Below are 72,089 nucleotides of genomic sequence, written 5' to 3' on the forward strand. Positions count from 1 at the left end.
ATCAATCCTGAAGTTTTTCTCTAACTCTTTCTGGTCAAAGGACATGAACAGCATTGTTACTGAGGGAGACCTTTTTTAATCTTTTTTTTTTTTTTTTTAATTCATGGAATGAATAGGCTGAAGAACTTTCTTTGATTCCAGAGGACGAGAGAGAGGATCAGTTTTGTGACCTGTAAAATACATAGAAACTCTGTGTTCTGAACTGACTGCAGAGTTTGGTGTTGGCTGTTTAGAATTCAGTTATGAATGCTGGGAAACAGTTTGGCTTCCTCATGCACCTGGCTGGGTCCTGCCCTCTCTGGATTCTCTGAGGCAGAAGACTCATCATTTATTTATTGTTCATTTGTTAGATTTATTAAAAGTAAATAAGATCCCTGACAGCTGCTGGGCTCACATAACCTGGAACTAGGGCTTTGAGAATACATGCTTCTCTCATGAACATCTAGTAGAATCTGACCTCACCCAAAGGCAAAACAGCATAGAATACCAGATCCTGCCAGGAGGGAGGACATTCCTGAAGTTCCCAGGATGGCAAATGTCCCATCTCCAATTCTCTAGGACTCATTACTAGATTCTTCTTCTGGCCATGCAAGGCAATGATGACCTTTGAAGACAAAGGGTCATCAATGACATCCAGTCATGAGACTGTGAGATTCTCAGAGAGGATGTTTGTATCTTATTCATCTTTGAATCTGACAATGCCTGGAGTCAGAGTGACAAACCCCATTTAATTCATGACTTTACCTCTTTCTACATGTGTGGTATTAAGGAGGCCAAGCTCTTTGAGCTGTCTATTCCTGTCTGGAAAAAAAAAAAAAAAAAAAAGGAGGATAATAGAAATGCATACTTTGCACGGTTGTTGTGAGATTAAATGAGATATTGTATGTAAAGTCTTTAGCTCATTGAGGGCGCATAGTAAATGTCAATGAATGGTCGTTTTGATTATCATCACCTTTGAATCCTTTGCACTTAGACATTGGGTATTTGGTAAATGTAAGTTCAGTGAATGGGTTCATTCTCCAATTCAACTATTTCTGTGTCTACTATGTGATGTGTGCACAGACAGACACACCCCCTGACCTCATAGAGTTTACAGTTTGCTAGAGATATGGGCAATAAACAAGTAAATGAATGAGTGAATGAGTAAGTTATCTGAAATGTAATTTAGGATAGTGCTATGAAAGAAATTAAGCAAGATAAGGGAATAGAAAATGACTGTGCCTGTATGGGAGTGAGAGTGTGTGTGAAAGAGAGAGAGAGACAGACAGAGCAGTGAAGGGATGTTGGGGGAGACAAGTGACTAAATAAATGGACAGAGATTTCTTCAGGTGTCTCTAATGCACCTTGCCCAGACTGTTTTAATTCCTCTGACCCTGTGTTAACTCAGTAACTTCTCTCTTGACCTGGTAAATTTTTGTGCTAGAGTTTCTTTCTTTTTTTTTTTTTTTTGCATGCATTGTGTATTAACATAATTTATTAGAACACATCCTTGTCTTTTGTTTTCATTTTTATTTTTTTAACATCTTTATTGGAGTATAATTGCTTTACAATGGTGTGTTAGCTTCTGCTTTATAACAAAGTGAATCAGCTATACATATACACACATCCCCATATCTCCTCCCTCTTGCATCTCTCTCCCACCCTCCCCATCTCACCCCTCTAGGTGGACACAAAGCACCGAGCTGATCTCCCTGTGCTATGCAGCTTGTGCTAGAGTTTCTTACTATATAATGAGGGAACTCCCAATATGTAACTAAATAATAAATAATAACTCCCTTACCTCCTTATGCTTTGCATCTTTTTACCTCAAGTGCCCCCCACCCAAAACCAGGACTTCACCTCAAAAATGAACACTTTTGAATTTCATTTTCAGAAATGAAAATTTGAAAAATTTCCTACAACCTTTTCACTTGAGGGAGTCAGGAGAATGCCTCTCTTTTTGTATCTGACTTCTGTACCTCCAGCTTGCCTTCTGGAAGTGGACAGCTATGGATTCAAGATGTCTAGAAGTTGAAGGGAGTCTTTGCTTTCTATTTGGCTCTGCAAAGTGTTACACAACTAGACTGCCATATTGAATTATTTTCAGCAGTAGAAATTCTTCAGTGCCCCATCTCAGGCCAGGCTTTAATTTGAAAGTAATAACATTTGGGCAAAGCTCAGATGCACTAAGTTGCTGCCGAGGGCTTGGTGGATCTTGAGGTAATTGGTTTTACTGGGTTGCTGATGCTTCACTTGGACAAATGAGAAATCAAGCTACAGCTCAGTTTGCAGAAAAGCCCATGTCAGCAGTTTAGTCTGGCTACTATTTCAGAGCTTGTTATGTTATTGGCAATAAAATGCAACTAATATACTGTTAATTAATATTGCATCCTACAGCTAATTTGTCACATTATTAATCAGAGTGATAAAGCCAAGGAAAATGTGGCTCACCTTTAGTGTCTTTTCATCTCTTCTAAACACTTGTATTTATGCACAAATACATGTTTTGGTCAACACTGCCAAGTGTTTGGTTGTTCCTGGATGCGTGTATTCTATTTTCAAACAGTAACTTGCCCCTCAGGAATATTTTATTTAGCAAGACAGGACTTAAAGTGAAAGGGTAACCATTTCTGATCGTAACCTTGGCTTTGTGCTTCTAGTAATTATCCTTTAATTGCATTACCCTATTTGAAATAGAGTTGTAATTGGAAAAAAACAATTTGACATTCCCTGATGCTTACTCTGACATGCACTATTTGCTTTTTATTCAAATGTAAATTTTCTCCATAATACTATCAAAGAAAGAAAAAAAATTAAGCAAAATTGAAATGTCAGTAGCAATTTCTGACAGGCAGGCAGTGTCATTCATTTGTGTGTCTGGAAGCCAAGACTTTTGGTTCAGATGCAATAAAAAAAAAAAAAATCAAACTATGAAATTAGCATGCTCTGAGGAGAGGGAGAGACGGATGGCAGCAGCACACAGCTATCCCTCTGGGATATGTGTCCACTTTGCACGATGGCTTCAAAATACCAAATAAGCTGCCAGCTGTAATTTTTGGATGAATAATCCTTTTTGCTTTACAATGAAAAAATGTTTTTTCTTAAAAACAGAAGGATAATAAACTCAACTCTAGAGTTCTCTTGCCTTGGGTGTCTTGAAGGTGTAACTTTAATTTGGGGCATGTGATATTTGTTAGGCAGCCTCTACAATGGCTCCGATGATGTCAGTCTCCTGATAGTCACACTCTTTTGTAATCACTCCCCTTTGAGTGTGAGCTGGACCTCTTGACTTTTTTCTAATGAATAAAACATGACAGAAGTCATGGGATGTCAATGCCAAGGTTAGGTTATACAAAGTAGTGTGGCTTATGCCTTGAGCTTCTCTGTCTTGCTTGCTCCTGGGCTCACTTTGAGGGAAGCCAGCTGCCATGTTGTGACCTGCACTATGGAGAGGCCATGTGGTAACTGAAGGTGGTCTCTGGTCAACAGCCAACAAGGAACTGAGGCCTTCACCCACAGCCCATGAAGAACCAAATCTGGTCGACAGTTTGGAAGTGAATCATCTCTCACTTGAACTTTCAGATGAGCCTGAAGCCCCAGCTGGCACTTGACTGCAACCTCAGGGGAGACCTTAAGTCAGAGGCACCCAGTTGGGTGGGTGGTAATTGGATTCCCAACCCACAGAAGCTGTGAGATAATAAATGTTTGCTATTTTAAGCTGCTAAGTTTCAGGGTAATTTGTTATGTAGCAATAGATAACTAATACGGGGCAGGAGAGAATGGTTATTAAACAAATAATTTTAGATATGTATGGCTCCCCACATAGTTTGGTAAATGCGATTTTTAAGTCTTTATTATAGGTATAAATTATTCACCAAATTTGTGTGAGTTGGAAATGAAATAATGGATACAGGAGTACTCAGAAAAGTTCTAAATGTACATATATGAAATGACTAGACACTACTAAATGTAAAATAGATAGCTAGTGGGAAGCAGCCACATAGCACAGGGAGATCAGCTTGGTGTTTTGTGACCACCTAGAGGGGTGGGATAGGGAGGGTGGGAGGGAGACGCAAGAGGGAGGAGATATGGGGCTTATGTATATGTATAGCTGATTCACTTTGTTATAAAGCAGAAACTAACACACCATTGTAAAGCAATTATACTCCAATAAAGGTGTTAAAAAGAAAGTTTCTGTAGCTTGGACAATAACTCTCTCAGTCCAGTGTCTCAGGGTAGGATTCATGGTGTAGTGGATTGAACACTGTGTGTCAGTAGAACTGGATTCCAGTCCAGGCTTTTTCACTAACTGGCTGTAGACTTTGAGAAAGCCACTTAAGCTCCACAGGATAAGTAAGTTTTGATCAATGAGAGCAGACTAAGGCTATGGATATAGTATTGAGACTCTTTGGTCAAAAGTGACAGAAATCCAACTTGAAATGGATTATCTCTAAGATCTAATTTAGGCTTAAAAAGATTGATTTTTAGTATTCGTTTGGCTTTTACTAGGTTTCCAACAGAATATGATTGTAATTTTCCTTCACTTAAGAGTCTACTTTTAAGGGCATTTGTACATCAGGGTGAGTGGGGAAAAAAAAATCTTTCTTGAGAGCATTTAGCCAAGTGAATCAAGTATACATACAAGCACTGAGAAAAAGTATGAGGGCAATGACGTCTAGATGCCAGGCATGATAGAATCAACTACCAGTGCCTGTTCCTGGTCATCTGATTCTTTTTTTTTTTTTTTTTTAATATTTATTTAATGTATTTGGCTGCACCGGGTCTTAGTTGCACATTGCGGCATGTGGTGTCTTTCGTTGCGGCATGCGAACTCTTAGTTCTGGCATGTGGGATCTAATTCCCTGACTAGGGATTGAACCCAGGCCCTCTGCGCTGGGAGCATGGAGTCTTAGCCACTGGACCACCAGGGAAGTCCCTGGTCATCTGATTCTTCCACCCAACCTACCTCCTATCACTTAGCCTAGAAGAGGTGTTTTTATTTCAGGAGGTGTCTCACATACCTGTGGAGTCTGAATTTTGCAGCTATGCCCTTAATGATGTTACAAGAGGGCAAGCCCTGGAATGACCCTGAGAGTAGGTATCTCCTTAAATTGTTCCTCCTTGGCACCTGACTTGCCTCACCCTAGTCCTCGCCCTGTGTCATTTCCTTTAGTCCCATCAAAGATAATCAACAGCACCACCGTCTTCCTTGTAGGCAGAAAAGAAAGCTGCCTCACCAAAGTGTTATAAGAATACTATGAGGTCCCCTGGACCTCACCATCTTCCTCATTGGCCTTCATTAATATCCCAAAGTCTAAGCATTGGATCACTTTCTAAGGCAAGAATGTATTGGGAAAAGTACAAAGCATTTGGAAGAAAAAAATACATGTTGAAATTTAGGTTTTGGCAGAAAATAACTGAGGGAACTAGGGAAAGTCAATTAATTGATCTGGGCTTAAGTTTTCTCTTCTGTAAAATGAGGAAGAAAATATAAGCCTTGTCTTTCTGCATGTGTTTTGTGGATCAAGGGAAATACTGATTGAAAAATCATTTTGAAATCTGAAAAGCAGTATGTAAGTGCTGACTGTGATTATTAAGGGTTAATACACAGTAGAAACTAACACAACATTGTAAAACAATTATACCCTAATTTAAAAAACAGGGTTAATACATAGTTCTCTCTTTAGCAGTAATGATGTTATCTGTTCAACCCTCAGGACACCAAAAAGAAGAGAAACAGGTTGAGCAGGCTTGCATTGATGAGCACAGGGTGAGAGCATGGATATATGAATCAGGACTCTTTGATCAAAAGTGAAAGAAATCTTTTTTTTTTTTTTACTTTCAGAAGTCTCTTTTATTTTTTTATTATTATTCTTTTTACATCTTTATTGGAGTATAATTGCTTTACAATGGTGTGTTAGTTTCTGCTTTATAACAAAGTGAATCAGTTATACATATATATATGTCCCCATATCTCTTCCCTCTTGCGTCTCCCTCCCTCCCATCCTCCCTCTCCCACCCCTCTAGGTGGTCACAAAGCTTCTATACACATCTGTAATAAATAAATAAATAAATAAATAAATAAAATAAAAAGTAAAAACATTTCAATAACCCAGAATCCTACTACCCAGAAATAATTCCCATGTGTATTTTAATGTATATTTATAGTCTTTGTTCTGTGAACACACACATGCACCCACTGGTTTAAAAAATTGCAAAAAGGAGATAATATTTTGCACATGTCCTTCTATGCCATTAAATAGATTTTTCGAAGAAAAAAAAAAGTGAAAGAAATCTAACTCAAAATTGTTTAGGAAAAAGACAAAGGAACTTTCTGAGAGGACATCGCACTTAACCTGGAGAAGAGCAAGGGTGGAGCTGATCCTCAGGGAAAATTGGAAAACGGACTCAAATTCAACCAGGGCTTCTTTTTTCCTGGGAGAGAATCCTTCTTCCATATCCTGGGAACCTGACGGATGGGTGCTCCCAGTATTCAAATCCTGTCGCTCCCACCAGAGGAGGCTGATCCTTTCCTTCGTCTCAGTTCTAAACACTCCAGGGAAGGATGCTGATTGTCTTGGCTGATGTCAGGTGCCCACTCCTGGACCAACTGATGCCAGGGAGGCAAAATCCCCAGAGGACACATCGCAACTTCCTTTCCCAGAGGGGTGCAAACACCTGGGAGTAGCTCTCCAAATGTCCTCTGTAATAAGGCCCTGACCAGGTGGCTGGGCTGCCACACAGAGCAGTTTAGGTTGTGCCGTAGCCCCAGCGCCTGGGGAGAAAACTAAATGCCAGGCAGCTGCATGAGAGCGCTTCATTTCTGAAGGAAGTGTACCCCAAAATGTGGCAGCAAAAGAAGTCTTGCAAAACGTTAGTCCTAATGAGAGGGGATGGGAAAAGTTTTTACTGGGAGAGAGGCTCTGCCTATGCCAGAGAAGCCCTTCTCAGCCCTTTGAACAGAGCTTATGAGGGCAAGGCCCTGGACTGGGATGGGTGACGATTCTATTCTCTCAAAGGTAAAAACCCCTCCTCCTCCTTTCTTTTTTTTTTTTTTTTTTTTGGTGATACGCGGGCCTCTCACTGTTGTGGCCTCTCCCGTTGCGGAGCACAGGCTCCGAACACGCAGGCTCAGCGGCCATGGCTCACGGGCCCAGCCGCTCCGCGGCATGTGGGATCCTCCCAGACCGGGGCACGAACCCGCGTCCCCTGCATCGGCAAGCGGACTCTCAACCACTGCGCCACCAGGGAAGCCCCTTCCTCCTTTCTTTTTGATGGAATGGAATGGGAAACTCAACTCGGCAACTCATGTGAATGGGAAAAATGCAAAAAATACAAACTAGGCGTTCTCTCTTCAGACTTTAAAGAAAATCTCATCCTTTCCAATGTTGTTGGTGGCATATTTCAAGCTGGATTGTAAATGTAGAAGGACTCCAGGTCCCTCCATGACCTTTTGCCTGTATGTGTAGCAGGCACTGAACCCACTCCATCCCTCCTGCCGAACGCTGCTGGGTTAATCTTCCTCAAACCCCCGTGCTCTAATCCCCTCCACTGCCTGCCACTCCGCACCTGGGCACCCAAGACCCCCCACGCTATGGCCCCAACCCCCTTTCAGGTTCATCTCCTACTTCCACTCCAGTCTGTAAACACAGACCTCGGTTGCTCCAACCGAGTCTCACCTCCAAGCCCAGGTGTGGGCTCTTTCCTTTGCCTGGAATCACTGCCTTTGGAAACCTTCCCTGTTTGTCCTTTATGAAGCCTTTCCCGATAACCCCAAGTAGATGTGACTTCTCTTCTCCAGAACTCATGGATTGTACCTCCTTACAGCACTCACCACACTCTGTCTCAAGTAATATTTGCCCTTGTTTTGTTCCATTTTCCCAGGTGAAAAGATCCTTCAAAGGAGGTATAAAAAAAAAATGGTGGTAAACACATATATTTTTTTACTACGTGTGGATACTGCTATGTATTTTATGTTATTTAAGCCTCATAATAACCCTTCTTACAGAGAGGTTTAGCAACTTGCCCAAGGTCACACAGCTAAGCCAGGATTCAAACCCAGGTAGTGTGCCTCCCTGAGTCCACGCTCCTGACGACAATTACACCACTTCTCTGGAGGCAGAGGCACATTTACTGTGAAGCCAGCAAATCCCTTTCCAAGGCAATGTACTTAATTTATATTTATAATTTGGTATTCTTTTCCTTAAAGAGGCCCTCAAGATTGTATTAACTTCAGGTTCTAAAAAATGGATGGAAATACAATGTCTTATTCATCTTTGAATTCTCTTAAATCTTGTTTAGTAACGACGATCATCATATAATCATAGTGATGATGGGTCCAAGTCTTATAAAGAGCATTTACAAGGCATTTTCAGCCATCTCACTGGATAGTTACAACAACCTAAAATTTAGGCATGGCCATGGCCACTTTTACAGATGACAAAACTGACCTCAGAGACACAAAGTGATTTTGCCTAAGGCCACCCAGCTAGTAAGTGATGGAGCCAGAGCTGAAGCTCAAGTCTTCTGATCCCATCTGTCATGCTTCCTTCATTTAGGTCTTTGCTGCCTGTGGGCTCTGAGAGCCTTTCCAGTGCTTAGCGATGACGCTCCTCCCCACCTCCGCCCATGAAGACCCATTTGAAAAGCACTCCATCACATCCAACAATTATCTAAATTGAAGTTGTCCATCCTGCCTTTTAAATTCTTCTCCAGATAATGAACCTTTTCAACCAACACAGGGTGCTTGATGTTAATCACAGAGAGAAAAGCAAATTCAATCTATTCACCTTAGAACAGACACAGTCTAAAAGGTATAGGAATTGCATTTACCTTCCAAGCCCTAATCTTGATAATTTCTTCAGGGAAACTTCTTCAACTGCCTGTCTTCAAGAGACTTGCAAAGCTCTCAAGCAATTGCTAAGTGATACTAGAAATACATTTGCTTGTATCTAGAGATTTTTGGTAAGTAGCCTATAATTTCTCTCTCTGCATTACAGAAAGCCTGGAGAAAGCCTTCTATATTATATAGAAGCCTTCAGCTTTCACAGCTGGTATGTAAACATATTCTCAAACTAGAGGAGCCCTGGATCATTAGCAACGTCTAAACACTGACCCTGGAGGAATCACTCTACCTCCATTCCCAAGGACGTGCCAGCTCTAAATGTCATACAGGGAAGTACCTCCACCAGCAGGCCCTTGTCTTCTTCCCCAGACTTAAGCAGTCAATGAAAAGGAGGTAAGCAAAGGCAGAAATTGAGAACTCAGTCTCTGTAGTGAGGCCAGCCCCGGTGTGACCCCAGCTCTGCCCCTTACCAGCTGGGTGGCTTATGCAAATTTATTAACTTCATTCATTGATTCAACAAATACTTGCTGAGCACTTACTAAATGCCAGCCAGTGTTCTAGGTACTGAGACAAAGGAGTGAACAAAGGAGTTGGAGTTTCCCTTTGTCTGCAAAACGGAAACAACTGAAGCACCTAGCTCACAAGGTTGTTTAAGGATGACAACTCAGCATGGGACTGGCTCAGGCTTACGCTATAAAAAAATAATAAAACAGTTTTTAACCTTGATCCTAGATATTTAAAACATTCGGGGTTGTTTATTTATATTTTGAGCACTCCAAACCCTGCTTTTCAGAAAATTCTCGAGGGATTTCCCTTAATGGGGAATGTAGAGAAATAGTTCCTAGAGTTTTGGGCCAGGAATTCCCTGGCAATCCAGTGGTTAGGACTCTGCACTTTCACTGTCCAGGGCCCAGGGTTCGTTCCTTGGTCAGGGAACTAAGATCCCGCAAGCTGCAGGGTGCAGCCAAAAAAAAAAGTTAGAGCTTTGGGCCATATGGTTGGAAACTGTGAGGGCAACATGAGGGTTAAGTATACTTGGTAAACCCAGCCATGGTCAGAACTTGCTCAGGTGGCCGTTGCATAGATATTCACAGGGGCTCTTCATTTCCAGTTTTATTCTGAAGGGATTCTGCTAATGTTATTTTTACCTCTGGAGTTTCTGGCTGCCTAGAACACAATTTAAAAGTTTCAAATGAAACATTTACCTAAATCCCTGACACTGTGGCTCCATTTCCTTTCCTCTTGCCCTTCACATCTCAGTGGCAAGGGTTGAGTTGGACGGCCCAACCGAGAGATCCTCACTCCTGCCCAGATCTGGTACCTGTGCTCTTCTTTGGGCCTCTCTGTGATGTACCAGAACCCAAAGACCATGTGCTGGCCCATCCCTCCTTGGTGCACACACACAGGCTCAGAATCACTCTGTCCCTGAGAGTCAAGTGGGCTGTCCTTTTCTCCCAATCCCAAAGAATCACACTTTCCTTCCTTTGTCTTTTTATCATTGGGAATCCATTTGCCAGTAGGGTCTGGGGTCCATTTCCTTGCTCCAAATTTTTGAGATGGGGTGAAACAAGAAGCAAAGTCAAATCTTACGAGATAGTCAATATCAACTATTTTTTTGCCTAAAGGAAGGCAGCAAGAAAAGAGGGGAGGAAGGGAGAAGAAAAGAAAGAAGGAAGGAAAGAAGGGAGGGAGTGAAGGAGGGATGGAGGGAGGGAGGGAGGAAAGAAGGAAGGAAAGCTTAAAGAAGCCAGGGCTAGAATTAGGTAACTACTCATCTATTCTACTTCCTAATAATAATTATTATAGTTGATGGAATGCTTCCTCTTTACCAAGGACTGGGCTAAGCTAAGCAAAGTTTTACATACATCATCTCACTCAATCATCACAGCAACTGCACAAAGTCACCCCCACCTCATTCAATTATTTCCATTTTAAGGATGCAAAAATGGAGGGTCAGAGTTGTCAAGAGACTTGCCCAAAGTCCTTCAACTTTGACCATAAAAGCCATGAGCTAGATGCTATATCTTCTATGTAACAAGGATGGGTTACAAATCATTAGCCTCAACGACTTCCACTACCTTTTTGTAATGCTATATTACCATTATTATAAGAGTAATAGTGTTTAATATAGGAAATCTGAAAATTGTACAACATATGATAGAAAAAATTTAAAAATGACATAAATCAAAGATAAGTTCTATTAACATTTTGGAGTCTCTTTCATTCCGTTTTTCTGCTTTTCTGCTTTGTAACAAATTTGAAATTGTACTATCTTGTTTTGTATCCTTCCTTAAAAAAAAATAATTAACACTATGTCATGAGTATTGCCCCAAATCATTAAAAATTCTGCAAAAAACTTATTTGGTTGCACTATATTGATACATAAATATTATACCATTAGTTGTTCAACTGTTTTCTCCTTATTGGAAAATTAGTCCACAAATTTTGCTGTTATGTGCCAAAGATCCTTGTACAAAATCTCTATTTTTAGGCCCCAGGGGCAGCCATGTTTGTCATTTAGAGGTGATTTCCCTCTGACAAGTGTCATCATTTACATTCTCTGGTTGTTTAGTCATGATGCCCTCCGTAGGTCAATGGAGCTGATACATCGTACTTCCTGGGTGCTGGGGTGTGAGGGCCCAGACCAAAGGCTAAGAACAGGCAAAGTGGCTGGACCTACAACTACTCCCCTTTGGTGCTGCTCTTGGCTCAGCCTGGTGCGGATTTCCCAGGGGAAGCAGGGAGGAGCAGAGTGGAGAGAGCAGGGAGAGCACACCTGGGGTTGCTGTCCTGTCCCTCTGAGAGCTCACTACAGGCTGCCACAGGGCCAGCTCACCTTGGCCCTGCCTTGGCACCCATGGACATCACCTGGTGGGGTCCAGGCTCTGGACACTGCACTTCCTGCAACCCCTAGGCCTTTGCCTTCCTTCTTCTGCAGCAGACTTCCTACCCATTAAAGAGAAAACAGAGGACAGTGAACAAAACACTTCCTTTTATTTCTTTTTCCCTTCCTTCATTCCCCAAACCTATTCTTAAATGGCCAAACTCACTTCCTCAGTCAGAGAAGAAAGGAGGGAGCTGACTTCTTTCATTGGGGGCAGGGAGAAGAAAAGGAAGGGAAGAAGGTAGAAACACAGCTATTAGACTACATTACCAGTTTTATCTCTGGCTTTGTGATTTCTTCCCTAAAGTCTAACTTTTTTATTTTTTTATTTTTTATTTTTTTTGCGGTACGCGGGCCTCTCACTGTTGTGGCCTCTCCCATTGCGGAGCACAGGCTCTGGACACGCAGGCCCAGCGGCCATGGTTCACGGGCCTAGCCACTCTGCGGCATGTGGGATCTTCCTGGACCGGGTCACGAACCCGTGTCCCCTGCATCGGCAGGCGGACTCTCAACCACTGCGCCACCAGGGAAGCCCACTTTTTTATATTTTAAAATATTTTACTCAACAAGATTTATTGAATGTGTAGTATGTGCCTATATTTAATGCAGTGGAGAATGGAAATGACTAAGGCTCATCTTAAAAAAAAATCATGTAACTTTGCTCAGATTGGCTACTTATTCAAAAATTTAGAATATTGCCTATATTAATTTTCCTAGATACTAGAAATGTCAAGTGACTTACTAATAGAGTTCTAAAAGTCTTGGACCAAAGTCTCTAGTCATTTTTATTTTACGTTTTCCCCTTTGTGTCAGAGTTTCCTGTTTCAGATTGCCAAATTTAACAAATAAGAACATAGGACACTCAGTTAAATTTGAATTTCAGATAAACAGATACCTTTAGCATATTTTATGCAGTAGCTGTAAGTATGTTCCAAATATTGCATGAGGCATAACACAAAAAAATTATTTGTTGCTTATCTAAAATTCAAATTACTGGGGCCTCCTGAATTTTATCAGGCACTTCTATTTCTACTGAATATGAAATTGCCATTTATTATGCATCTGTATTAACCTGGAACATTTAATCCTCACAATATCTCTATCAGGTACTTACCACTATTCACATTTCACATGCAAGGAAACTGAGGCCTCTAGAAACCAAATAACCTGTCTGAAGTCACAAAGCCAGGAAGTAGTAGAGACAGCATTCAAACAAGTTTGTCTGACACCAGAGCCCATGTTCTTTTCTCTGGATTATAAATACTTATAATTTAAATATTGTCTAGGTCTGGAATGTTCCACTGCAATCCATATTTCAATAGAATGTTTGATTTCCAGTTGAAAGAACAATTTATATAAAGATGAGGTGGAAATTTTTCTCCTCTCCATGTAATATTTAGAAGAAACATTTTTTCTCCCAAACCACTTAAGCAAATGGCACTTCAACTCTACTTTAAGAAATTGTTTCTAAATAAAGACCTTATCCAAAGCAAGTGGACGTTTCACTGCAAGTTTGTAGTAAAACATCGCCCTCTTCTGGACATATGGGCATCATACAATGGAGATGGATAAAAAGGGTTTTTAAAAGTTGGAACAAAAGTACAATTCAGTTATGTGCCCAACTACACAATGAAAAGCTGTTGTTATCACTTATCAGGTGTATATCTTACTCTTCAAAGTGACTCCTCAGAATTGAAGCAGAAAGACATTTTGGGACTGACCAGGCAATAATTTTCTATCCATTTTTTATGGAGGTGGCTGAGTGCTGGGGATAGAAGTAGGTAAAATCTTTAATTTCAGTATACACCTTAAATAACCCATAATAATACCTAACTATAATAATAACTATAATAATACTTAAACTATCAGAATCAAATAGCTCCAATGCATCCTGAATAGGAAGGACTTCACATACATAAGATGAAAGGAGAAAGAATATAGTGAATATAGGTTGGCATTCGCACTTTGGTGTCAAATAGACTGCATTTGATTCCCTCTCTTCCATTTAAAAGCTATGTGACTTTAGGAAAGTTATTAAATTCTTTAAGCCTCAGTTTTTTCATCATAATTATAAAAGTAGCAACTTAAGTGAAATAAGCCAGATAGAGAAAAACAAATACTGCATGGTATCACTTAAATGTGGAACTAAAAAAAAAAAAAAGTCAAACAGAAAGTGGAAAAGTGGTTGCCAGGGGCTGGGGGGCAGGGGGGAAGGAAATAGGGAGAGGTTGGTAAAAGGGTACAAACTTTCAGCTATAAGATGAATAAGGTCTGAGGATCTAACATAAAACATGGTGACTATTGTTAATAACACTGTATTGTATAGTTGAAAAAAAAAGCAGTTAAGTAGGCCAGGTGTAAAGATGAAATAATACCTAACAGAGGTAGCTCATTGCTAAGAATTAGACTCTTACGTATGAACTCATATTTTATGATTAGGTCTGCCCCAGTTATTAATTGTACAGAATAAGCTATTTTAAGTTTTGAAGCACAAAAGCCAACAATGTGGAAGTATAAAACCAGTTTCTTTTTTTGAAGTGTCTTTATTTTTACCAAAGCTTTGGCTAACAGCAAAGATTTAACAAACCAAATATTTCTCTAAATTATCCAAATTTTAGAGCTGTATACTTTTTCAAGGAAATCAAGGATATCCATACAAAGATGTTTTGGAACAGAAACCTCAGAAATATGTGAACCTATGAAATTCATGGCAAAGATAATCTATACTTTGTTTTACCTAATTTCAAAACTAAAAAAAAAAGTTAAAAATACATCAAAATAGTAGAATGTAAAAAAAGAGGAAAGCATCTAAATATTCCTACCATAAATGATTAAGAATATCCAGTTATCTAAAATACTATCAAATATCAGAAAGTCACTATACAGGGCTTCCCTGGTGGCACAGTGGTTAAGAATCTGACTGCCAATGCAGGGGACATGGGTTGGACCCCTGGTCCCGGAAGATCCCACATGCCATGGAGCAACTAAGCCCGTGTGCCACAACTACTGAGCCTGCACTCTAGAGCCCGCGAGCCATAACTACTGAGCCTGCGTGCCCCAACTACTGAAGCCCGTGTGCCTAGAGCCCGTGCTCTGCAACAAGAGAAGACACCGCAATGAGAAGCCCGCGCACTGCAACGAAGAGTAGGCCCTGCTCGCCGCAACTAGAGAAAGCCCGCGTACAGCAACGGAGACCCAGTGCAGCCAAAAATAAACAAACAAACAAATAAATAAAAGTCACTATACATTTAATTTTCTGGCACTATTATCATTGGAAGTGACATATAGATGATGTTAAACTAGTTCTCTTGTCTGGTGGAACCACTGCCTCACATTCTGCCTTCAACCATGGAGAATTCAATGGCCTGTAAGGGCAGAAGGGAAGAAGAACTGGAGCTGTTAATGCTTAAACCTAACTTTGCTAGCAGTGTATTATAAATCACAAATTTGAGGCAATGATCTACCTTTAATTTCCTGAAAAGTTAATTAATTCAGACCCAGCTATTAAAATTTTTTGATCATTTAACTTAGGACTGAGTTCCAACTATGGAACATAGGATTACAGAGGGAATGCTTCAGTGTAATTTTCAAACACTCTAAGTGCCTTAAAAGCAAGTAATACCAACAAAAATACCAAACACTGATATCTTAATTATAGGTCTCTTATTTTTATTCTAGAATTTCAGACCCTAGTGGCAAATTACCACAGTCTATGCTACATTTGTCTTTTAAAGGAGGTTGAGTCCATAAGAACTATAGAGTGAGAAGATTCTGCAAGAATTTGGAGTAGGAATAAAGATGTGGCTGCAGGTCACAGCTGCTTGCTCTCCTTCCTTGAAATATATACATATGTTCCAAGAGCATGAGTTTTAAACAGGCCATTTTACCCTTGAGCTCTGGTGGTCTTTATCCTCAGATGAAAAGAGCTAACTCTCCATCTGGCCACCACCTTGTATTCACTTAATGTCCAGTCATAGGAAAAAAGACAAAATGATTGCCTCGTGTAACCGAAAATTCCTGGGTTGACTTCCGACATAACTGGATCCAGGGACTCAAATCCTGTCTGTGTGTTTTGATCATTGGTTTCTGCTTTTAACCATGTCGTTTTCATTCTAAGGCAGATTCTTCTTAGGTGGTATCCCAATTAGCCACCAATAGGTCCAGTCTTAAATCTACAAGCTGAGCAGCCCTCATAGAAAAACCTTTTTTTCTAGTCCCAGCAAAGCTGATGTTTATTGGCTTTGACTGGCCTTGCTAACCACATTATCCACCCTTAAAACACTAAGTCTACAGAGATGCTGCACTCTCAAAGGCTGGAGCTGGTGATGTACCCACTCCTGGAACCAGAATGTGAGGTCTATTCCACCTGAACTACATGGGCTGAGTATAAGGGTGATGTCTCAAAGGCAAATTTCAGTCTAACACTGAAAGGGGGAATTGATACTGGGCATGCAAAACACTTGAGCTTTAACTGGAGTGGTAGAGACAAAATAAAAATGAAGAAAAAACCCAAAGCAGATTCAAGAATGTTCCGAGGGGGAACCAAATGGATTTAATAATATGAACAGAAGAAAGGAGTCAAAAATGACTGAGCTATATATTCGTTGACTCTTCTAAGGAGAGAGAGAGAAAAAAAAATTAGTGAAAGGTTTATACTCTTTGATTTAGAGCCAGGACCTTTCTGGGTACCAATTTGGAATGGAGACTAATTAGGCTATTGTATTAGTCAGGGGCCAGGGTTCCCCAGAGATACGGAAGCAAAAGGATGTGCATATACATATACAGAGAGAAAGATGTATTTTAAGGAACTGGCTCGGGACTTCCCTGGTGGCACAGTGGTTAAGAATCCACCTGCCAATTGCAGGGGACACGGGTTCGATCCCTGGTCTGGGAAGATCCCACATGCTGCAGAGCAACTAAGCCTGTGCGCCACAACTACTGAGCCTGCGCCTTAGAGCCTGCGTGCCTCAACTACTGTGAAATACCTGCACAACAACAGCTAGAGTATATAATATTTGACCAAAAACTGGATACCATCGCCTAGCCAAGTTGACACATAACATCAGCCTACTTGAGTTCTGAGCGATTCTCACACTGAGCCAGAAGGGCTGGACTCCCAATGCACAGGCCAAACTCAGACCAATTGAATCAAATATCAGCAGGTGAGGCCGAGGTAAAAGTATTTTTTGATAGAGCAGTCATTCTTCAAGCATGGTTTCCAGGCTAGCGACTTCAGCCTCACCTGCAAACTTGCTAGAAATGCATTCTCTGCCCCTACTCCAGACCTACTCAATCAGAAACCCTGAGTTTAGCCCTGGCCCTGTAGTCTGTGGTTTAACAAGCCCTCCAAGTGATTCTGATGCATGTTCAAATTTGAGCACCACTGGTCTAGAGTTCTCCAACGATACAATGCTAACACACCATAACATTACACCTCCACTCTCTTAACTAGAAGGGCAGACGTAATTAGTAAGACTCTTTGGATGAAAGAGCTATCTCCTCATTAAGGATTTCTTAAGTAATGGTGTTTGTTGCACGGATACATATGAAAATAAGAGGGGTGTTGACTGTGTGTGGCCAAGCTGCACTGAGATTGGGTATTTTTGAGATACAACAGATGTACTGATCTGACAGCAGCTCTGGTGATTCAGTGACAGCTTCACCAGTTGTTGAAGGTATAGTGTGTAGGTATAGAACCCTTGTGTTCCATTATAGTGTCTTAGCTATTCTGTCATTTCACCTCTCCTTATACAAACTGAATTTTTCTCCTTTATCTTCTGTTTAAACTCCTGAGAGAATGATTGGCTCAGTTAATCACTTTCACCATTTGGGCAGTGTTTCCTTAACATTTGCCCAATTTATAAGCTCTGCTGTCCAATATGAAGACTGGCTTTCCTTGGGTCAGATCTCTCTCCAAGCCCAATAGTTGGCAGCAGGGGAAAACAAAATGCAGGATGTTAAGAATCTCCTAGGGCCATTTCCCTTAAAAGATCTGAGCCCCCTAACAGGGGTTGTGGGTATGTCACACAGTGGGAGGCTTGGTCTGTTAGGGCTGTTTAGTTGGTCTCTGACCCTAAAATCTATGTGTAGTTCTTTGACACAAAAAGATATCAAAGAGAAATTAAACATTTGTTCAGCTATACATTTTGAGGATGAGTTGGAAACTTTAACTGAAAAACTTTGGAAATGTTTCCCTTTAAATATTTCCTATAGGAGTCTTCTTGAGGCCTAATTTAGGAATGCCATGAGCCATAATATTTTGGAAAAAAATGAATCTTATTTGCATGCACCAGATTGTAGGGTCTGTATCTTATGCAGAGATTCTCTTTCCATAGTCTCATTCCCTAAGCCATAAGTGACTAGAAGCTTATCGGTATTTTAAAAAAATCTCATGTAACAAAAAGAAAAAAAAAAAAGCTCACGTGATAGTTTTCTCCAGATCACTTCAGATTGGCCCTCTAGGCCAATCTATTTTTTTTTTGTGCAAGGGAATTCTGAATTGTGGGTAATAGGAAAAAAGACATTAAAACAACAAATAATTTGTGATTGAATTACTATGAATTATACAAATTTAAAATTCCCTTGCATGGTGTGGGGTGACTTTTTAATTGAACTACAGTTGACTTACAATATTGTATTAGTTTCAGGTGTACAGCAAAGTGATTCATTTATACATATATATTCTTTCAGATTCTTTTCCATTATAGGTTATTACAAGATATTGAATATTGTTCCCAGTGTTGTTCTTTGCCTATTTCATATATAGTGCTGTGTATCTGTTAATCCCATACTGCAAATTTACCCTCTCCCGCTTCGGTAACCATAAGTTTGTTTTCTGTGTTTGCAGACTCTCTTTTAATAACTGATCTGATCTCACTATACTAAGCTGAGCTGAAAAACAAGCAAAGTCCAATCCAAATCAAAAGGCTAAATAACCTTTGGGGAAGGCATGAGATTGTTACTTAAAAACCTTAAGGATACCACAATTCACTGAACATCCCTGAACATTTTACCTCTCTTAATGCCAAAATTAAATTTGTACTTTACCCAGAACCTTGTAGAACCCACTTACATGGTACCAGTACTGCCACTATTCGTAACTTTATCTTATGCCGCCAAATAACAAATTTAATTTTTAAAGTAACTGCAATACTACCCTGAAGCCCAAATCATACATTCAGGCTACTAGAATATAAGATAACTGAAACCAAAATTTAATTTGTATTTATCAAATTGGTCAATATAACTGATTGGATGTTGATAACTAAGGGATAATTACAGAGCTAGTATTTACAATATGAATTGTTTCAGGTCTTCTTTTAAAGGCCAGACTCTTCAATCTTGGTTTTAGATAAGTTCTCTCGATAAGGCAAACATCCCATAACTCTGAGTCAAGGCCTGGTTTTACTTTCTTTAAAGTAAAATGTGCCCTTACCTCAAAACGTGCCTCTGAAAATAACTGAGTAAAGAAAATATCATCCAGCCTGTTTACAAGGAAAATCATGAGCCCAAAACTTCCTGTTTTCATGTATATATTAGTTGTTAGAAATTGGGAGTACTGGAAGGTTTTGGCTATTTCAGCAATGTTTGCAAACATTTTATTTTTAGTAAGTCCACTTATTTTAAAACCATAGTCTAGGAAGATTACAGCAACTTTTTAATAAAACATCTGTTTGCTTGTAGTGATAAAAAAATGGGAAAACGGAAGTTTCTAATCATTATTTCACAAAGAAATTATTCCCTCATTTCAAGGGGGAAAAATTAATAAATTTTAATTGTGCCACTTAATAGGGCTGTAATTAAATACTTTCAAATTGAATTTAAAGATGGAGAATTACTAACCCAACTGAGTTAATAATCTGTTTTATTTGATAAATCTCCTTTATCTTCTGGTAAGATTAGTCAATCCTCTTAACTATGCTGTTACAGATAATCTACAAATTGGGGTATATACTCTACAGAAATCTATTACACTTTTTAAACTAAGTGTTCAATGAAGTATTTGATGATTTTTAAAAAACAGGTAAAAGCATTATTTTTCACAGCCTCTCCAACTTTATAAGAATAAAAAACCCAGAAGTGTCCATGTATATTTTCATATCCTCACTCATATTCTTAAAAATTTGTTGACCGCTGCTGGGCAAGACCTAAGAATGCTAAAAAGAGAAGCCATTCTACTTTGAGAATTTTAAAAAATATCCCACTTCAATGGAATTACCAGTGTTCATAGTTTAACTTATAAGCAAAGAGATTAACCATTAAGTAGCAGCAGCAGAGTTTATTTTCATGAAAATACCAGCAGATGTCAGCAAAAACTAAAGCAGTGTCGCATGAATTTGTATAAGGATGCTAAGCTATTTCTAACAGCATAACCATAATGCAAGGAAATCTCTAATTACAAAAGCTCAGTCCATGTAAGACATGTCAGTTTTCTACATTGCTACTCGACATGTAATTACCTTTCTGGAGGTGGGAGCGGTGGGCCACAGTGAGATTTAGCCTTTTCAGGGTAGCAAGAGCTCTTTCAACGAACTGAACCGTTCTGATTTCGCTTAACAAAACCCACCTACATTACATAAAAAACCAAACTACACTTTAGACAGCCATCCTCACTTAAAAAAAAGAAAACATCAAATGGTTTACAGAAAATGCCTATTACCCAGGTACTTCAATATATGTTCAGTGGTTCTGAACGTGGAATATTTATGAGTACTCAAATGCATTTTTCTGGGGAGTTCATAGTTTTCATCAGCTTCTCACAGGGGTCTTTGACCTCCATAAAGTTAAGAACCATGCTGGAACTTACTATAAGTTATATTCTCTGAATAAATCATTCTCTATATGTATATATATGTATGCATGTTTCAAAATACATCTGTTAAAAATTACTTAGTTGAATCCACGCCAGGAAAGCAGTTTTAGAATAGACTGTCAGGTTGTAGAGCAGCTTGTTATCTAGAAATAGACATAATATTTTAAAAAATAGAAGAATCTCATATATAATATTCCAAAGATAAGTAGCTATTTTCTTATACTTGTAAAAGACAAATGGGAAAAAGATCACTGGGATGCCACTCATTTTATTCAAATACATACATGCATTTTTTACTCTAATGTTTGTGACCAACACTGTGGAAGACCAACGTTTGTGGTCTTATGTTAACTTTTCAACCAGGACCCACCTATAACCAAAGCTACACATTTCATACAACTTTTATTTTTGCTTTTAGATTAATAGCATTCTAAAATAATTTAGCCACTTTGAATCATACTTACACAAAGTACAAAAAGGATCTAGACAATTTCATTGTATTCTATATTAAAACAGTAAGTGGACTTGTGATGTAGTTTTTCTGAAACACAGCTTTTATTATAGCCTACTCCAAATCAGATATACCTTTCTCTGTAAACATTTTGCATGCTCACTAAAAGTGTGGTCTCCTAAATAGGCATAATGAACAAATATTTGCAAAATTGTTCAAGAAAGTTTCCCTTAAAAAACTTATCATCTTTGAAAAATAAGAGAAATGTTCTTCTACTAAGGAATGTTGAAATATAACAATTTGAATTTTAAAGTCATTTATTTTGTTGAAAATATGTTCTTGTTTTAAACAAACAAAAAAGCTAAGATTTTAACTTGTCCCTATGAAGAGCTTAAGCAATACACTAAGTCATATTTAGAAGCAAAAAAAATGATGGCAGTAACTCAACTAAGAAGGTCTAATAACCTAGAAGTTCAGATAAAATTAGGAGCCTGTGTTCGTCTCTTTTGTGACAAAATATTTCCTTAATTCAGGAAAAAAAAAGAATCTAGCATCTGATTTAAGTATAGAAAGCCAAAATATTCTTTTTGTCAGTGCTCTGTTGAAACATATCAGTCAAGGAATTGATAAACTATTTCTAATAATTGGGTCGGTAAACACTTCTAACTTAAAAATGACATTTTAATTCATGGTTGAAAATGGCACTCCATCAAAGTAAAACCAGTCATTTTAAACAGAGACCAAAGTATACAGGAGTAAAAATAAACCTCTTTTGGTCAATTCATCAAATTGGCTGTATAAATCTATTTTCAACAGCTAAAAGTATTTCAAGTTGCTAAAAGCTCATTTGATTAAAGTACTATACTTAAGGAAAACAAAAAGCTAGTTTAGAGGCCGTGTCCTAGACAATAAAAAATTTTAGACAGACTGATGGATAGCTGTCTTGAAAAAAAGAGCAGAGAAGTTACCACTCACCCCCACCCTCCAAAGGGTACCCATACACATTCCAACATCAAGATTCAATCAATTTCCAAATAATTTATACTCTGTCTCAACCAGTGTTTCTCTACCTTGTTTCATTATTACTCCATTAAGGAGCTGTTTTTAGCCCTTTTAATCCTAGTCGACACCCTATTAAATTGAAATACCACAGATATAATGCATATCTGCTTATATATTGTATGTATATCCATATTTTATACATAGATTTTTGCCACCAAGCACAAATTTTCACCAAGAACACAGTCTAAGCAATGAAAGGTTTACAGTATTAAAACTTTTTTTATTTTTTATTTATTTATTTATTTATTTATTTATTTTTTTGTGGCACATGGGCCTCTCACTGCCGTGGCCTCCCCCGTTGCGGAGCACAGGCTCCAGACGCGCAGGCTCAGCGGCCATGGCTCACGGGCCCAGCCGCTCCGCGGCACGTGGGATCCTCCCGGACCGGGGCACGAACCCGTGTCCCCTGCATCGGCAGGCGGGCTCTCAACCACTGCGCGGAGCGGCTGGGCCCGTGAGCCATGGCCGCTGAGCCTGCGCGTCCGGAGCCTGTGCTTCGCAACGGGAGAGGCCACAGCAGCGCGAGGCCCACATACCGCAAAAAAAAAAAAAAAAAAAAAAAAGAATAAGTGGGGAGAAGAAATGATGTATTATAGTACTTAGTTATGTAGATTATTTCCAAAATAGTTCAATTACTTAGCTGTATCAAAATTAACTTTTCCTGAAGTAGGTACTATTCTCACCTATAGGTAGTCCTTGCCTTGCATGGGTGGTAGTGTGGGACCATAAAAATGGCAATCAAAGTAATCTTAATAATTAATGGGGAAAATTATTATTCTGTGACCTTGAAAAATCTGTCAAAATATTAAAAAGTGTCAGTTATAAACGTAAAAGAAAATGAAAAAGTTGTAAAAAAGTATTTACTTAGTACACTGTAATTTATATTAGAAACACTGAAAATTAAAGTGTTATTTCATTGTAAAAAACTAATCAGGAGTAACAGTACTTGCCTTTTTGTCAAGTAATTTATGGTACTGGGTAAGCATCTTTCCTATACCACTGCAAGTTGACAGACTCCTTTAAGTTTAGATTAGCTTCCACCATTTTATCGTTTGTGCTTTCAATGTTGTGAAATACCTCTGTAATTTCCTTTAATGTGAAGTTTGTTACCATCACTTCCTCTGGGACATGTTCCTCCTTTTCTCATTTATGATGATAAGTTTGCCTTCACTAAGTTCCTCTAGCTGCATATCTAGAGGCTCTAGAATAGCAGCAGTGTCAACATTCCCATGATCAGTGATTTCTTCTACAACTCTATGTATGTTCAATTCAAGTCACACTTCTAGCATTATCATTTCTTCACTGCACTTTCATCTTTGTTGGCCAATTCTGATTATCCACTTTGTAAAATGTCACATGGGTGGCAGGAGTCAACACAACTCTGTGCTTTGCTGTCTGAGCAAACTGAGTAACAGATGTGCAGTGACCAATCACTTGCAAAATCTGAGAGAAGTAACGTGACTGATCACTGATCTTGAAGCACATCTGTTACTTGCATGGTGATTTGTGGACTTAAGAGCTGGCAAGGAAGTTTGTACTTCATGTAAATACTCACAATTAATATACCATGGTGACTGAAATTTGAACTGTGCTGTTAGGGAACTGGCTTATTTAACTAAATCACTGTCATTGAAATTTGTGGACCTGGGAATTGTGCAAATTGAGGACTGCCTATACACTGCTTGTTTACATGGACCCAGACAGGCTTGAAGCTGACTGCTGAGTAATAAACAGTCCATCAAACTTTACATCAAATAATTTAACTTAAAGCACCCTAAAAGCAACATTAGTGCACACTGAGTGCATGTCTGTCACTTGGCAATCAACTTTAAAAGGTACCTTAGAATTTTAGAAATAGAGAAACGAACTTTAAAGATCCCGTAATTGGATACCACAAATTATCCAGCATGTTTATTATGAATTATTTCTCCTCCTTCGATTTCAATTTGCTCATATAGCCACTTGCGATCACAGCGGCATTCGGCACCACACTTGGTAGAACCGCAGGCAGGACAAGCATAGAAACATCCTAAGCAGTCTTCATCGAGGCAGTCACACAGGTCCATTCCACTGAAAATCAGGAGACCCTGGCTATCATAGACCTTACTCTTCGCTGGGATCACTTGTCTGTAATACAAAACACAAGGTGTGTCACATCTCACAAATATATTATTGCTCAATATTTAGTTGAAAACAGTTAATGAAAAAAACTTAAGGAGATAAAATGTTTTGAATTAGGGATGAAACCCCGCCAAATTGATACATGGCTTACTTAACTCAAAGCTACTCTACAATTAATAGCTAATGAGCTCCTTGTGAGAAGAAGAGACCTCACTGTAAAGTGTTGAAACATATCCAAAGGAATGGACAAGAACTGTGTCTAAAAACAATAATATAATTGTTAAAACTATTTACCCCTTCCTTACCAAAAAAAAAAAAAAAAAGGCTAGGTAATAGTGGTACATTTTATTAGCAACCAATCTAGCTACTGCTTTGTGAACACAGATTTTTATCACAGTATACTATCCAATTGTTTTTTATATTGCAATTAATCTGTTTCTTGTTCTTTAATGGACTCTAGCAAATCTGGCCTAAAAACACTTACATGATTCAATGGAAAACCTTCACAGATGGAATAAATGGCCTATGTAGAAAAGAATTCTGAATGATTACACTAACATTCCTTTGTCAATTTGCATTTTAGAAATGCTCAGTTTAAAAAGTCATATTCTAAACCATTTAGTTTTCTTGTTCATCCTATTGACTGTACTGTAACTTTCTATTTTAGACATGTAAAAAATAAAAAGTAACCTTGTATTCTCATAAAATTTATTTTTTAGCTGCCACCTATAGAGCAGAGACATACTGATTATATATTAGTGCTTTCAAACAAGTGGATTATTTTAGCTATAAGAAGTACAGGGTTTCCCTGGTGGCACAGTGGTTAAGAATCCGCCTGCCAATACAAGGGACACGGGTTTGAGCCCTGGTCCCGGAAGATCTCACATGCCACAGAGCAACTAAGCCCATGCACCACAACTACTGAGCCTGTGCTCTAGAGTCCGCGAGCCACAGCTACTGAGTCCGCATGCCACAACTATGGAAGCCCATGCGCCTAGAGCCAGTGCTCCGCAACGAGAAGCCACTGCAGTGAGAAACCCGCACACCACAACAAAGAGTAGCCCCCGCTTGCCGCAATTAGAGAAAGCCCGCGCACTGAAAAGAAGACCCGACGCAGCCAAAAACAAAAAAAGAGAAGTATAATAAGTTTAAATTATTTTAATTATTGTGCCAAAAATGTTGTCTTGTTCACTTCATTGATACTTTCTTAGAAATAAATTTTTAGAGTGGAAGGGGATGCCTTAATTTTCTATGAGGCCCTTGGAGGTTCTTAGTAATTCCAGATTATCGAATTTAAAATACCTAACCAGAAACACTCAAAACTTAAGAGAAAGATAGGAAAACAATACAGATGTGAAGCAAGTTAACATATACCTTAAATAACACATAGCCTACCTGTCTGAGCCAGCAGCTGCATTTTTTGTAAGCCTTCTTTTTTCTCTTTTACCAGTTTCTGGAGCAAATTCAGTTTGCTTTCCTGGGTTTGCAAATTGTAATGACCTCAGAGCTTTAGCAGTTCTTCCCTGAATAAAGGTAAACAAATTATCAACTCAAATCTTAATATCAGACCATATATAGATTAATATTTCACTTAATGTTCATCTAGATTATTCCTTAGCCTGGAAAACAGTCTGGAACTCACAAAAAAGGGAAAAAAAAGGGTTTTAGTGCCCAAGTGCAACAAAATTTATGTGGCCCATGGTCCGGGACCATATTCAAAGTTTACTGGTTAACTTATTTATGATATTTTCATTATCTAATTTTAGTCTCTGGCATATTAGGAGGAGAGGAGGACAGGCACAGTGAAAATGGCAATGGCTGCTGACAACATGGGAGAGAAGGCAGAAAAACTGCTGTATAACCCACAGCACACAGCACAGGCTCCTAGTAGTGATCTTGAGTCCTTAGGAAAAGGTTCGATTACATACATTTTTAAATCTGAGGAGTAATAAAGTTTCAAGTTCTGTAACGGTATTATAATCCTTTTAAAAAATTGGTAAAACAAAATTTTGACGGTTAAGGGTTTAATTTCATTATCTGGGGGGAAGAAAGGTTTATGTGATACATTCCACATGACCAATAGATAAATGAAGTGGAGAAGACATCTAAAGTGACAGCAGCAAGTACCTAGTATAAACTGCAAGATACATTGGGTCCTGTAGATATGCCTTTGAGGGGATAATGAAGGAAAAGCACTACATGTAATTTAAAATTTTAATTTGGTTTATTAATATAAGGAAAGGAGAAAATTGAGAAAAATATGCCAGCAGAAAGAATTATAAATTGCTTATAAATAGAAAATCTGAGAAGTGCTCCTTTGACGTACCAGTCCTTGTTCTGCACCAGAGACAGCTTTATGAAATCTTAAGTTGTTCTGATATGGTTAAATAATTTAAAGGTAACATGTGACTAAGGAAGAGAGTTATAAAATAATTAATACTTACAATGTGAAAATGTATGCTTTTTGACAGTAGGGAGTCCTAAAATTAGTCTTGACCATACCAAGTAAGAATTGAGAGCTAGAAGCAAAGGAAATTCACAAGCATCTTAAAATCCCAAACAAGAATGGGATAGTGCCAAAGTAGAAAGAAAGGCTGAAATAAGAAACAATTATTTCAAGTCACTTCCGAAGTTCCTTTTAAAGCAGCAGTTTTCAAGTCCTTCAAAAAAAAAGGGGACTTCATCGTGCTACATTTCAGACCCTTGCTGGCTGGCATATCCTACTGAGTCACTTTGGCATCAGAAAAGGAGCTAGGATGGTTAAGTCCTGGCTGTGCCAGAACGTCTTAGCACTAGGAGCTATAGCTTGAAAGTCTTGGGAATATTATGTTATTCTTTTCCTAAGCCAACTTTCTTTACCAAACAATCTGGGTTTACATAAATATTTAGAAACACCATTTATTTTCACCTCCCCAACTTTATATTCACTGCCTGCTACTTAGTGTACAGTCTTCCCTTGGTATCTGAGGGGGATTGGTTCCAAGATCCGCTGTGGATACCAAAATGCTAGGATGTTCAAGTCGCACAGTTGGCCCTCTGCAACTTTGGATTCAACCAACAACAGATTGTATAGTTCTGTACTGACTGAAAAAAATCCACATATAAGTGGACCTGCACAGTTCAAACCTGTGTTGTTCAAGGCTCAACTGTAATAGTGATATAAATGTGATTTCCTTATAATTATAACCCCACATTGTAGAAGTAACAGAGAAAAAGTGACTATACATACATCTGAATCAGGTTTTCTTCTCTGCCGGTCTTCAGAATCAACATCCACACTTCCATTGATTATCTGTGTACATTTTGGACAAAGTTTCCAACCAGGTACAAGCTGTCTTCCAAATTTTGCACTCAGAAAAGTGGCATCATCTAAATCAATTACGTGTAAATTTTTTTTGGCTAGTTTTTTGTGTATGTTAAATGGGTCACAACATGACTTCTGCAAATCCTCAAATCTGTCGATGTAAATTTTTACATGATGGAAGCAAATTGTATTGTTCCCAGAAAGTGTCATTCCAGTTCTAAGTTGAAGTAAAAGCATGTCATTTGATGACAATTCTTGCAAAGTCTTGAAACCTGTATGACGAGTATAGTAGGTTTTATGACACTCATTTGTGGAACGAAGCTGGACTCCAACTGAACATGGATCCATCATTTTTGATTCTAGCAAATTTCCTCGTTTTGATTTTTGTCTAGCAAATCACCCTAGAGAAAACATTAAAGAGAGTCAGATTTGTGCTGCAAAATTTTTATCTGGGAAACTGAAAAAGCATTTGATAAAATTCAATATCTGCATAATAGAAAGAAAACTCTTAGCAAGCAAGGAATAGAAAGACATTTACCAAGATCCTACAAAAACATTATTATATTTAATTATAAAACATTAGAAGCATTCTCTGTAAAGTTAGAACTACACAAGAATACTTATATCACAGTTTCCATTTAACACCATATTAAAAGGTATTAAAAGGTATGCAATATAAAGATTGAAGAGGAAGAAATAAGAAATATTACTCAAAGATATGAATATCTAAATGGAAAATACAAGAGGTTCAATAGACAAACTATTAGAACCAGTAAGATAATTCAGCAAGCATGCTGGAAACAAAAACATTACAAAGATATCTTACAAGATATATAAATCTTACAAAAGATATGTAAGACTTTTATGGAGAAGACGATCAAACAGAAAGACGAATGACACCCTTAAATAAATGTAGAAATTAATCATGGCAAGTGTGACTATAGTAAATATGTCAATTTTCTAGGAATTTATCTATAAATTCAATATGATTCCAATCAAAATTTCACCAGGTATTCCACAACTCCCCCACTCCCTGGAATTTAGCAAGCTGGTCTATATGGAAGAGTAAAGGTTCAAGAAAGCCAAGATAATCTTGAAGGAAAACAAAACAAAAAATTTATTTACTATAAAGCTATTATAATTAAAAGTGTGTGGTATCAGTATACTACAGACAAATAGATCCATGAAAAGATGAGGGCTTGGTGTATGACATGTGGTATTATAAATCAATAGGTATAACACATTAATGGGAGAAAGATTTAATTAAAGATGCTTGGACAACCGGCTAACCATATGGAAAAAGACAGACTAAAATATTTTTGTCATAAACAAAAATCAATTCCAGATGTTATTATAAAATAAAACTTGAAAAGAAAAACTGTAAAAATGTTTATAAGAAAACATAGAAGACTTTGTGACACTGGGGTAGAGAAGAATTTCTCAAACAAGAAAGGACATACCAAAGAAAAAGATGGACACTGATTTTATGTCCAAATTAAACATTTCTATATAACTCTAAGGAAGGGAAAAGAAGCCACACTGGATAGGTGTTGTTGGGATTATTATTCCAAATATACAAAAAAAACCCCTGACTTCTACAAATCAATTAGAAAATGACCACCCATTAGTAAATGAAACAAATATACACAGGCAATTCACAGAGGAAGAGAACAAAACAGCCAACAAATGCAGGTGTTTAACCTCATAGTTATCAGGAGAATGCAAATGAAATACCACTTCTCAAACATTTGTTTGGCAAGATTTAAAAAATCTGGTAACATAGTGAAGGCAAAAATGTGGCCAATTCTTATATGCTCCTTATACCTTGTAGGAATGTAAACTGCTGCAACTGCTTTAGAGTTTTTGGTAATTTCTTGCAAAACTCAAGAAGTCCACATCCCAGGGCCTTGCATTTTCAGCTCTAGGTGTCTGTGCCGGAGAAATTTATGTCCCATGTGAGCATAAGGACTTTGCGCATAATACAAAGTCTTTCAGCATTCATTGCTTTTGACAGTGAAAAATTGGAAATAACCCAATGGTAAAGGGTGAGAAATTGTAGGTTACTCAACAGGGACTGCTACAGGACAGTTAAAAATAAACTGCATGAATTAAATGAGTCAATTTGAATAAATTTCAAAGATAATCATAAGTGAAAAAGCTGCAAAAGGACATATAGTATATCACGTAAAATTTTACATATACAATAGTATGCATTGTTCCTGGATAAGAACTTGAATACATGCTAAAATATACATTAAGAATAATAGATACCAAGTCTGTGGTATATATACTTCTAAAGAGGAGGGACTTTTTTTTTTTTTTTAAAGAGAGATTTATAGAAGAAAAGGCTTAGTGGTATCTACACAAGTTTTTCATTATTTTCTGTGCTGTGTTTGAAAATTTTCATAACTAAATATTTTTCAAAGCAAATACAAAAATTTAGTTGAATTCGTAAGACAAGTTTTAACAAATACAAGTCGCTAGGAAAAAACTGTTGTTGAAAATAGATGTGAACCACTGAAATCCGGGCAGTGGCGGGGTACTGAAAAAGTAAAGGATCCAGAAATCTTTCAAGTGTTTTTATAAGCTTTGCTCCACATTAAAAAAAGGATTAGAAAGCTTAGATACTTTCTGATATGTTTTCTGCAGAGAGAAACTGTAATCAGTAAAGCCATATATAAGAAAAGACTAGTTTCATGTAATAAAAAATGGTGAGTAAATATACATTTCTATGTCTTAAGTTAAAATACAAAGTTAAAAAACAGAATTTATGGGGGATGAGTAGAGGTCAAGAGTGGGCTGAGCCTGGGAGAAGACATTGGTGCGTACCTGAAGGCGGGCACCCCCCAGATTTGCACCACAGGTGCCTCTCTTGCCTCACCCTGGTCTGGCCCTGGTTGGGAAATGCAGTGTTACCTGAAATACCTGGACATGAGGGCTGGCCAGACACGGTCCCCACTGCCATCCCTCCCAAAAAACCCCAGAATTTAAAGTGTTTGAACATTTTAACTTCAAATTTTAAAAGCTGATTAAAACAGAGTATATTTTAAATTATATTTTAACCAACTTTTAAAATTTAATTACCAAGTATAGGTCCCAATCACATCAGATGAAATTGCTTGTATAAATCTAATTATTATTATTATTATTTTTTTGCGGTACGCGGGCCTCTCACTGTTGTGGCCTCTCCCGTTGCAGAGCACAGGCTCCAGACGTGCAGGCTCAGCGGCCATGGCTCACGGGCCCAGCCTCTCCGCGGCATGTAGGGTCTTCCCGGACCGGGGCACGAACCCGTGTCCCCTGCATCGGCAGGCGGACTCTCAACCACTGCGCCACCAGGGAAGCCCCTATTTGTTTTTTTTTTTTAACAGAGAAGTGAGTTAAGATAAATTAAGGAATGGAAAAGAAGAAGCCAGAGATATGGTTACAAAATACCACCACCAAACTATGTTGTATTAAACTTCAGCAGATAGTGTCACAAATCTGGCTCTGACCTTCCTTAACAGTCAACAGGAAGGACATTTGATCAACTATCCCCACAGCACATTATGGAGACTGCTAATTCTTAATGTCTTATTAATGCCACAGATTCTTTATCTTTGTAGGTAACTATCACCAATTTGTAGCCACTAATGTATAATGTGATTTTTTGAACGTAAAACTATTTCTTAGCATTCAAGAAGTTGGGCTATACCCTGATCATATTTGATAGGAAAAGCATCTTGTGACTTGGAAATTTTATTTTAGAAATTCTATCTGTCCATGGCAATAAAACATTTTTGCCCATTAGGGAGTTTTTTTTTTTTTGCTACTAGGGGCTTCTTATTCCTTTATTTTCCTTTAATCTTGGCTAAATTACGACGTCATTCACAAGAGTTTATCAGTAGACTCAAGTTATACCAGTGAGGTTGAATCCTTATTTCTAAGTGATCTGACGCTCTTGGAAATTTGGAAATATGATTAACTCCTACTAAATTAATTTTTCTGGTAAGTATTTGCTTGGACATCTTCCACAATTGCATAAATTCTTTTATTAACCTTAAACCACTAAGAATCTAGACTCTTAGTTGGAGAGCATAGACCGGAATTTGTTTTTCCTTCAAGTTAGCCATGACCCTATCAGACTTTGAAAACATCCCCTTCTGGGTAAACAATGGCTTCTAACCATTTTGAAATCTTGGTGTACTTTTGAGTGCATAATGGAGGAACACTTGAAGGAATTAAATTGCTGCACAATTACACTATTTTCTAAAAAGCCATCTCTCAGGTATCACTGTTAGGGTAGAATTATTTACTATTGGAGTTGCCAGATAAAATACAGGATGCTCAGTTAAATTTGAATTTTTGATAATGCATAAATAATTTTAATTATATCCCAAATATTGCTAAAAAGTAATTTGTTGTTTGTCTGAAATTCAAATTTAATTGGGCATCCTGTATTTTTATGTGCTAAATCTGGTGGCCTCATTTACCATGCCTTTTTTTTTTTGCATATTCCAGTAAATAGAGATCTCTTTGATGTCAGCTTCACATTATCTTCCACCTCTTATTTGCTGCTAAAAGAAAACTGAACTACTTATGAACAAATTACAGGACCTGCTCAGTTAAAAATTAAAGTGTCCCATCTGACAGAAGACAAATCACTAGTTGCAGTACGAAATATATTTTACACATTGCTTAAAGCTCAATGGCATATTGATACCACTAACTTGAGTGAAACTGTCACGGTAAAAGTGTACACACCTGTGTCAAAGCAGTTTTACGTTCAAGCACTGCTTTAAAAAAAAAAAAGTCAGGTTAGCTCAAGGAACACAAAACTTCAGGCAGTGATCTTCGGTGGTTACTGCCTGCCTTCTAAAACTTACACCCCTCTGGTTGCTCCTCCCCTGTTGCATCTCCCAGTGTCCTCATTTCTGTTCTCTTCTCTGAAGCTAAAGTTCTGCTATAGAGGTTTTTGGATCTGTTTCCGAGCACCTGTTTCTTTTGCTCATTTTGGCCTGTGCTCTGGCAATGTGGCTCACAATTAGTATTTTTTTTTTTTTCTTCAAGTGATAGTCTAGTAGCTTCATGTTGCTCCCTTCACCTGCAGTAATGGTGTCATGTTCTCCAGTAATGATTATCTAATATCTTCCTCAATTGTCAGAAATACATTACTATTTACTGTCCATGAACTATTGAACAGTACTAGCATCAGCTGGGAACTTATTATTGAATAGAAAAGAGAAATCTCAGGAAAGCCCCCCACTCACTGAATCAGAATTGCATTTAAAAAGGAAATACCCAGGTGATATGTAAGCACAGTACAGTTTGAGATGCACTGCTTTAGATAATTCAATTAAAAACATTAACCAAGCATCTTCTATATTTATAGAGTCTATCAAAAAAGAATAAGAAACACACACACACAGACATGTACTTACCTTCCAGGAAGTCCGACACTTAGGGAAGATTATTTGAGGGGGGGAGTTGTAAATTTCATAAACTAGGTATAGAAAGAAATACCTGCTTCAGTGGAAAACTGCACTGTTGAAGAGTACAACCTTCAGCGTTTTCACATTCCCATTACATGAGAGCTCTGAGTCTTTCATTGCCTTTGAGTTATTTTACAGCTGACAACTGTACAAAATTAACAGCAATGCAAAACAACTCTTGTCTATATTGTTGTAAATTTTGTCTGGTAGAGGTACAATTGACGCCCCTGGCCCATTGTGGAAGAAGACAGTTTTGCCTCTATTTGCTCATTTATTTCAATATTCCTGATCAATAAATGTGTCTGTTCTTTTGATTGTCATTTGAACTGATTATATAACATCTTACTAGTCCCCTCATTAATAAGGTAAACAAAAACCACGTGTTGCTAATTTTATATGTGTGACAGTCATGATTTTACTTCCTTCTCCCTTTTTTGTGGAAAATTATATTTTAAACATAGGAAAAAATTAATTTGCTCCAGCCAAGTCACTTTGATGGAATGAAAAAAAAAATCCAGCTTCTTATAGGTTAAGATGAAAACCATGTAACAAACAAAAAGCCCCAAATGTGTTCATTTAGACCTGAGTAATTTAGATTTGTTTTCCACTCCCCCGACCGCCTTAGGAAAATTTCACTGATACAAATAAGACTGGTCTTTAAGTGCTTTCAAACTACACATAGTGATGGAGGATTTTTTAATTCCTGAATGTCAGTGAGTATCCTAAGGCCTTCCTGGATAAATGTTTCAATGAATTTTATTTGTACACTTAATTATTTTCCACTTCAAATAGTAAAATGCCTTTTTAACAAGTCAAATTTTACCTGAGACCTGTGCTCCTGGTTCTTGAATAGCCACGGTTAAAGAAACCTTCCTACTCCTCTTCATATGGCTTCCATAAGACTCAAGAACATCCCCTTGGGCTTCCCTGGTGGCGCAGTGGTTGGGAGTCCGCCTGCCGATGCAGGGGACACGGGTTCGTGCCCCGATCTGGGAGGATCCCATGTGCCGCGGAGCGGCTGGGCCCGTGAGCCATGGCTGCTAAGCCTGCGCGTCCGGAGCCTGTGCTTCGCAACGGGAGAGGCCACAACAGTGAGAGGCCCACATACCGCAAAAAAAAAAAAAAAAAAAAAGAACATCCCCTTGTTTACCTATGACCAGGACAAAGGACCTCCAAATTCCCATTGTCTCATTTATAAATTTATGAATAATTAGCTGAACTGCTTGTTGAAAATAATCAATTGGAACAAAATGCTTGTTAACCATATTTTAAGTTTTTCTCCTTCCCCTAGGTCCCTGAACTTTGGCCTACCCTCAGCCAGAGCCATCAAAGGACCCCTCCAGAAAACAGGCTGGCCTCAGGGCAAAACAATCTGGGATCTACAATCAGACCAAGCAGTTCTGTTTTATCTTTGTTTACTCATCCCTTGAGAAGCTGGTAAATCTTTTGGTCAGAGAATTCTCTCCACTGCTATAATCCCTTTTCCCCTCTTGCAATAACCCTTTCAATAAAGTCTCTCCTTACTAACTCTGGATTTTATTATTTGACACTTGCTTTTAAAAGTTCTGCATTTTCAATTTTCTCTTGCCTTAGAATTGCCAATACTTTCCTTCAGTACCTAAATAGAGTATGTTTTGTGATTCTAAGATTAACTTCTAATATTTTTATAGCACTCCCAGAAGAGTCGAGAGAGAATGAAATAAATATAGATTTATTAGACCCCTTCTTCTATACCTTAGGTAGTAAACACAAGCATTTGCTCCTCATATATCTGAACACTGACAAGTTAGGGAATAAGCTTTTTTTAAAAATTGAGGTATCACCTGACATAACATTGTATTAGTTTTAGGTATACAATGTAATGATATAATATTTGTATATATTGCAAAATGACCACCACAATAAGTCTAGTTACCAACTGTCACCACAGTTACAAATGTTTCTTTTCTGTGATGTGAACTTTTAAGATTTACTCCCTCAGCAACTTTCAAATATGCAGTACAGTATTATTAACTAGTTATCATGTTGGATGTTACATCCCCATTACTTATTTACAACTGCAAGTTTGTACCTTTTGACCCCCTTTTCACCCATTTTGCCCACCCTAACCCCCGACAATGGCAATTACCCATCCGTTCTCTTTATCTATGAGTTCATTTTTAAACATTATATTTTAAAATTATTTGTTTTTTATAGATTCCATGGAATAAGTTTTAAACACTATCTCTTGCTATTCATTACCCAACTCTAAGGTGGGTAGGTTGGATGCACTGAAGAAGCTGAGTGACCTCATACAAGGCCACGATAGTAGCAAGTTTCCCTAATAACACAAGTTCTAGGTCATGATCACAGGCCTCCTATAGGAGTTAGTCAAAGCAGAACCATAACCATCACTTCCACTAACAAAACAAAAGCAGAAGGAGATAGTGGTGCTTGGTTACCACTCTTCAAGTTAGTGGGAAAAAGAGCATTAAGAGGAAATTTAACGAAAAAAAATGACTGAATTTTTAGGTCAATTTTTAAGAGTCTTCCCCTTTCAGGAAAAATGTCTTGTTTTTTCAGTATAGGGGTCTTACAAAATTTGTAAGGCATTTCCCCATTTACCTTTTATTTAATTAAAAAAAAAATAACTTCACCCCTACTTTGCAAATCAGCAGTTTCAGTCCTAGGCATGTGCCTGCCCGCGCACGCACGCGCGCGCACACACACACACACACACACACACAAATCATGCCTCTGGCAACTGGTAACTTTTTGTGCCCATTATCTTCAAATACTATCTACAGGACACTTGAATGGGTACTAACAGAAGGGTTAAATGGCCAAGTGGGATAGTCTTAAACCTCAAGAAGACCCAGGCCCCATAAGAAAGATAAAGTGAACGTAAAACAAAAATATGGTCCATTGTATTATTTAAAATAAAATATTTGGGAGGTTCCAGTCAAAGATGGTAGTGTAGGAAGACCCTGAACTCATCTCTTCCCACGGATACCCTGAATTTGTACCTACATACAGATCCATTCCTGCCAAAGAAGAACTGAGGGCTGCAGAACAAGTGATAGAAGGATGACACAGGGGATGGGTAAAAGAGATGGAGGCATGGTATCAATGGGAACCCCAACCCTGACGAGGACCTTCAGGAGGGAGGGATATCACTGAGGGGCCTGTACGCAGACTTGCGCACACTACAGCAGAGCAAAGAAGCAACTGCTTAAAGGGCACCTATGCTCTAGATGAAGGAAATCCATTTACTAACCCTCAAGTGTCTGCCAAATGGGCAGAGAACTGCTGAAACTGTCTCCGAGGTCCAAGGTGCCAGAAAGTGCCATTTTTTGTGTGCTCCCCTTACACCTTAATAGTGTGGACAGAATCATGGTCCAGGTACTCTTACTGACCTGCCAAGGCTGCCCCAGCATGTCCCAGGCCCACCCCACCCCCCAGCTCCAGTTGTCCTGCCAAGGTGGTCTGAGCACGGAAAGCCCTGGGACCGCATCCCTCCCCTGCTCCACTCATGCCTGCTCCAGCTCCAGTCACCCCACTACGGTGGTTCCAATGTGAACATGCTCCAGGACACACTGGCCCACACCTGCTCCAGGTCCAACCAGCCTGACAAAGCTGCCTGGCACACACGGTCCATACAGAAGACAATCCTACACAAAGCCATGCCTTCCAGACTTGGAGAGGTAGATGTTTCACCTAATTAATACAAAAACAGAGTTAAACAAAAGGAGACAGAGAAATATGTTCCAAAAAAAAGAAAAAAGAACAAGATAAAAGTCCAGGAAAAAACCCTAAGGAAATAGAGATAAGTAATTTACCTGATAAAGAGTTCAAAGTAATGGTCATAAAGATGCTTAACCAACTTGGGAGAAAAATGGAGGAACACACTGAGAACTTAAGAGTTAGGATATGAAAGAACTAAACAGAGATGAAGAATACAATAACTGAAATGAAAAATATACTGGGTCAGCAATCTAGAAGACAGAATAGTGGAAGTCATCCAAGCAGAAAAGCAAAAAGCAAAAAATTTAAAAAAGTTTAAGGGACCTCAGAGACAACATCAAGCATACTAACATTTGCATTATAGGGGAAGAGAAAAAGAAAACATATCTGAAGAAGTAATGGCTGAAAACTTCCCTAACCTGGGGAAAGAAACAGATATCCAGGTTCAAGAAGCACAGAGAGTTCCAAACAACATAAACCTAAAGACACACCAAGACAAACTATAATTAAATCAGCAAAAGTCAAAGGTAGAGAATTTCAAAGACAGAAAGAGAAAAACAACTAATCACATACAAAAGAACCCTCATAAAAGAACCCTCGAAAGACTATCAGCCAGTTTTTTAGCAGACACTTTGCATGATATATTTAAAGTGCAGAAAGGAAAAAACCTGCAACCAAGATTACTCTACCTGGCAAAGTTATCATTCAGAATTGAAGGAGAGATAAAGAGTTTCCCAGACAAGCAAAAACTAAAGAAGTTCATCATCACTAAACCAGTCTTACAAGAAATGTTAAAGATCTTCTTTGAGTAGAAGAGGCCATAACAAGAAATAAGGAAATATATGAAAATAAAACTGCACTGGTGCAGGCAAATTTATAGTCAAGGCAGTGCATCAGCTGCTTAAAAACAGGTACGAAAGTTAAAAAACAAAGGTAGTAAAATCAACTATAACTACAATTAAGTATTTAAGAGATACACAAAATAAAAAGATGTAAAATATGACAGCAAAAACATAAAACATGGGGGGGGGAGAGTAAAATGTGCTTTTAGAGTATTCAAACTTATGCAAGAATTAGTTTAAAATAAACTGATATATATATATATATATATATATATATATATATGTCAACATACATGAATCTCATAGTAACCACAAACCTATAATAGATACACAAAAAACAAAGAGAAAGGAAGCAAACATAACACTGAAAAAAAAATCATCAAAACATGAGGGGAGAGACCGAGAAGAAAAGAACAGAGAAGAACCACAAAAACAACCAGGAACGATCAACAAAATGGCAATAAGTACATACCTATCAATAATCACTTTAAATGTAAATAGACTAAATGCTCCAATCAAAAGACATAGGCTGGATGAATGGATTAAAACAATAAGACCCATCTATATACTGCCTACTGCTCACATTTGGCACAATTCAGCAAACCCTTCAGGTCTCCAAACACGATTTGTGATTTCTCTCCATTCCTATGGTCCTAAACCGTCAAAGAGAACAGAATTCCTTGATTTCAACAACTGAAAGATTGTTTCCAGACTAAGATGAATGAGCAAAGCTCTCTTTATTCTACCTGAATTCTGGATGTGGTCAACATTGTCAAACAGTACTTAATACTATACTTAAAACTGTCAAACAGTTGGGTAAATGATTGTGACACTGAACTGTAAGCTATTCTGTTGAAAACACTTCCACCTCTTCCTAGAAAACAAAGTCTGGACTCTTTAGCATGGCATTACTTGTTCAAACGTCACATACTCCAGGTCAAAACAGTCTACTAGCAAAGTTCTTTTATATTTTATGTCTTCATATTGTCTCTTTGCTTGGAAAGCCAGGCAATGCTAACTAATCCTTCATGACAGTGCCAGCGTCTTCACCTTTCTGCTGTGCCTTACCCAAATACTATTGTTATAGGTCCTTCTTCCTCTGTGTTTGAAACTTTTACTCTATTACTTTTCAGCTGTTGGAAGACAGGAGCTATATGGTGTTTTTTCTCTATCACTCAAGGCAAAAGAGTAAGGAACTTCAGGGACGTCCCTTTTCATAGCACTCATCACAGGCTTTCTTCTTTGTTAGTTTTTCCCATTATGTATTAAGCTCCGTGAGGGCAAGGAATCACCAGGGTCCTGTTACAGCTGTAGCTTCTCTAACTAGCACAATATTGGCACTTAGTAGATAACATCTTTCGAATGAATACATGTTCCTAAACTGCCAGAATCTCACACAAAGAAGGCTGAATCTGCCCAAATCAATGTGACTAGGTGCTCAGGATCCTTCAATTATCCCCACCTCAACCCTGTGCTCATATGCATAACGCCCCTACTTCACGGCTGTATCAGAATATTGCAAGCCACCAGATACATCATATGCGCCTCTACCATGTTCACGGTACGGGAATGGAAGAAAGAAGACTATTTATTCGGCATCTGGCCTCAACCAAACAGCTAGGGCTGGGAGGGCTCCGATTTAAAAAAATAAAAACCAAATAGCAGAGATATAAGCTGTGGATGGGGCTCTAGGCCGCAAAGCTCTCCTCTAAATAAGACAAGCCTAAGTCAAAATTAGCAGGGCTCCAGGTCTCCCTAAGAGAGGCGACGACCCGCGGGGTCAACAGATGCGGTGGTAGAAACCGTGCTGGGCCTTGACACAAGGGGCCGCAGCTGAACCGGAGTAAGTGGGGAACGTTGCAGGGTGGTAGGCTGGCGGAGGCCTCAGCTAGCAGCTGAAAATCCCCCTCACGTGTCCGACCTGCTCCCCCTCCTCTCCTGGGGACCTCCATCACCTGGCCCGCGCCCTCCTCCCACCCAGGGATCGGTCTCCACGCCCCCGTTCCTCCCCAAAGCCTCCCCCAGCCCTTCCCACCTTTAGCGGGAGCTCTCAATCGCCGGGGTCCGGGCCACACCCGCAACGTCTCAGATGGGCCTCATCCGCCGGCTTCTCGGCTCTTCCCGGCGCTACCAGCGAGAGGGCGGCGAGCCAGGCTAGAGAGTCTCAGCGCTACCATAAAGAGAGGGCTGGGAGAAGCCTAGAGGGGAACGGAGCTTGGCCCACAGCCTCCGGGGCGGAAAGGGCGGGGCGGCGTGAATTGGCGAATGAATCAAGGTGAGGCAATGTTTGCTTCAGAGGCTGTCTGGATTTTTTATTTTTATTTTTTTCTTTTGTTGGATGTTAGGGAATTGGGCGGTGTCTGGGGCCACCTTTTACAAGATGCAAGTTTGGCTAACTTGGGTTGTGTTCGCGAATCTCTACGCCTGTGCGTGATGCCACATTCTTGCACCCCAACCCTCCTAATCCCTGAAGGAGAAGTGAATGAGTTAAAAAGACCTTCAGAAGAGACCCTTTATTTAGGGTCTCACATTTTAATTTCTTTCACACAAGCGAAATATATTCCCAAATGCATCTCCTTTATTATAAATTATAAGAATAGCTATGTTTATTACTTTGAGTAGAGTGTAAGCACCAGGAAGATGCTTGCAAATTTTCAGAAGGGAAACACACACACACACACAGCATCTTTCTTGTAATCCTATTGTCTGGGCCAATTTAGGAGCTGATTAATTTCTAAAACAGATTTTATTCACCTACAATCATTGAGGGCCCTAGATCCCTTAGACCGAAGCGTCTGAGCCTGCAGCCATTTTCAGGTGGGGGTAGGAGGACCCCCTCCCCCACCCCGCCCCACTGTTGTTGTTTTAACTAGCCAGGTGAAAAGTGTGAGACAGGGAAATAAGATCCACCAAAGCCCAAGCTTGCTGGCAATACTATACACACCTACTGTAAGTTGTTTTTTGCAGGGAACCTCTCTAATGGTCCTTCCTAACACCTCCATGCTGCTTTGAACCTAGTCAGGGTTTTGCCGCTCCCTAATTTACACCCATCTTAGAAATGGGAGCAAGGCAAGAACAATGGGTAATCCCCTCAACTGTGTCCACAGGAGGTGACATTCAGTAGTTCTTTTACTAGTTACTTTGTGATTGGCACTTTGCTAAGTTATCATGGGAGAAGAAGAATGAAATTTATACCTGCTTTCAAAGAGCTCAGGCTAATGAGAGAGAGGAATAAATAGTTAATCACAGTGTGTTGTGATAAATGCCATCAGAAACGCAAGGGTATGGACAGGATAAAATGAGAGGTGCTAAAGCAGGGAAATTCTGGGAGGAGATTAATGCCTGAATTGAATTGTCTATGGAAAACTGCTTGATGCAATGGTGGCCTCCAAGTAAACTGTTAGGCAATCTATCTTAGAGGTAGTGAAACAGAAGGCTCACAGGACAAATTAAGATGCTTGAATAACATGGTTTACTGAATCAATTTAAATATCTAGTGAAAAGTAAGGGGAAAGAGTTGGGGCAGGCTGACACACTTAGGCTAAGGTGCAAGCAAGTGGAAGGGCAACATCAGCTGAGTCATGAGTTATGCAGTGTTCATGTGTTATCTGCCACATCAGCCTTTTCCACTGATCTTATGCTTATGAGGACTAGCGTTGAGGTTACAGCAAGGAGGCCCACAGGTGAAAGTGCTTTGGGCCAATGGCACACACCTGCTCTGTTGGATGGATGCAGGGAAACGTGCTTGGTCACAACCAGAGCTTACTAATTAGCCTGATGAACAGACACGGGTTTTACTTGTTTTTCTTGGGTAGAGCATGTAAGAGACTATACTAGGTGTCACGTATGGATGGCTGATTTAGGGGTGACATAGTTGTCATCCCAGAGATGGCATAATTATTCATATCGTAGTTTTTCCATTCCTTTTTGACTCTAAATGATGCTCCGTTCCATCATATTTTTGATTTATTTTAACTTTGATATGCCTTATAGTTTACTAACTTACTATGTATATTTAACACAGTTCTGTCTGTGTTTCACAAAGTACATGCTTACTCATTTTCTATATATAAAACATCCTAGGAGTTTTGCATTTATCTTCTAAGCTGCTAGTGTACTTAACACTTCTGACTAACACTTCTTCTGACTTTCATCCATCCTTCAGGGAACTGCAAGGAATTCAGTATAGCTGAGGTAGGAAGCTGGAGAGGTAAGTAGAGGAAAGATAATACCTTTTTTTTTTTTTTGGCCATATTAGAGATACTAGATTTTATCCTGGAGAAAACTGTAAAACTGTACGGAGTGTGAAGAATAGGGAAGAGGTACAGTCCTGCCCAGGAGGGCCAGGTAGAATCTCTTGCCCTATTGCAGGTGATTAATAATGAGGTCTTTGATCAACTAAGACAGTGGCTCTGTGGAGTGAGATGTGATTCCCTTGCCCTCAAGACATTTGGTAATGACTGGAGACAGTTTTGGTTATTCCAGCTAGAGGGTGCTACTGATAATCTAGTGGGGTGAGGACAGGGAAACTGCTAAACATCCTACAGTGCACAAGAGAACCCCTCACAACAAAGAACTACCTGGTTCAAAATTGCAGTAGTGCCAAGATTGAGAAACCCTGAACTAAGGGAATTAAGAAAGCAAGAGAGTATAGAACTTAAGCAAGCAGATTTAGTTGGATTTCATAACTGATTAGATATGTATGTGAGGAAGAAGGTGATTGCACAAGAACCACAAACTAGGAAAAACATGAAGTATTAACATGAAATGGGTCCGAAGTTGCAGATGAGATGGCCTGGCGCTCTGAAAGGGGTTATGGGAAACGAACAAGGATGGATTCTTAGTAATTGCTTTCTTAGTAATTCTTAGTAATTGCTTTCTTCCTCCTCCTCTTCTTTGTAAGCTTTTTTTGTAAGCTTTCATATTGAATTTTAATATGTCACACAGAAGTACACAAGTACTTCTGATGAATTTTTATATCCATATAACCACTACCCAGGTCAAGAAATTCCACTATCCCAGAAGGTTCTTTTAAGTTGCCCTCCCTGCCCCCAGTTATTGTCACCTGTTGCCAAAGGTAACCACCATTCTAACTACTTTTACCATAGACTATTTTTGCCTGTTTTTTGAATTTGAAATTGTACTGAATATACTCTTTCGTGTCTGGCTTCCATGACACAACATTATATCCACCCCTGCTGGGTGTAGCAGTAGTTTTCTTTTGTCATTACTGAATGGTATTTCTATTACATGAAGGTGAGAACCTGTTATTTTATCCATTTCACTGTTGATAGACATTGGGTTGATTTCATTTGTGGCTTTTACAAATAATGATGCTGTGCGCATTCTGTCTTTTAGTGCACGTGTATTCCACACTTTGTGTGAACGTATGTAGTGGATATTTAGTGAATAGTGGAATTGTTAGATAATAGGCAGTGGGTATGTTCAGTGTGAGTAGATACTGCCAAAGAGTTTTCCAAAGTGGTTGCATCAATTTACACTACATTCAGCTCCAATTTATACTCCTAAACATGTTCACCAGCACTTGGGTTTATCAGTTGTTATTGTTGGTTTTTCGTTTTAGTTACTCTGGAGGTTGCATAAGTAATTGTTTTCTAACACTAAGTTACTTCACTGCACCACTTGGCGCACAAAACAACGCTAAGTGGGCTCTGGAATTATATGCCTGGTTCAAATCCTGGATCAGCCACTTATGCTGGCATAACCTATGGAAGTTACTTTAATAACTTAAGCTTCAACTCCTCATCTGTAAAATAGGGATAATATCATCTGCCTTATAGGGTTATTGTGGGGAATAAATATATGCATGTATGTGTGTGTGTATGTATGTAGCAAACATATATACATATACGTGTTTGTGTGTATATGTATAATAATAATATATTAAAGTAACCAGTTTTGGCCCAAGATGGAATCGCTCATGCTAAGTAAGTCCCTTGTCAGCAAACCAAAACTTAACAAAGTTTCTATTCTTGGCTCTCCCAAAATAAGGAAGGCCAAGGTAAACCAATCAGTGCTTGCCTGCTCAGGACGTTACCTAACCAGGCTCCTAGACTTCCCTTTGCTCCATATAAGGAAAATACCCTCACTTTAATCAGTCAGCAAATGCCTAGTATGACTTCCCTGTTCTTGCTCCCTTTTACCTGTAAAAGCCTTTCATTCTGTACAGTTCCTCAAAACTTCTCTTAATCTGCTAATCCGTACATGAATCGCTGAATAAAGACAATACAATCTTTATTTATTTTTTGGCCGCACTGTGCATCTTGCGGGATCTTAGTTCCCTGACTAGGGATTGAACCTGGGCCCCCAGCAGTGGAAGCACAGAGTCCTAACCACTGGACCACCAGGGAATTCCCAAAAATAAAATCTTTAAAATGGACTCGGTTGAATTTTGTTCTTTGACAAGTATATATACTAGCAAGAATTATTATAGCTTCCAGTCATTGAGAGTTTAGGTATATGCTAGTCAAACAAAATTCAACCTGGTAAATTTGAAGATATAGTTGGCTTTATTCAAGGGTTTATGAATTGGGCAGCGTGTCTTCTAACAACTAGAAGGGCATCCCAAGGAGTGGTACAAACTGGAAGATTGTTGTAGGAAGAGGGGTGGGGCAAGGGAGCTATTAGCAAATGAAAGAAAGGGACACCTTTTGGAGAGTGGGGGGAGGGAGGGAAAGGAATGGCAGAGGTTTTATTATGCAGATTGCCTCTTCTTCCGGGATGGGGGTGGGGGGGATGAAGAGGGCCCATTTGACAGATTACCTCAAAGGTGCTGACCAGAAAATTCCAAACTGGTTGATTGAGATTACATTTCTGCAGAATGTTCAGATGCAGTTAGATTAGGTATTAAATCTAGGTTTGACATTATGGACTTTACCGCAAGTGATGTCATTTTGGGCCTGTAGTTTTACTTTTAACAGTATATATAGTTGTCCCTTCTTATTCATGGCTCTGCATCCATGGATTCAATGAACCTTGGAGTCCTGTAGTATTTACTATTGAAAAAAAAAATCCGTTGTTAAGTGGACCCACGCAGTTCAAACCTCTGTGTATACACATATACCTCTGTGGTATTATCTATGTCTGTATATACCTCTATGGTATTCTTGAAACAAATAGACTGCCAGATATTTCTCCAGCAAAGATGGGTTTCTTTGGGATCAGCAGAGAATTGCAATTCAGGCTCTGCAACCATGGGAGCCACGTGCAAGTCTGTGCACAGCAAGGGGAGGCAATGATTTTATAGAGAGGAAAGGAGGTTGGGAGGGCTGTAGTAAACAAAGAGTCCATGGCTTTTCATTGGCTGAGTCTGTCTTCTTCCTATTGGGGGGGCTCTGCTACCATCTCAGGGTGTGAGAGCGAGCGCCCCCTTCTGGTCTCCCAACTCCATTCAATTGAGGTTTCTTTTTATGAATCTTTTACAGTTTATATATATACACACATACCACACCTCCTCCTGTGTGTTTTTCTTTATATTATATACTCCTTTACTTCTGACACCAGATGTGTGGATTTTCCACACACCAAACAATTCCACGACACCAGCTACAATTTAACTCAATTCTTACACTATCTCCCTGGTGATAGTGTGAGATCCCACAGGTTAAGGGTTCAGTCCCACAAGACTGCCCCCTCCCTACTTCAGACACCAATCATAATTCCAGGTTGTTACCTGTGCTTCTGACCCCCTGGCTATAAATCTGAGGTTTCCATGATCCCCTGGCTCCATTAATTTGCCAGAGCAGCTCACAGAACTCAGGAAAATATTTTACTTACTAGACTACTGCTTCATTAGAAAAGGATATAACTCAGGAATAGCCAGATGGTGATACATAAGACAAGGCAGGTGAGAATAGGTGCAGAGCCTTGTATGCCCTTTCTGGGGCACACCACTCTCCCAGAAGCTTACCTGCGTTCACCAACCTGGGAACCTCTCTCAACCCAGTCTTTTTGGGGTTTTTTTGGAGGCTTCATTAAGCATAACTAATTAAATCATTAACCAGTGGTGATTGAACTCAACCTCCAGCCCCATTCCCCTCCCAGAGGTGGGATGAGGCCTATAGTTCCAACCCTCTACTCACCTAGTTGGTTCCCCTGGCAACCAGCCACTAGCCTTTGGGGCTTTCCCTTAGTCCCCTCATTAACAAAACTCTGGTGTAGTGGTTAGGAGCTTGTTTACTACTCTTATCAATTAGGGAGTTCTAAGGATCTTGGGAGCTCTGTGCCAGGAAAAGGGACCAAAACCACATAAAAATTTCTTATTGCAGATCACAATAGCACAACTATATATATATATGTATATATATACACACACACATATATATATATATATATATATACATATATATATATATATATGATCTCCTTAAGTATGTAATGTATATATATACATATATACCTGCCACAATTAAGCTCTCAATAACTGGTAGCTAAAATTATGTTTGCTACTATTTATAGACTGCCAATTATACATGGAAGCACTGGCGTGAGCAGTTCACACATGTGCTCTCGTTCACGACATGTTGTATTTTAGTCTTGAAAGATGGATATTAACCTGAGAAGTGGAGTTGTTTGAAACTGTACCTCCTGACTTCCCTCTCAACACTTTGTACCCTCCTTCCTTGCAACAATATCAAAGAGTCAGTTGATTTAAAGAAATGTGGTATAGGGAATTTAACTAATGACTGGACAGTAGAACAGATTGAAAGTACATTTTTAGCTGTTTCTCATTTTTCCCGTTTGAAGCAAAGGTTTCAGACAGTTGTCAGGGTGGCGTGGGCAAGGAGATACAGATCTGTTCACAGCTGCTGTTCAGAGTTCTAGACGTAAAAGCAGGAGAGAATTCGGCCCGAAGTAAAGCCCCGGGGCTCTTCATTGCCCTCAGAACCATTGATAGGTCAGTCAACATTCATCTGGGTGTCCACAGTGTGTTTGGGACTGCATCCAGGAAAGAAGCCGATGATGACAGGAAAGGTTTCAACCATTTTGCTTATGTCTGAGAACGACTCAAATGGTGTCAAGAAAAAGCAGAAACCATTAAAATTTTGTAATTCAACAGAGCTTCAAATCAGAAAATATTAGAACAAGAAAAGGATCCAACAGTTCTGTTGCCTAGCATCTTCATTTAGTGGTTGATGAAACTCAGTTCCAGAAACGGTAACGTTATGCGACCAATATAAAAGTGACAAGTAGGAAAGGTTACACAACCAGTAGATTATCGGGAAAGCTCAAGAATCATACCCAGGTCTTCTAACTCAAAATGCAGGTTTCCCCACTCTATCAGGTTGCCTCTTGATCTATGAGTAAGGATCATATTCTTAGAAAACCAGAAAATATAATATTACATATATCTCTGTTCTTTTGAATTACTCTCTTGAAAAATTAGGTGTCAGCCGTTAGTCTACTTATTTTGTCTTTTCTGTATCAGCCATTATTTTTTGTTTGTTTTTATAATTCCATTTTATTTTTTTTTGAAGTGTGGTTAATTTACAATGTTGTGTTAATTTCAGGTATACAGCAAAGTGATTCTGTTATACACACATGTATATATCTATTTTTTCAGATTATTAGCTGTTATTAATTATAGGGAGAAAAGATACTGATGGCTTTGGGGGGATGCTTTGGCTTGAGGGGGGCTTATTTAGATGAACAGTGTGAACAGTTCTAAATATTTTGGGGCTTCCATGAGAGAACCCTCATTTGGGCCTTTGGGCAGGCCTTTGAAGAGCAATACTACCTAGGAGCCAGCAGAGGGAGAGCAGAACATTGTTTTGCCAGTTTTCACCAAGATTCTTCTCACTCTGTTTTACCTTTTGTTCATTTTTTTGTACATATTTGATAACTGCCTTGACCGTGGTGAGCTACTCTTTCCTGTACTTTTAAGGAGAACAGAGAATGCCTCTGTCAATGAATTGGCGTTTTTATTTAACTTTATTGACTGTCACATGAGCTGGGATTGGAAAGTTCTTAAGCATAGTAGGAGATTTTTGGTGCTTTTCTTCAGAATATTGGGTTAATTAAGTGATTTTAAATATATATAATCAAATCCATTATATAGATTCTCTCACTTCTAATAATTACTTCAGGAAAGATAATTAATAAGGTTTGGAATTATTAGTCACTGGAGTTTGCTGTGTAAGAGGATACATGTGTAGTGACTTCAGAGAAAGTTTGAAATGATGACTTTTTATAGCTAGAGTTTCATAAATAAAATTCGTGTGTCAGTTCAAGTAATCACCTACTCATTTTTCCAGAAATATTTAATAAATTTACACATTCATTATTGCTTTGCTTTTGTATCCTCAGAGTTTGAAGAATCAAACTGAATATGATACACACTTGTCCTCAAGGAGTTCATGAGAGACTGACACAGAAGCAGATCATTGAATATTTTAATGGTAGTATTAGACAATTAGGCATACATATGGGGCAGTAAGGGTGCATAGAATATAGACATTCAACCCAATAAAGGGGGTCTGCAGTGTCCCTGGAGGAGGACCACCTGAGCTGTCATAAAGGATGAGTAGGAATTTACTCTACTCATTGTGTTCCTTAATCTGTCCTGTTCTCTCTCCTCAGCTTTTCTAGGTGCTTTCCTCCCCCATCCACGTGGTTAAAGCAAGAACAGCCATTCAGTTCACTGTTACATTGTGTCCCTAGCCCACAAGTTTTTGTCCACAAATGGACACCTGAAATGTGCTGGGCCAATCAGTGTCCCTCCCTAGAATTTTTCAACACGGGTCCCAATGAAGCTTGAGAACTGTCAACTGCCTTGTTTTCTGCCTTGTGGTAGAGGAAAAACAACAACAATCTGAGTTACGTTGACAACTCACAGGGAGAAGCAGAGACAAGCTGTGGAGAGAATGCATGCTCCCAGCATACAAGCTTCTGGTTCTGTTACCTATGATAGCTGTGCAGCCACTTCCCTGTCCTGTTTCATGAGACACCCCAGTATTCTTATAATGAATTTCTCTTTTTTTCTCAAGCTAGTTCGAGTTGGCTTGCTTTCCTTTTCTTCTTTCCATAAGAATCCCAGCTTGTATAAAGAGTTACCAAAGCAGAGAGAGGGTGAAGGATGTTTCAGGGGCCTTGGGAGCAAAGGTATAAAAACATAAAAAAAAATGGCATGTATACAGAAATATAAATAGTTCAGTATTATTGAAATATATCTTAGCACTCTTTCTCTCATTTTAAGAGATGAGGTAGGTTATCTGTCATTTTAAGGAGTCTAACTTTACCTTGAAGGCAATGAAGAACCATAGAAAGGTTTACACAGTGGGTGACGTAGTCAGATTTGTGGTCTAGGTAGATCGCTCTGGAAGGAGTTTCTTCAACAGTTCTCTCATCTCTGGGCTTGTCATGTGTTTCCTCACCCAGGACCCTAGGGAAAGGGGATGGGACCTGGAGAATGTACTCTCACCAACCAGAACAAACCCTAGGGTCATGACTTTTTATGACTTCATGTAATAGCTGTGTAACAGTCTATCCACCCCACCATTTTGGAAGTACCACTAAAGCAGGGGCAATGTCTACTTTGTTCATCATGAATTCCCAAGGCCTAACTTAGTACGTGGAACATGTGACTGTTCAATAATAATTTGCTAATTAATGAGTGAATGAGTAAATAGTGAGGAGGTAATAGTGAGGAGATAACTTCAAGATATCTCTTGGAAGTAGATAGGGCTTGATGGGTTTGATAAAACTAGCTACATTTATTGAGCATTTATTATGTATGAAGCAAGAGGCTGAGTGCTTTGCATATATTACCTTCTTTAATCTTCATGCTGATCCTCTTTGCAATGTGTACCATACCTTTTCCATTTTTGTAGATGGGGGAAAATAAGCTTAAAGAGAACTAAGTACTAGGTTGAACTTATGAAATTGCCATCTAATAACTTGCCCAGTATAGTTAATAAATCAGGAGCAAGGACCTGTTCAGTGCTAATCTCTCGGTCACCATGCTATACTACTGCACATAGATGTGAAGGGTAAGGAAGACGGGGGAGTCAAGAATGACTCCCGGGTTTCTGTCATAGGTGAATGATGGTGTCTTCAGTTGAAGAAGAGAACATAGAGCAGGAGTACTTCTACCAAAGGAGATGACAAATTTGATTTGGGACATAGAGAGGATGAGGCCTGTGGGTTGACCACAAGACAACGTCTGTCTACAAGTTATGTGTATGGGTGTGAAAATGCCTTTGCTGAAGCACTGGATTCATTGGTTATTAAGTTGTCAATAAAATCAAGATATTAAGTGAGGTCTAGCAAGGAAAGTACGTTGCATAAGGTGAGTACTGGGTGAAGGAGAGCACCTTGCGAAATATTACGCAGGACCACAGAAGTGATTGGCAGAGAGTTCAGTGCCATGGGAGAAAAAGGAAATAGGGAATTTGGGAAGGAGGAAATAGGGAGGAGGGAATGATCAATGGTGTCATGTGCAGTGGAGAGGTCCTGTAAAATATATATTGAAAACTGTCCATTAGGTTTGCCAACCAGGAATTTATTGATGACCTAAATAAGAACAATATCAATAAAGTGGTTAGGCAGAAGCCAGATTACATGTGGTAGAAAAATGATTGGAAAGTACAGCCAAGAAGAATAAATAATCTTTCAAGTGTTTTCAGTGAGAAGAAGAAAGAGGCCAGACATTAGGTGTGGGTTCTGGGAGAAAAGACCCTATTTTTATTTATTTCTTTTTATTTTAGTCTTTTAGGGAGAGAGGGACAATTGAGTATGTTTGTCAGGTGTGAGAACGAAGTCAGTTGAGAGATTGAAGATACAGGAGAGAATATTGGTGAAAAGGTCTCACAAAAGAGGGAGGAAATGAGAGAGAGCTCAGAGATGGAGGAGCGTACCTAGGATAGGAGTTGGGACACCAAACTTCTGAGCTTAAAGGAAAGTAGGTGGTGATGTATGTGAATGTCTGCCTGGAAGCAGAATACTGAGAGACATCCTGCTTGATGGGTCTGATTCTATTGATGTTACAGGAAGCCAGATTATCTGCTTTGAGTAGGAGCTTTAGAAGAAAGTGTAGTACTTCCTCAGTGGGGGATTGGTCACAGGACCCCCACAGATACCAAAATCCGCAGATGCTCAAGTCCCTTATATAAAATGGTGTAGTACAGCCAGCCCTCCCTACTGCGGGTTCCACATCCTCGGATTCAACCAACTGAGGACACGGAACCCTCAGATATGGAGGGCCCATTATATGATAGTCATTGCGCAGTTTGGGAGAGCAAGCTGATCAGAGATGAGTAAAGTTGAAACTCTGAATGAGGGTTCAGCCAAGGTGAGAGATCATATTTGGTAATGGTAACAATTAGTATGGTTTTGAGATATTTTTCTCAGTGCTCAGCTTTCTAGTTGACTGAGGAGTGAATGCAAGACCATCACATTGATACAAAGTTTGGTTTTTACTGGATCAGATGTAGTTGAAGGATAGTTGTACAAAGGATGCTGTTGACTGCATATAGCCCCTAGGAGCTGGAGGCTGTAGGGCAGAAGGCAGTCTTTGACTTGTGTGAGGCAGAAAGTTATAACTTAGGTCCCTGCATAAAGGTAGGACCTTGGGATTGCTGTCTCAATGAAAGGGGAATTAGAAAAGCTAAACACTAAAACCAAAAAATAAAGAAAATTCACCTGAGAAATGAAAGCTCTAAGCTTTTTCTATATGTAGATGTTAAGTCTCATTTGACAGTCTTCCTAGGATTTTAATGTGAACACTAATCTTTCATACCAATGAAATCCTAGAGTGTCCAGCAAAAGCAAAGCTCTCTGTAGCAACACTTCTAGCAGTCCAGGGCAGTAAAGAACTCCCATGAAGAGTTAGTGATTAAAATGTGTAAATCACAGAGGAAAATAATTCATGAGAGAGAATAATTAGACATGATGAAGAGGAATATTAGGACTTTAAGAACTTGATAAAATACAACAATCTGAAACATACTGTAGAGTAACTATGCTTAATATTATTAAAGTGATCAAAGGAGTAAAAACCAAAAGGAAAGAGTAAGATATTGTGATATTAGAATAGAAGATATGAATTTGAAAAACAGTTGGAAAAACCCTTAAAAATGTAATCATTGAAATTAAAAACTCAATAGAAGGGTTAAACAGTAGATATGTCACAGGAAAAATGAGAATTACTGAATTGGAAGAAAGAGTTGAGAAAATTAATCAAAACGCAGCAAAGATAAGTAAAGACATGAAAAATGGAAAAAAGGTGAAGACATAGAGGATAGACTGAATGAGCGAGCATATGTCTAATATGATGAGCATTCTAGAGAAGAAGAGAGTGTGAAGGAGAGGCAGTATACGACGAAATCTCCATAATTGAATGTGTGGTGTTTTTTTTCAGTCTGACAATCTTTGTTTTTCTATTGCAGTATATATTGTTTCTGTAATTAATATAATTACTGATATAATGGGATATGTATTAACCATTATACTGTCTCTTTCCTTTTTGTCTTGTTTGTTCTATTATCCTTTTTCCCTCCTTTGTTGGATTAATCAAATGTTTTTTATTATCTCTTCCCTTTATCAGCATGAAAAGTATGCATCCTATTTAAAGCTGTGCTGCCCAATACAGGGATCATTAGGTACTTGAGCTATTTAAATTCAAATAAGAATGTAAATTATTTAAAATAAAATACAGTTTTCATGTCAGGTACTCAACAGTCACATATGTGCAGCCACTACTGTATTGGATGTCACACATATGGAACATTTCCATCATTGCAGAAAGTTCTACTGGACAGCAGTGATCTAGATAATCTGAAGGTCTCTTTATATCTGGGTTTTCTCTTTTTCTTATTTCTTGGTATGCCTTGTCATATTTCATTAAATGATGGACATTGTATATGAAAAAATTGCGTCAGTTCCTGATTTTATCTTCCCTCAGAAAGGGCTCACCCTGTTCTCTGGCAGGAAGCTAGAGTTGGGGGGAGGGTGGGTCAGATCACTTTAATGTGATCAACAACTGTGTTGCCGTGAATCATCTGTGTTGTAATTTTTATTAAGACAAATATCCAACTGATTTGCCCCCAGTCTTGTGGACATAGCCCTCCAAGGGTCTTAACTGAGAGACTGTGGGTGTTTATTAGGGCCCCCCCCTTTTTTTTAAAGGAATTTTGCTTTTTTTGCTTTTTTAAAAAATTATTTATTTATTTATTTATTTATGGCTGTGTTGGCTCTTCGTTTCTGTGTGAGGGCTTTCTCTAGTTGCGGCAAGTGGGGGCCACTCCTCATCGCGGTGCGCAGGCCTCTCACTATCGCGGCCTCTCGTTGTGGAGCACAGGCTCCAGACACGCAGGCTCAGTATTTGTGGCTCACGGGGCCAGTTGCTCCGCAGCATGTGGGACCTTCCCAGAGCAGGGCTCGAACCTGTGTCTCCTGCATTGACAGGCAGATTCTCAACCACTGCGCCACCAGGGAAGCCTGGGCCCCTTCTTTTTGCTGGGTCATATGCTCTTACTTTTATTTCCTTGGCACTGTTAGGCCATTGTAAACTCCCCTATGCTTTCATTGGCATTTTCCTTAGATTCTTACCCTCTTGCTTTGTGTATCTTAAAAAGCTGACTCTGTGTCATGCTTGCCTCTCCCCCATCTCTGTTGTCTTTGGACTCCACTTTTTGTCTTTTCTGTCCAGAAACTCTTTCAGCTGCTTTGCCTCTTAAGAACACACTCTGTTCAGATTCTTAGCCTTTTAGCCAGCACTAAGAATTAAGAAATTCCCCAATGGGAAACTTACAGGCTTACCTCTTTCTCTTCACTTTTCTTTAGGATCTTGGCCCTTCAGTCCTGGTTGCCTCAGCAGCTCTCAATGCTTTCAAAGAGAGATTTTTTTCTTTTTTTAAAATCTTGTTCCTTCTAGTTTTTCTTGATGCAAGAATTCACTGGTTTGCTACAAGTTACGCTATTAGAGCTGGAAATAGAATCCCTTCCCTTTCACTTGCATTCATGGTTAATCCTCATGCAACTCTACTTATATTGACAGGAGAGTCGCTTTATTATAAGCATTATTTTGTATAGTTACGTGTCTTTCTATGGTACCAGTATAACTGCTACTGTGCTTGTATCTGTAAGCCCTTAATGAAATATTGGGGATATACTGGAAAAACTCATGATTTAATGAGGATTTTATTTTTTGGCAAACTTCAGAGAGCTATAATAACAGGTACCATTGATCAACCACTTGTCAAATGTCTTGTGTATTAGATATATGTTGCTTCTAATTATTTTTTTAAATTTATTTTTGGTTGCGCCAGGTCTTGAAGGTGGGCTCCTTAGTTGTGGCTCGCCAGCTCCTTTAGTTGCAGCACGTGTGCTCCTTGGTTGCAGCTGGTGGGCTCCTTCGTTGCGGCTCATGGGCTCCTTAGTTGTGGCTCACTGGCTCCTTAGATGTGGCTCATGGGCTTCTTAGTTGTGGCATGCAAACTCAGTTGCAGCATGCATGTGAGATCTAGTTCCCTGACCAGGGATCAAACCTGCGTCCCCTGCATTGGAAGGTGGATTCTTAACCACTGCACCACCAGGGAAGTCCCTGTTGCTTCTAATTATTAACAGTAATTCTGCAACATATATATTATTGTCCAACTTTACTGATAAGAGAACCAGGGCTCAGAATGGTTAAATAAATTCCCCTTGGCAAATCCAGGTCTAACTGACTTTAAATTCCTCAGCGTCATTTCCCACCTATTCTTGAGAATGTAGCAAAAGCTTAAGAAGACTCTGTTCTTCACATCCCCTCACACTTAGCTGTAGTCACTTGCTGTAATCCAATCCAGCCTTTCTAGGTGATATCTCAAAGAAATAAAAATAGAAATAGTGACAGGCCATGCTTATTGTTCTGAGAGCCTCCAAAATCATTTTAATGAGCTAAACCTACGAGTATAAGTAATAGTCTAGTAACCACCAGCATGTTCTCTGCTTCAGGCAGTTTAACAGGTGGATATAGATGGGAAAATCACAGATGAGGACTCTTTTCATTTAAATAAATTAGCAATGCTATGGCATTCATTATCTATAGTAGCTATTTTAAGCTTAGAGCACCAAGCAGAGCCAAGTAGGAGATGCTGGGCATTGTCTTTTGTTTTATCTTCTGGGTTGGAAGAAAATTCTATGACCCCAGCACTGAAAAGCAGACAGGACTTGAAAACTTTTCTTCCTAGCTCCTTGCTTATGTGCAGATTCTAAACTCCCCATTGCTTGTCTTTTTACTCCCCAGCCTCCTTCTACAGTACTCTGCATATTAATCCCATTCTTTGCGATGTTTTACTCTAATCTGAAATAGAATGTTGGAAATTAAATTATGGTTGTGGATACCTTGTAGTTCCTAAGTCAGATGTTAGCAAAGTGATAGTTGAGGAATGATTCTATCTTATTGACAACCAGAGGGTTTGTTTTAGACTGTAACTCTGTCTAAAAACATTTGGAAATGGGTGAGTCCAGGTATTACAAGAAAGAATCTGATTTTATGAATGGCTTATTACAAACATATTCATAGTTCAGAGAATGATATAGAACATTTTCCTGTTGCCGTTGGGTTACCTTTCAGTCCAAACAGAGCAATCATCAGATGGGCGCCAAGAAATACCCTCTTTTTCATTCTGTTGCCCTCTGTCCTTTTATTGCCTCCATCCCCTCCCTTTTCCCAACCCCCTGCTGGGTTCTGGTGAACACCTATTTCAGACTCCATCTTTGGATGGCAATGGTGAGCCCTTATTTTCTTAAATGGACCACCCATAAGGCAAACAAATTTTTCTTTAGAATCACAAGTTAACCTTAGAGCACTCACACTGTTGCTTTTTTTTTTTTTTTTTTTTTTTTTTTTTGCCGTACGCGGGCCTCTCACTGTTGTGGCCGCTCCCGCTGCGGAGCACAGGCTCCGGACGCGCAGGCTCAGCGGCCATGGCTCATGTGCCCAGCCGCTCCGTGGCACGTGGGATCTTCCCGGACCGGGGCACGAACCCGTTTCCCCTGCATCGGCAAGCGGACTCTCAACCACTGCGCCACCAGGGAAGCCCTGCTTTTTTTTAATATATATTTTTGGTCACACCATGCGGCATGTGGGATCTTAGTTCCCCGACCAGGGATTGAACCCGCACCCCCTGCATTGGAAGGCAGAGTCTTAACCACTGCAACGCTGGAGAAGTCCCATCATAATTGCATTTTTATGGGAGAAGTTCCTCTGTGCATCGGAGTTGGGAGTAGAAAGTGATGGGGTAAAGGAAACAGAGGCCCCCGTGCTGTAGAATTATTAATAAAAATAGTAGGATGGCATGACTAATGAGAGAAGTGCTAAGATATTCAGCTTTTAGCAACCTGATTTTGTTGTTTTCATTATAGTTGCTCTTTGACCAGCAGCTGTGTGGCCTCTTAGAATTTAGCCAAGACTTGGGACCCTAATGCAGATTTCTGGCATTTTCTCTGTTTAGTTCTCTTTTCTCTGGTATTCTGCCCCAGAAATCTCAGCTGCTTAGCCTCCCAAATTCTAATCTCTGTCTCCCTGGCTCTGTAGATGAGCCTTCTCTGCATGGCTTATACCTCCCTGCTTTGCAGCCTAGACAGTTCCTCTGGCAGAAATTGGGTAAACATAATGGATCACAATCCTGCACTACCTGTTGTCTAGAGTCTGAAAACAGTTCTTTCATAAAGTTTGTCCCGTTTTCTATTTGTTCATGGTGAAATGTCTAGCATCATTTATTTACTCCATCAGGAGCATAAGAGGGTGACCATGCTTTCCCAGAAGTTTATAGCAATCCTCTCCTAAGCCAGAATTAGATTTTCATACTCATTCCTGAACCAATCACTAGCAAGGGGTCTATGATTATCATCTTTGACGCAATCTATCGAGAGTCCACTCATGGAACTGAGGTTGGCAAACTTTCTTACAGCCACATTTCAAAAAGAGTACATATCAAAGGAATAACAGAGAATTTGCCGGGGGGGGCAAGTTAAATGTTTTACATCTTGATAGTAATGATCAACTTTATGCCTTCAAAACTCATCAAATTGTAAACCTAAAATTGATGAATTTTACTGCAGTTAAATTAACCTCTATAAAATCAATTTAAAAGTGATTATTGCTTGCTTCTGTTGCAATATACAGAAAACTATATTTTAAAAAGTACAAATATCAACAGAAAAAGGAGACTGAACCCCAGTCTCTCAACCTCACAGGAGCATTGTACAAGGTAATATTTTAACTATAGGATTACTAACAGCCAAAGATAGAGAATCTTCCTGGCTCAGAATCCTTGAGAGCTTTTTTTCTTGCATTCTTCCTTTTATTTTTTTTTCTGGTCACTGACATCTCTCAGGTAGCCCGTTTCTTTCTCCACACCCCACTTGAAGAGAAAGTGCTTTCCTCTCTCTTTAATGGAACGGCCTCTTTTTCCTTATAAGAACCCATCCTCCTAGGCCTTCCTTAATAGCCTGCAGACTAAAACAACACAGAGCAATGTCTCTGTTTATCTTCCCAGAGAAATCATCTTTTCTTTAGTATCAGAAGTGTCTTATCCTTTTTTTATTTGGGACCATTGGTGAAAGAAGTCATCAATTTTGGAGTTGCTGCCCTGAGGCAGATACTAGTGGTTGTTTACGGAGCAGCCACTGTCTTTCTCCTACTCAGAACTCTGAATCTGTTCCAGTATCCACCATACTCTCATGGAGCCCACGTGACTCAGAGGAAGTTTATCTCATCCTCTTTCCATGTAGCATGAGCTCAATAAATCTTTGTTGAATGAATTGCATTGATTAAACTTTAACTTCTCATTTGATCTCCTGTGTCCCCTAGTAGGCTTAGGGTTGTTTCATTTACTAGGTAGTGCTGGCATGGTGTCTGAGGACTGTATGCAGGGCCTCTGAAAATGTAAGAGACATGAAAAAAACCAAAAAACCAACATGGGGCTTTGTATTAGTAAGCATTGGTTAGATTATGCTACAACAACAATTATTTCCCAAGTCCTTAGTGGCTCAATACAAAAAGCTTTATTTCTAGCTTATGTTGCATGTTCATTGCAGGTTAATGGTGAGGGAAGGGGCATTCTGGGCTCTACAAAGTCACTCAAGAACCGAGGCTGATAGAACCTCCACCGTCTTTTAGCTGCCCCATCTAGAAAACCCAGACTTCCTGATTGCCAAGGCAGAGACAGGGAGCCTGAATAATCGAGGCTTTATTCATCCTGGGCCTAGAGATGCAGTTTCTCACATGCTCCCACTAACTTGCCAGAGCTGCCTTGGCACAGCAGTGCTTTGGCTGCTTTAAGGCTCTGACTCATCCACTGTGCTTTGTCAGAATGGGCTTCCCAGGAATTGCTGCCGATTGGCTGTGGCACCCACTCCAGCCAGGTGCAGACAGTTATCAGTGCCATCAACAGGTGCAAGAGCAGTGGTAGGGAGTTTGAGTTTGCTCCCCAGGATCCATCCAAAAGCCAGGAAGCCAAATGCAGGCATCCTACACGTGTGTGGGTAATGGGAGGGTAGCTGTGCAGATGAAGCTACAGATGCCCCTTTTAGTACCTGCAGACTTTAGCTTCTGACCTCTAGTCTTGCATTCCTGGACTGTCCACATGCCCAGATATCTCATTTGGAACCTTTCTAGTTCTCCCAAACTCCTGCTGGTCTGCTTCATGGTTGATTCCCAGCTCATTTTCTCTTTAGCTCCTAACATGATTGCCACCTGGGAAGTCTTCTCCGGTTCAATTGAACTACCCCAGGCGATACTAACACTAAGCTTTACTTAGAAGGATAGAGGTCAGGAAAAATAGCATGCCAGCCGGGCGGGCAAATGTTTCTCTACAGCAGGGAGTAGTCTTTGCAGCAATCCCTGCAGTCATCCAGGAGCCAGTCTTTTTTGCACCCCGACCAAAGTTTTAGTTCAGGTGTGAAAAGAGGTGGTCCAGCTGGGTAAGTACAATATGCACCCTGGCTTAGAAACCCTGTTTACCCAGTATGTTCCTGCAAGAGACGTGTTTCGTTACAAGAATTGTCACTTTTCACAGATTCCAAAGCTATAGATTCCAACGGAGAATTTGTAGTTCACAGATATAACTTTCAATCCAGATGCTACTTATCAATCCAGGGTTGTTTTTACCACAAGCACTGTTGCCTAGTGACACAACTGCTCTTCTACCTTTATCAGATTTTTAGGGAAACAGTGCTAAAATATTAACCCAAGGGCATATTTGTAGGAAAAGGTAAAGGGTGTTGTTAACCCTTTACCCAGGGGAAGTTTCATTGAGAAGATATGATTTGAGCAAAGACTTGAAGGAATCTTCTCCATAGCTCTGATCACTATCTGATATATTGTGTACTTATTTATTGTCTGTTTCCTCATTAGAATGTAAGTTCCTCAATGGCAAGTACTTTTGCTTGTCTTGTTCACTCTTATATCCCCAGTGCATGACAAATACTAGGCACATGCTTAGTTTTTGAATGAATAAATGGCATGTTTAATAGTAGCCAGTTGAATTTCAACTAACCTATTTTTTTTTTTTTTTTTTTTTTTTTTGCCGTACGCGGGCCTCTCACTGTTGTGGCCTCTCCCGTTGCGGAGCACAGGCTCCGGACGTGCAGGCTCAGCGGCCATGGCTCACGGGCCCAGCCGCTCCACGGCATGTGGGATCTTCCCGGACCGGGGCATGAACCCGTGTCCCCTGCATGGGCAGGCGGACTCTCAACCACTGCGCCACCAGGGGAAACCCTCAACTAACCTATTTTTTTTTCCTCCTGATACAGTGTTGTTTTTGTTGTTTGCTTTGGGTGCAAGCCTGTTTTTTTTTTCCCCGATGCATGTCTTCTCAATTATGGAAAATTCCAACCATATAAAAGTAAAGAGTGTAATTAAACCCTATATAGCTATCATCCATCTTCAGTGAATATGAGCTCATGATCAATCTTATCTATTTCCCCATCCTTATCACCACCCTGGTCCACAGATTATTTTGAAGCAAATCCAAGACATCGTATCATTTCAGTATGTATCTTTAAGAGACTCTTAAAATACAGAGTTACAATATCATTATCATGCTGCAAAAAAATGAGCTCCATAATGTCAGCACAGAAAAAAAAAAAGGAATATTTCCATAATGTCCACAGATATCCATTCACTGTTTAAGCTTTCCCAATTGACTCATTTATTTAACAGTTTGTTCAAATCAGAATACAAAGAAGATCTTTATATTGCAATTTGGTGAATATATCACTTATCTATTGTTCAGTATTGCTTTTAGCAAAACACACATTACTTTGCAGGACAAACAAACAAGAATTTATGGCTAATGTATCTGGGGTCAGCTTGCAGATTCTGATCTTATCTGAGCTATTTGTGTATCTGGGTTTGGCTGGCTGTTGGCTATGTGATGTCTTGGATGATTTGACCTAGATCCACATGTCTGTCATCCAGTAGGCTATCCCAAGCACGTTCTCATAGTGATGGGAAAGGAGTGAGAGAGCAAAGAAGTAACAGGCAAGTTTCTTGAGGTTTTGGCTTAAACGTGGCACACCATCACTTCACATTCTTTTGGCCAAAGCAAGTGATATTGCCAAGTCAGTGTCAGATTGGAAAGCACTACAAAATTATATTGCATAGGATGGGGTGAAGAATGGGATACTTTTTGTAAACTACTACTGTGGATATATCATCTAAATCTCTTAATCTATTGGTGGCCCTCCTTTATCTCTGTCTTTCTTGTTGCAATTTATTTATTGAAGAAAATGCTGGTTTGTTTGTTTTTTGCCCTGAGGAGTCTGATTTTTCTGATTTTTGTTCTTATAATGTTATTAAACATGTTTCTCTACCTCTATATTTCCCATAGACTGTAGTTAAATCTGAAGAGGTGATCAGATTCAGGTCTGATAATTTTTCCTTTTTTGCCAAAAATATGTTGTAGAGTGTGTTGTGTACTGCTAATAGGAAACACATGCTATTTAGTTGTCTCTCTTTCTGTGATCTTTGCCTAATTCCATTATTTCATTAAGAGGAGCAGAATAGTGATATTATAATCCTATCATTTCTTCTTCATTTTTTAGCTGGAATACCCTATAAAGAAAACCCTTTCCCCTCAACAATGATTAGATTTCTCTGAGATACAAATGAGATAGGAAAGGCAGGGCAAATGAGTCAAGGGTGTGGACAGAGGGGAGGAAGTTGTCTAGTGAAACTCACACTGTTATTGGAAGGGAAGGAGATGTCGGATAAGTTAAAATAGCAGATGTTCACTCTGCCAGGAGAGGGGATTATTTGGTCCAAAGACAACCTGTGTGGCTACTATAACAGGGATGTTCATTAAATATGCCATTGAAAATATGAATCATGTAGCAAGCACATTTTAAAAAAATTCCATCTGTGTCAATCAACTATATGATGGTTTGGTTTTCTATATTAATCTGCGTCCTGAATTTTCAGTTATAGTTGTCTTACAGATGAACTTCTTTTGAGTTCATTTGAGTCTTTTGAATGTGATTAGTGAGAGCCAGGCTTCTCAAGTCAAATCTGCTCCCAGAGTTTAATATCTGGCAGAGTAAAGATTAGATTCTGAACTATGGTAAATTCTTCAAAGTAATACCACCCTGGGAGGGCTCATTTTACTATTACCTCCTTTCCATTTGGCTCCTTCAACCTTCAATGGTGTTAGAATGGTGTATTTCCTAATAAAAATGGATACACTGGCTTTTTGATTAACAAATCAGATTCTATCAGTAAATTTGTAACTTTCAGGGAGAGTTGGTTCTCTAGAACCTAAACATTTCTGTGTGAACTGATAAAATAGAGGCCATCAAAACTGAGGACCTTATTCCATTCACCAACATATTATTATCAGAACTTCATGAGTGGTTAGCCAGCTCCTCTCCTTAGAATCTAAAAATAAAAACAAAACAAACCAAAAATGTATAATTTTTTCTGCTTACAGGATATGTATAAACAAGAAATACAAAATGTAATAAAATTTAGTGAAACTTTCTGGAACATCACCCAAGAACTCATGGTTGCGAGATTCAGTCGTCAGTCTTCTTAGCTCTTAGTGGCTTCCGTACACGTGATCTCTTTCTTGAAAGACTTCATGTGGCTTCCAGGGTAGTCTACTCTCCTGGTTTTCCTTCTACTTGGAAGACTGTTGGCTTTCATTTGCTTTTGTGGGATTGTCCTCATCTTCTTGACCTCTAAATGTTGGGGTTCCTCAGGGTCAGTCCTCATACCTCTTTTATTCTGTCTATGCTCATTCCTTTGTTGACTTAATTTAGTCCCTTAGTTGAAATACCACCCGTATGAGTTCCAAATTCACATTTCCAGTGCTAATCCCTTTTCTGATCTCCAGGCTTTTATATGAAACCGTTAACATCTCTACTTGGATATCTAATAGAGTTCTTAACTCTAACGTGTCTTAAACCAAATTCTTGATTTCTACTTTATTGTCACCCTCTTCCCACCAAAAAAGGAAAGTAAACAAGAAAAGCTGCTCTTAGTGCAGTAGGGGTTGTGAGTACATATTCATTGACTAGCTGTGTAACCTTAGGTTGCTAAAAATTCCTGTGCCTTAGTTTCCTTATTAGTGAAGATTAAATGAAATAATGTATGTGAGGATTAAGTGGATCAATATATGTAAAGCATTTGGAAAAGTGCCTGGTACCTACTAAGAATCATTTAAGAGTTAACTATTAGTTATTTTCCTGCTGTTGTTGTCATCATCTTGGTAAATGACATCTCTATTTAGCTGCTTGCTCAGGCCAAATACTTTGGAGTCATCCTTGATTCTTCCTTCTCATACCCTGTATGAAATTGATCAGCAGTTTCCTTTGGCTCTACTTTCAAGTATGTTCTAAATCCTGCCACTTTCCACTACTTCCATGGCTACAACCCAAGTCCAAGCCATCATCATCTCTTGCCTGACAAGAACCTCCTCATGGTCTCCCCGTTTCTCTTCTTGCCTGTGTGTTGATTAATTTTATGTGTCAACCTGATTGGGCCATGGATGTCCGGATATTTAGTCAAACATCATTCTGGGTGTGTCTGTGAGGATGTTTTGGATGAGATTAACATTTGCATTGGTAGACTGAGTAAAGCAGATTGCCCTCCCTAATGAGGGTGGTCCTTATCCAGTTAGTTAAAGGCCTGACTAGAATAAAAAGTAGACCTTCCTGTGAGTAAGAGGGAACTCCTTCTGCTGACTGTCTTGAGCTGGGACATTTGCCTTTTTTCCTGCTTTCAGATTGGAACTGACAAATAGGCTCTTCTTGGGTCTTGAGCCTGCCAGCTTTTGGATTAGAATTTACACCATCAGCTCTTCTGGTTCTCACAGCCTTCAGACTTAAACTGGAACTGTACCACCTGTTCTGCTGGGTCTCCATTCAGCTTGCTGACTTAGATCTGAGAATTCTCAGCCTCCATAATCATGTCAGTAAATTCCTTATAATAAATTGATCTCTCTACTCTCTCTCTCACTCCCCCCCTCCTCTCTCTCTCACTCCCCCCCCCCTCTCTCTCTCACTCCCCCCCTCCTCTCTCTCTCTCTCTCTCTTCTATTGGTTCTGTTTCTCTGGAGAACCCTGACTAGTACACTCCATAAGTCTATCCTCTCAAAGCAGCCAGAGGAATCCTTTAAGAAAATAAATCTTATCACATCAGTTTCCTGCTCAAGATACTCCAGTGGCTTTTCCTGATGCTTGGAGTAAAATTCTAAGTTATTTCCTTGAAGACCCTGCATGATCTGGCCCTGGCTTATTCCCTGATGCCACCTTGTGTCTCATTTACAACACTCTGCATTGTCCACCACAGTCCTATCATGCTGGCTTCCTTGCTGTTCCTTGAACACACAAATCTGACTTCCATGTCAGGGTTTTTAAACATGCCATTCCCTCAGATTAGAATTCTCTTCTTCAGTCTATGTTGGCTTATTCCTCATTAGTTCAAGAATCTACCTAAACATCAATTATCAGGGAGGCCTTCCCTAATAACCACTCTTTCATTTTCGATCTCTTTATCCTGCTTAATTTTATTCTTGGGCTCTTGCTTGATGTTTTATTAGTTATGTATTTATTTATCTTTGCTGTTTCTTCTGGTTAGAATATAAGATCCATGAGGTCAAGACTTAGTCTGTTTTACTAAATGCTTCTGACCTGGTGGTATCTGTATGTGGTAGATGCTCAACCAATATTTGTTGTTGAACAAATGCCTGAAATGTAAATAACTGCACTTTCCTCACTTAAACTTCAGATATCTGTTATTGACTCTTGCTGTCGCCTGGGCCAGTCTTTTAGCCTGAGCATAACTCACTCACCTGCTTTGTACAGAGGCCTTTTTGGATTCTACAGTTAGGCCTTGCTTAGGTCTCAATAGATTTTTTTATTTTATTTTATTTTTTTAATTTTTATTTATTTATTTTTTTATTAGTTTCTGCTTTATAACAAAGTGAATCAGTCATACATATACATCTGTTCCCACATCCCTTCCCTCATGCATCTCCCTCCCTCCCACCCTCCCCATCCCATCCCTTCAGGCGGTCACAAAGCACCGAGCTGATCTCCCTGTGCTCTGCGGCTGCTTCCCACTATCTATCTACCTTACGTTTGGTAGTGTATATATGTCCATGCCTCTCTTCCGCTTTGTCACAGCTTACCCTTCCCCCTCCCCATATCCTCAAGTCCATTCTCAAGTAGGTCTGTGTCTTTATTCCCGTTTTACCCCTAGGTTCTTCATGACATTTTTTTTTTTAATTCCATATATATGTGTTAGCATCTGGTATTTGTCTTTCTCTTTCTGACTTACTTCACTCTGTATGACAGACTCTAGGTCTATCCACCTCATTACAAATAGCTCAATTTCGTTTCTTTTTATGGCTGAGTAATATTCCATTGTATATATGTGCCACATCTTCTTTATCCATTCATCCGATGATGGTCACTTAGGTTGTTTCCAGCTCTGGGCTATTGTGAATAGAGCTGCAATGAACATTTTGGTACATGTCTCTTTTTGAATTATGGTTTTCTCAGGGTATATGCCTAGTAGTGGGATTGCTGGGTCATATGGTAGTTCTATTTTTAGTTTTTTAAGGAACCTCCATACTGTTCTCCATAGTGGCTGTACCAATTCGCATTCCCACCAGCAGTGCAAGAGTGTTCCCTTTTCTCCACACCCTCTCCAGCATTTATTGTTTCTAGATTTCTTGATGATGGCCATTCTGACTGGTGTGAGATGATATCTCATTGTAGTTTTGATTTGCATTTCTCTAATGATTAAATAGATTTTTTAATTAAGGAAATTCTACAGGCAAACTCTTAAGTATATGCTTATGTTTTCAGATATCTTAATTAACAGGGAGAGAGAACCAATTTCTTTATTAACAGAAATGCTATCTATGTCCCTTTTTTCTTCAATGGTCAGCTGAAAATAGGAACTAGAACATGCCATCACATGTGACTAGATGAAAATTTCTCAGCCTCATCTTGATAAGTGGATGATTTATCCTGAGTTCCAAATATAGTAAGTCCCCTACATACAAATGAGTTTCGTTCTGAGAGGGCATTTGTAAGTCCAATTTGTTTATAAGTCCAACAGAGTTAGCCTAGGTACCCAACTAACACAATCGGCTATATACTACTAAATTGTAATAGGTTTATAATACGTTCGCATCTTTGAAAGTTCACAACTTGACGGTTCGTATATAGGGGACTTACTGTAACTGACTTACAACTTTTAATGTAGAATAACATTGTTTATTTTTAAGGATATGGTGAAATATATTTTAGGAAATTGCCCGTAATGTCTATGACATAGAAAATAAAGTATGGCCTGCTCGTAAGTATGACCTGCTCATAATAAGCCTAGTCAAACAGTATGGAAACATTCTAAATGATTCCCAGTGTCTCATCCACAAGTACTAACTATTAATAGTTTTCTTGTGATTCCTTCCAGAAAAGAAATTATGCATACACTAGCATATAGAAATATTTCTGGTTTTTATTCACAGAAAAGTATCATGCTTTACACATTATTGTTCACTTGCTTTGTAACTCAACAATATGGCTTAGCCATCTTTCCATTATCAGCTAATATAGGTTTCCCTCTTGTATCATGGGCTGTATGGTATTCCACAGTATAGATGTCATATTTTATTTCATAAGAACTATAATACTAAAAGGATTTGTTGTTCCCATTTTTGGCTGCAGTAAACACTCTATATCATATGTATTGCAAGTGTGGCTGTAGATAAATTCCTTGCAATGAATTGCTAGGTCAAGGGTACATATACTTTAGATTTTGGAAGATATTGTCAAATTGCCTTTAAAATGTTGTATACATCTACATTTCTACCAACAATGTCAGCTTTGGTCATTGTTAAACTTTAAAAATTATTGCCAATTTTGTGGGCAGAACTATGTTGTTTTGGTTTGCATTTCTTTAATTATGAATTATGAATTTTTCCATGCATACTGACTGTTTTTTTCTATAAATTATTTGTTCATATCCTTTGCTTCTTTTTATTAGATTATCTTAATCTTGATTCATATAACTTCTCTTATATGTTAAAGAAATTGTTCCTTTCATGTATGTATCACGAATATCCTCCCTAGTCTTGAATATAATTTTTAATGACTAATTTTTAATGTAGTCACATGATTTCTGAATTATATCTTGCTTAGAAAGGCCTTTCCCATTATCAGATTTTGAATGCATTTATTGATTCTTTTAGAACACTCATGGTTTAAATTTTTAAGTGTTTAAATCTTAGGTATTTCTGGAAATTATTTAATTGCTACATATCAGATAGGGATCTAGCTTAATTTTCTTTTTTTTCTTTTTTTTTTTTTTTTGCTGTATGCGGGCCTCTCACTGTTGTGGCCTCTCCCGTTGCGGAGCACAGGCTCCGAACGTGCAGCTCAGGGGCCATGGCTCACGGGCCCAGCCGCTCCGTGGCATGTGGGGTTCTCCTGGACCGGGGCACAAACCCGTGTCCCCTGCATCGGCAGGCGGACTCTCAACCACTCTGCCACCAGGGAAGCCCTAATTTTCTTCTTAATGGGTCATCTAGTTGTCTCAAATCATTTATTGAATAATCTATTCTTTTTGACCACTTATTTGGAATACTCATTTATCAAATGGGTTTACATCAATTTTTGAATTCTCTCTTCCTTCTATTGATACACATGCTGCTTCTTCAGTCACAAACTAATTACTATAGCTTCGTACCATGTCTAATTATCGGGTGAGCTTGTCCTTTCTTATTTTCTTTTTTAGAGTATTCCTGGCTTTTGGTATATGTTCTTTTATTTCATTTGAACTTTAATTCAATCTTTTTTTTTTGGCCACACCTTGTGGCTTGCAGGGTCTTAGTTCCCCTACCAGGGATTGAACCTGCACCCTCAGCAGTGAAAGCACGGAGTCCTAACCACTGGACCGCCAGGGAATTCAATTCAATCTTTAACCTATAAAACTTTAATCTGTACAGAGAGGAGTCTAAAGAAACCTTTGCTTGTTCTCACCTGTATTTTTTCACTCATATACATAACAACTCTATGTGTTTATGTCTACCGGGTACTACACCATTGAGAATATAACTGCTTTGTATGCTCAGAATGATAGGTAGTGGAAATTGGAGAAAATTGATTCCCATACCCATAGCCCCAAACAAGAAATAGCAAAATTCTCCAGATGGAATTCTAGAGGCATGGATGTTTGTGTGTAGGTTGTCAAAAATCTTGTGATTCTTTTTTTTATAGTGATAAAACCAACCAGTAAGTGTGAATAATAAGGGATCCAGTAAAAATATTTAAGAATAATTCTCATTTGTTGACTAGGCATTTTCCTGCCTTCTTCCCCAACTCCTAAAGTTCACTTGGTGTAAGCAAGTATCATTTTTAATTTTGTATGTTTTTTATTTGACATTTTCCCAACCTTTTTTGGAATCTCCTACTGTGTTGGCACTAAACTTAGAACAATCTCCTTGGGAATCTGATGCCCTTTCAGTTCACTTCTTAAATGTTCTTAAATATTGACAACCATCAGTTAAACTCCTAAAAATCTCTTCCCCCATGGATTTTATACTAGATTTGATATCTGTTCTTATTTACACTTCCCATTATAGCAGAAGTGACAGCTAGCATGTTGCCCTAAATGCTTATGCTCCACCCCATTCCCCATCTTTTTAATATCAGTTGATATTTTAGCAGCTGGGCTGAGCAGGCAGAGAGATTTCAAAATCAATGAGCATGTTTGGAACTCTCATTGGAACTCTTAGTCTTAGTAATGTTCTAAGGTATATATTGTTTTTCTCATTTAACAGAAGAGTAAACAAGCTAAAAGAAGCTGAGGGGAGAGGAAAAAAATATATTTATTGTACACTTATTATGTGTTAAGAGTTGCTGAGTGTTTTACTCCATGAGGGCAGTGACCAAGATTTGTTTTGTTCATCAATCCATCCTCAGTATCTAGCAGTCTGCCTGGGCCATTATACCCACTGAATGTTATTTGTTGAAAGCCTGAATGAACATCCATGCTGCAAGGCTGGATAGAAATGACTGATGAATAGAGGGCTGTTCTCCCTGTCTTGGTGAGTGTATCTGGGGGAGCAGACCAGTTTGTATACCTATAAAAGCTTTAGTAAATCAGGATTATTTTAATCTGTTTTATCAGAGTATCTGTTCTCAATGACTATGGTAAACCCTAGCAGATTTTTAAAAAATTTCCAACAATTAAGTTTTCATCTTTGTGTTTTTTTGCCTCTCTATGTTAAAGGCTAGGGGATAGGCATGGGGAAGTGGGTAAGTACATAGAAAAGTATGCTTATTCTAGAAAGAACGTATCTGGACTGTATTTCCCTTTGTCAAATATTGTTACTCTAACTTCTTTAACACTGCAAAGCATTATTCTTTTGAGGATAGTATTTGGTTAAATTATGGACCCACTCCCATGGATAACAGTTCCATGGGAGGAAAATGTGTTTCATATCTTAAAATTTCAATTTATATTTTTGGGACATACTCAGGCTGGTTTTCATTTGACATTTAATTATGTTTGTGTTATCCACAACACTCTTTTCCATTAGCAGAATTAGTCAAGGGTTGGTTACACTTCCTCCACAAAGCTACTCGTTTTTTTTCAGTTTTTCCATCTTCATCACTTTGTATGCCTATGACACAGCTCATGATTAATCACTCAGTTTAAATATTTTGAGCAACAGGACTGATGCCTTTCTCAACCCTGGAGAGCCTGGGGAAGGCTACCATCACTTACAGAACACATGAAGAGGTACATTACAGTAGCCTCAGGGTCTCCTGCAACCCCAGGATAATTTTTCACAGAATTGTATTTTAAAATTCGAGAGCTGTTATATGCCTTTTCTACTAAATTGCTGAGCGATTTAATGTCTTTTTGATGTGAGAAGCCATTTGCATTGTCCTGAAGTGTTACAGCCTTTAAACGAATCACAGGATGGTACTAGGCTCCATTTGCTCCCAGATTTCATGTGCTATAGTAATAGTGAAGGAAAAATCATACTCATTTCTCAAACTGTTGGAGGTTTATGTTGCTACTAATGTAAAAGTTTGGTTTTAATTTGTTGTTAGTTTCTGCAAAGCACAAATCATATTATTGGTTTTAAATGATGATAGATGCTATTACTTTAGAAATGTGGGAAAACAAAATAAGATTGTGGTGTGAAAACTCAATTTTAAATTCCTTGATTAATTTATTTTAATGGCATATAGCAAAGACTATTCTTTATTATGCTGAAATAAACCAATTTACTGTAGATCAGTGTAACAAATGAAATGCCTGGAGGTACCTTATAAATTGCAGTACTGTTTTTGTTGTAGTGAATATAAATGAATCAAATGCAAATTCCTAAGACTGTTTAAAAATGTGTCTAGCAACATACATATTTAAATCATTGACCTAAGTTTCATAGTTGATTATATTCAGCAATGATTTTGTTTGTTTATATTTTCTCAATTCTGACAGAAATCTGAAATTGCCAACCATTTTGAATTATAGATTTCATTTCATTTCGTTGGTAAGGAAGTTTTTCTGTGCTTCCTTCTCACTGGCCATGCTATAGACTGAATGTTTGTGCCCCTCCTCCCTTCCCTCCCCAATTCATAAGTTGAAACCTAGTCCCCAACGTGATGGTATTTAGAAGTGGGACCTTTGGGAGGTGATTAGGTCAAGAGGGCAGAGCCCTCATGAATGGATTAGTGCTCTTATAAAAGAGGTCCCAGAGAGCTCCTTCCCCCATACTTTCCACCATGTGAGGACAAAGCAAAAAGACTGTTGTCTATGAAATAGGAAGCAGACTCTCACCAGACTCCAAAACTGCTGACACCTTGATCTTAGACCTGCTAGCCTCCAGAACCATGAGAAATAAATTTCTGTTGTTTATAAACCACCTAGTCTATGGTATTCTGTTATAGCAGCCTGAACTGACCAGGCCAAGAAGGTAGCTTAAATGAGAGGGTGATAAAGCTTTCATAAAAATCTGAGTTGACAATGGATAATTATGTAGCCAATGCAACATAAATTAATATTATACTTAGAGGACTTTCCACAGATTCCACTGAGTGAGAAAAGCGAGATGTAGAAAAGCATGTAAAGAGGACTGTTGCATCAGCATACAGGTGTGCCATATGTGTATGTACCTACTTATCTCAATATTTAGAGATATAGAGATATGCAAAATGCAAACACACTAGTTGTTAACCTGGGCTTCCCAGGGAGTGAGGTGGGTGGGAATAGAACCAATAAACAAAAGATAGTAAATACTCCCCTAAAATGCAAGTTTTATGCTTGTTAAAATAGGCATGTTTGTACCAGTTGACTTTGTTTTTAGAGGAGATAGAATTAAGGTACAGTGGAAGCTCTTCTTCATTTACAGAGCAGTGAGTAAATTAGATTTCTCCATACTTAACACCTTGAGTATTGGACAGTAAATAAGGGAAACTGGAAATCTGATTCCTTTGTTTGGAAAAGGAATATGATTTTGTAACATGGAATAATCAACTTCCCTTAATTATTGGTAGGCAAAAGCCCCAAAGTGAGGGTGACTGTTCATATAGGGCTATGTCTTTCCTTTAGTTAGTAAGCAATGATTTAGCAACTAATATGGGCCTGGCCATATGTGTGGTGCTGGGCAGGCTACCCGGAATTAAGACTGCAAACTTTAAGGAACCTATAGTATAGATGGGGAGACCAACAAGCAATTAATTTATAGCACGTTTGCTGAGTGGAAAGGGGAAGAAGGGAAAGCTTTCCAGGTAGAACAGTGTGTGCAAAGCCTCAGATGTGAGAAAGAGCATAGCATATGTAGGGACTGTGGAATAGCATATGCTTGGGCAATACAGGGGAGGAAAGCTGGTTGGGCAGAGGAGGGTTAGAGACTCTCAAGAGACAAAATTTAGGTGAATTTGGATGAGATTTTTTAGTGGCTTAGTGGGCAAGCTCTTAGTGAGCTTGGCTCTCATATACAAGTGACGAGGAGCTCTAGAAAGTCTGAGCGTGGAAGTTACATGATTGGATTAATGTTTTAGAAAGGTATCTCTAGCAGCAGGGTGGAAGATATAGTTGAAGACTAAGAGATTTGAGGCAATGAAACCATTTAGGAAACTTGCTGAAGATAAACAAGAGAAAATAAGGGAAGTCAGAAGAGGAAGGTGATATTGTGGGAGATAGTATAAAAGTAGAGTTAATAGAATAGAGTAATTGTTGTGAGAGATTGGCCAAGAAAGAGAGGAGTTAAACATGCCTGTAGAGTTGCTAAGAATAAAGTCAGTGTAATAACCAATTCTCCCCTATTAACTTGATGAGAAGGGAGAGGGCTTAAATTTAGAACATGCTAATAAACAGACTAGCTCTAAACACAAAACTAATTTTTACTGAGACTTTATTATATATCAGGCTAAAATATTACATATATTATCTCTTTATTAACATTCATTCAACAAATACATTTTGAGTGCCAACCAAGTGTCTAGTAATGTTTTAGATATTATTATTATCATTATTTCCATGTCATAAATGAGGAAACTACACCTTGAAGTGGTTAAGGAACTTGTCCATGGTATCACAGCTAATAGATGGTGGAGCCAAGACTAGAATCCAGGTTTGCTCACCTCTCAAAATGCTTTTCAACAACTGTGCTGTGTTACCTTTTTGACATCATGTGGAGTGGGTAGGCTCCATATTTCCCAGCAAAGCTGGAGACACACAACCTACTATTTACTCCAGGGCCTGTGAGTGTCTCTAAATTACATAATTTCATTGATATGTTTTCATTTTTCCAAGCTATTGGTTTCTGTCTATGAAAGATTAGGTTATAATTCTTTCCTCTCTCTGCCTCACTATACACATGCAACTTTATCTTCTGTACTTCCTCAATACAGTGATGATCAAATTTTCATTTAATATATTCACTATTCCTAAATTAAGATAATATTCCCCAATCACAGCTGAGCCATGCATAAAAATATGATTACTTTTCCTTTACTACATGATTTTAATATTTTCATCTTTTGTTTATTTGCTTAATTTTCAACTTGCCTGTTATTAATCCAACCTCTGACTCTTTGGCAACTATCTAGAATGCCCT

The 72,089-nt window shown here is 38.9% G+C and overlaps 1 protein-coding gene across 3 annotated transcripts; it reads right to left on the reverse strand.

Annotated features, from left to right (window-relative positions):
• Window positions 1–23,917: 23,917 nt before the first annotated feature.
• Window positions 23,918–39,972, reverse strand: ARL14EP (ARF like GTPase 14 effector protein). 3 transcript variants are annotated; one of them, XM_082627831.1, is made up of 5 exons: window positions 33,753–34,033; window positions 32,879–32,940; window positions 27,384–27,859; window positions 25,550–25,677; window positions 23,918–24,160 (listed from the first exon to the last, which is right to left on the reverse strand). In XM_082627831.1, the coding sequence occupies exons 3-5, from the start codon at window positions 27,807–27,809 to the stop codon at window positions 23,932–23,934; spliced, it is 783 nt and encodes a 260-aa protein (XP_082483957.1). In that variant the 5' UTR covers window positions 27,810–27,859; window positions 32,879–32,940; window positions 33,753–34,033; the 3' UTR covers window positions 23,918–23,931. The 3 variants fall into 3 exon arrangements, with proteins under 3 accessions (XP_082483957.1, XP_082483955.1, XP_082483956.1); XM_082627829.1 differs by lacking the exons at window positions 32,879–32,940; window positions 33,753–34,033 and adding an exon at window positions 39,530–39,972; XM_082627830.1 differs by lacking the exon at window positions 32,879–32,940.
• Window positions 39,973–72,089: the final 32,117 nt, after the last annotated feature.

The sequence above is a fragment of the Mesoplodon mirus genome (genome assembly GCF_964341445.2).
Source record: "Mesoplodon mirus genome assembly, chromosome: 7".
NCBI lineage: Eukaryota > Metazoa > Chordata > Mammalia > Artiodactyla > Ziphiidae > Mesoplodon > Mesoplodon mirus.

What these genes read in the sequence shown, in the direction of transcription:
- ARL14EP (XM_082627829.1), bottom strand. Translation starts at nt 27,809, where the DNA reads ATGATGGATCCATGTTCAGTTGGAGTCCAGCTTCGTTCCACAAATGAG. An exon ending in GAAGAAAACCTGATTCAGAT is followed by an intron (nt 25,678 to 27,383) that starts GTATGTATAGTC and finishes ACCTTTATTCAG; the next exon opens with GGAAGAACTGCTAAAGCTCT. An exon ending in GCAGCTGCTGGCTCAGACAG is followed by an intron (nt 24,161 to 25,549) that starts GTAGGCTATGTG and finishes TTTGTATTACAG; the next exon opens with ACAAGTGATCCCAGCGAAGA.